The sequence below is a fragment of the Anomaloglossus baeobatrachus genome, chromosome 10 (assembly GCF_048569485.1).
Source record: "Anomaloglossus baeobatrachus isolate aAnoBae1 chromosome 10, aAnoBae1.hap1, whole genome shotgun sequence".
In the NCBI taxonomy this organism is placed as follows: domain Eukaryota; kingdom Metazoa; phylum Chordata; class Amphibia; order Anura; family Aromobatidae; genus Anomaloglossus; species Anomaloglossus baeobatrachus.
This window is the reverse complement of record NC_134362.1, coordinates 36,017,711-36,089,799: the sequence shown is the minus strand read 5'-3', so window position 1 is coordinate 36,089,799 and position 72,089 is coordinate 36,017,711. Positions and strand designations below refer to the sequence as shown.

The 72,089-nt window shown below is 44.8% G+C and overlaps 2 protein-coding genes across 2 annotated transcripts; both read right to left on the bottom strand.

Annotated features, from left to right (window-relative positions):
* Positions 1-13,863: 13,863 nt before the first annotated feature.
* On the bottom strand, positions 13,864-30,252 carry LOC142255432 (chymotrypsin B-like). The gene is made up of 7 exons (XM_075327052.1): positions 30,201-30,252; positions 29,774-29,877; positions 21,393-21,472; positions 21,045-21,123; positions 20,169-20,349; positions 18,210-18,343; positions 13,864-14,025 (listed from the first exon to the last, which is right to left on the bottom strand). Exons 1-7 carry the CDS (start codon positions 30,250-30,252, stop codon positions 13,864-13,866), a joined length of 792 nt encoding a protein of 263 aa, XP_075183167.1.
* Positions 30,253-41,324: 11,072 nt separating this feature from the next.
* On the bottom strand, positions 41,325-66,846 carry LOC142255430 (chymotrypsinogen 2-like). Its single transcript, XM_075327050.1, has 7 exons — positions 66,795-66,846; positions 66,594-66,697; positions 58,324-58,403; positions 58,062-58,140; positions 42,146-42,326; positions 41,623-41,756; positions 41,325-41,486 (listed from the first exon to the last, which is right to left on the bottom strand). Exons 1-7 carry the CDS (start codon positions 66,844-66,846, stop codon positions 41,325-41,327), a joined length of 792 nt encoding a protein of 263 aa, XP_075183165.1.
* Between the last annotated feature and the right edge of the window lie 5,243 nt (positions 66,847-72,089).

Below are 72,089 nucleotides of genomic sequence, written 5' to 3'. Positions count from 1 at the left end.
TATTGGTCAGACACCAGAATTGTAGCATAACTACGGTCAAAACAGAGAAAAAAAGGGAACCAGCACGATCTGAAATTGGCATGCATCATATAAAAAGTGACATTTTAGCAGTTTGATTCTGTCTTTTATTTCCAGCACACTGATTGGTATGTCCAGAGGCTTTTGAAAGTCCTCGATTGTCTCCTACATGTCCCTCAGTTTAGTCGTTAGATGCTCCTGTTCTGGGGTTAGGTCTTCTTCTGGGATATTCTTGCAGAGGCCCTTGAAGTAGCTGTGCCAGATGTTGCCATTTTGAATGTGGGGGGTGCTTTGCTTGGGATTTGTACCGATATGGCTCCATGTCTCCCAGAATAAGTTGTCCTGGAGGGAGTCTTCGAGCTGCTGCAGTTTGTGGGAGATGTGCTTTTGTTTTTTCTCCTTGAGGGTTCGCTTGTATTGCCTCTGTAGAATGTCATGGACCGCTCTTAGCTGCTTGTTGTCAGGGTCTCTGTGTTTTTGATTTGAGGCTACCCTTAGAGAGTTGCGTAGTGCCTTGTATTCTTTGTCAAACCATTTTTAGCCTTGTTTATTTGTAGGTCTCTTGGAGTTGGTCCTTCTGAGGCCTGCTAGCTCTGCTTTGGTATTTAGGATGTTATTAGGCCCTGTGCGCACTTACCGGTTTTTCCCGCGGATTTCCTGCGGTTGTGCTGCATGTTTCGCTGCATGTTATGTTCATAACATCTCTGCAGTGATTCACCAGCAAAACCTATGGGAAAAAAAATGCTGGGCGCACTATGCGGAATTTGACAGCTGCATGTTTTGCTGCGGGATTCCCGCAGCAAAAACAATTGAATGTCACTTCTTTTCCGCAGGTCCCTGCGGGATTTCACTCCATTGACTGCCATGTAATCGTGAAATCCCGCAGGGAAGTGATGTCATTACAGGAAGAGGAAGCGGAGCAGACAGTAAACACACACACATCACACTCACACACAGACATAGAACACACACATCACTCACACACAGACATATAGAATATACATACAAATCAAATGGAAATATAGAAAAAAAACACGTGTGCTCCGCCGTATTTTTACCTTCTAGCCAAGGTAAGCACACAGCGGCGGCCCGGTATTCTCAGGCTGGGAAGGGCAAGGGCCAGGGTTAATGTCCCTCCTCCTCCTGCAGCCGAGAATATCAGCCGCAGCTGCCCCGGGACTGTCGCATGCATTATGCAACAGTCTCGGAGTGTCCCCAGCTCTTCCAGATGCTGTGATGTGGTGGCTATCCCGGTAATAATGAGTTAATGGCAGCGCATCGCCACCATTAACTCCAGGCTTGATCATGGCAGCGTTTATGTGATAGCTGACATGATCAACCCGTAAGTAAAGTGAATAAACACACACCCCGAGAAATCCTTTATTTTAAATAAAACACAAAAAAGCCTCCTCTTTCACCCGTTTATTAACCCCTCCAACACACAGCTCCGGCGTAATCCACAGGTCCGGCGTAATCCACGTCTTGCGCTGCTTGTATCCAGAAGCGAGTGACACAGACACAGGCTGAATGCAGCCTCGCAGCGAGCCTGCAGAGGTAACCACAGGGCATTTCCCACGGCCGGTAATGTGAACTCACATTACCGCTCGGGAGAAATGAAGCGTTTGCTCACAGGGACTCTATCTATCCCTCTATCTATCCTTCTATCCCTCTATCTATTTCTCTATCTGTCTATTTATCTATCTACTCTCTATCTCAGAAGAAAATGACCTTTTTTTTTTTTTTCAATGTGCTTTATTGCATGGAATGCATTAAAGCACATGTACCAACCCGCACGCGGCAAACCCGCAGCAATAGCGCGAACAATACCGCGGTAAAACCGCAGCAAACCGCATGCAGTTTACGGGTGCGGTTTGCCGCGGTTTTTACTGCGGGTGCGGTAATCTTTCAGACCCTGCGGAATTTTCTTAAGAAAATTCCGTTTTCCAGTGCGCACAGGGCCTTAAAGTCGTTTACTGCCCGGTTGACCCCTTGCTGGTTTGATGTATAGGATTTTGTGTGAAAGTTTACAAGCAGCTCTTTTTTCTCCGTTCTGTTGGTCATGTTGGTATATTCAATGGATATCTGTTTGGGTCACTTGAAGGATGGTGGCAAGTTGTGGAGACAGCTCAAGTGGGGCTTTTGTGTGTGTGACTTGTCCATGGATCTCAAGTACAGCAGTACCTGGTTGTGGTCTGACATGTGGGTGTCGGGGGTGACTATGAAGGCATTTATGTTTGATGGGTCTATGTCTGTTATGGCATAATCCACTACACTGCTGCCTATGTGGGAGTTTAGTGTAAATCTCCCTAATGAGTCACCCCTGGTGCGCCCGTTCAGTATATACAGCCCCAAGCTCCGACACAGGTTCAGCAGTGTTCTGCCGCTTTTATTCACCACTCTGTCGTAGCTGTTTCTTGTTGTCTGTACTGAGTCTCTGTAGAAGGGCTCATCTCCCAGGACATATGCGTTTCCGTCAGGTGACAGGTAGTCCTTCTCTGTACCTGTCTTGGCGTTCAGGTCTCCACAGATGAGCACCTTACCTTTGGACTGGAATTGGGCAGCCTCCCTCTGAAGTTCCTCGTAGATGTCCAACTTAAAGTATGGGGATTCTGATGGAGGGATGTAGGCTGCGCAGAGGTAGATGTCCTGCTGAGAGGTGAGGATGGAGCTGCTTATCCTCATCCAGATATGGCTTTCTCCCCTTTTTATTGCCTTGATATGTTCTTGGATCTCCTCCTTTTACCATATTAGTATGCCCCCTGAGCAGCGGCCCTGTTTGGTGTTCTTGTTTTTCTGGGCAGAGACAGAAAATTCCTTGAACCCCATGGGTGCGAGAGATTCCTCCTCTGCCCGGGCTCATGTCTCCAGGAGGATCTCGATGTCAATGTTCTTTAGCCTTTGTTTGAAGTCTGGGTCATTTGTCTTGGACCCAAAAGCTGAGGCATTCAGTCCTTGAATGTTCCAGCTGCTGATAACTAAGGATGTCCTATTTAGTCTATATACCTCATAATGAGGAAGGATAGTTTTTCATAGGACATAACCGGATTTAGTGGTGGGTTTGGGTGGAATATTTTAGTAGTGTCCCAAGAGTTTGTTGCACAATGTGTTGAGCAATGTCCTTATTTCTGCCATGTTGCTGCCCTCTGTTGCTTTGTATTGCCATTGTGGGTCATGTGGTCTCGTGTATTTCTGCCATCTCTGTGCACTCTCTCCGGGGGTCTCTGTGGGCTGCCATCTGTTTGGTGGGTGTCTTGCTTCTGGTCTTGGAGGTCTGTTTAGAACCATGTCCTTTAGCTCTTTTGCTAGATGGCTGACTCCTTGTTTATTGAGGTGTTTGTCGTCATAGAGGTGATGAAGCGTTATTTCAGGGTGTCTTGCCAGCTGTATGTTTGGAGTTGAGGTAATACTGGTGGTCAGCTCTGAGTTGATTTGCTGGGTTAGTTGTTGGTGTATATCTTTCCTTGGAAGCAGGGCAGACAGGATTATTTTGGTTCTGGGGAATTTTTGCTGGGCTGCTTTTGCGAGTTTTGATAGGTCCTTTGTGACTGTCTCTTGGTGGATATCGTTTGTGCCGGTGTGTAGTATGAGGTGTGTGGGTCTGTGAAATATGGGTTACTGATCACTTCCTCTATTTGTGGGATCGTTGAGCAGCGAATATTTATAACCCGAGCCCTTGGAAACAGTCTCTGAGTGTCCAGATATTTCCCGTTTGAGTCTATTATTAGGACTATATCAGGATCGAGTGTTTTATTTGGGCCATTTGTTTTCTGTGTGTTGGGTCTTTGCGTGTTGGTTGCCCTTGTTTGTTGTGATGATGGGGCTGCATTTTCGTTGCTGGGGTTGATGGTAGCGGTTTCCTTTGTATTGTTGGGTCCAGGGGTGTTAGATACCCTGATTTGCTGTGCTGGTGGGGCTATATTGTTATTGCTGGGTTTGTGTGTAGAGTCCGTCTGGCTGAGGTTGTTACAGATCTGTGATATATCTGGCATCGGGGTAGTTGGTGCAGGCATTTGTTTTGAGGGAGTGCTTATACTTTGAGGTACCCTCTCTGGTTTTTGTTGTAGGATTGAGGATTTTAGCTGGGTTATTTCTTCTTTGAGGTATGCATTTTCTTCCTGTAGCCCTTGAAGTGACCTTTGCAATTCCCACAGGTCTGTTTTCACCCTTGATATTTCTCCCCTCAGTTGGTCATTTGCATTTTTCTCACCTTGGATTATTTGAAATTCTTCTTTGAATTGAATAAACTCGCTTTCTAATTGGGACAGGCAGTCTCTGAGTATATCCCTGGGGGGTTGTGATGGTTGGGATGTAGTTGGGGCTTGGGGGGTGGATGGAGATTCTGTCTGCTGTGGTCTGGTCACTTGTGATTATGCTTCCTTTCTGCCTTAGGATTTTCACTTGGTTTTTAATGTGCTGGAATTGTTGATGAAATTCTTCCATTTTTGGTTCCGTTCCTTGGACCATGATAGTTCTATTGCTATAAATATTTATGGAAAGATTAAAGGTCTCAGGGTCCTCCTCATCCTGTACTTTAATTTGTTTGCCCCTGCTAATGCCCCGCGTTTTGATGTTCTTGTAATGTTTGCTGAGAGTCTGGTCCCAGGCTTCATGGTGCCTTGAGTAGAATAACAGATTTGTTTTTTCCCCCTGTTCATTAAAGTCTATTAGTAGTGTCTCTGGGTTTTTCTTGACAGTGTCGATTTTTATGGCTTTTCTAGCTTCCCTGGATCTGGTATTCTCAGGGAAGATTATCACTAATATATCAGGCCTTCTGCTGGCTCCAGTTGCCTTCTCCAGGTCTCCTGCATTGATTACAGTGCAATCCCCGTGTTGTTTCATTTTAAAGGTCTTTCTTTTATATTTTCTAATGCGTAATATACGATCAATTCTTATTTTAGCAGTGTATTAGCATGGAACCCTTACCCTGGGGATGCGCTGTGCTGGTACGGTTTGATGGTGGTCTGTTTGCTGGGTTTCCACTAGGCAATCTTGTCCTGCTTTTGCATCTTTGTATTAATTTTTCTTGTTATTGCTTAAAATCCTTAAAATTTTTGTCCGGTGTGCTTAGTATTCCGTCATATCTGTAGATTTCCGTGTTATGTCCTCCAATCTGCTCATTATAAGGTATAAACTCTGGTTCAATCAGGAGCTCATCTTACAGTGTCCTGCTCCTTCAGTGTCCAGTGTCCTCTCTCTCTCGGTCTCTCTTTCTCTATCTCTCTCTTTCTCTCTCTCTTTTTCTCTTTTTCTTTCTCTCTTTTTCTCAGTCTCTCTTTTTCTCTTTTTCCCTCTCTCTCCTCTCTCTCTCCTCTCTTCTCTCTCTCTCTCCCTCTCCCTCTCTCTCTTCTCTTTTCTCTCTCTTTTCTCTCTCTTGTCTCTATATTCTTTCTCTCTCTCTCTCAGACCTGGCGATGATCAGCTGATGCGGTCACCTGACAAAATCAGCTGACACTATAAGCCCCATTTTTGTGTCCAGCCAGGTACAACTAGGCAGCTGGGGATTGGAATCCACAGCACAGGTTGGCCCGAGCTTTCTGGGCTCCTCTGCTGCGAATTGCAGTCCGCAGCCGCCCCAGAAAATGGCGCTTTCATAGAAGCACCATCATCTGGTGCTATATCCAACTCCTCCAGCAGCCCTGAAGCCGGGTGGCTTGCTGGGTAATAATGGGTTAATACTAGCTTTGTTTTACTACCTAGTATTAAGCCAGAGAATCTTAATGTCAGGCAAATTTGACCTGGCCATTAAGAATCTCCAATAAAGGGTTAAAAAAAAGACACCACACAGAGAAAAAATACTTTAATAGAAATAAATACACAGACACGCTTAGAGACTCCATGTTTATTACTCCCTGTCAGCCCTCCACAATCCTGGTCTTCTTTCTCCTTCAACCCATGCAGCTCTGCTACATCAGACAGCACTGCATGCTGCTGTTCCGTGCAGTAGAATTAATCAGTGAGTGAGCAGAGGCTGCGGGCTGTAAGCGGTGACGTCACTGCTGCCACCGTTACTATAGCAACGGCAATCTCCGATCACGTGATTCCCGGTGCCGCTATTCACCGGCTGTGGCGTCTAGTCCCTGCATGTGGGCTGACTCTCTAAAGAGCGTCCACATGCAGGAACGGGGAAGCCGACCATGTGCCAGAGCATTTCGCTGGTACATGGAGATGCTGGAATGATCACCGAATACCGGAAAGAAGCACTGACAGGACCTAGCATGACGTCTAGCCATGTGACCAGTCTGTAGCCAATGAGATAATAGACACATGACTGGTCACATGCTTTTTTTGACGTCACAGAAGGTCCTATCATCAGTGCTGGTTACCGGGAGGATGCAGCGATTATCGGAATGAAAAGCGGCGGGAGAAAGAGTGCAGGACACGTCGCGGGGACCTGTAAGTGTTATGGCAATGTTTATTAACTGTATGTATACATGTATAATGTGTTTTTTTGTGTTTGTGTTTGCCTCCCATTGTTTTCAATGGGGTTCGAATGGTTCATCGAACGGTTCATCGAACGGTTCGTCGAACATTCGTCGAACAGAGCTTCCGTTCGACGAACCGAACAAAACTCGAACGCTAGGGGGGTGGCTCATCTCTAGTGGTTACACTATAATATTCTGGCACTAAGCTTGGTGGTTACACTAAAATATTCTGGCACTAAGCTTTGTGGTTACATTAAAATATTGTTACTCAGTGCTTGGTAGTTACACTAAAACGTTGTGACACGAAGCTTTGTAGTTATGCTACAATATTCTGGCACTAAGCTTGATGGTTACACTAAAATATTATCACGCTAGGTATGGGGAAGTACCACACCTACCGTGACAGGGAAGGGATGAGAAACCCTGTGTCTAGGGAAGGGGGAGATGGTGACCCCTGACCAAACCTTCTGCTAGCCCCTGGCTCCCCTGGCCACCCTAGATATGTTTCGCACCTATGCGCCAAGCAGGATACCTGGCCCTGGCTGACCCTGAGATGAGCCAGGAAAGGGATAAACCCCAAGCAGAGAAGATACAGTACATAGGATACCATACACACCACAGCAGGAAGAACAGAATGTCAAGGAGCAGTTTGTGTAGCCAAACGCTTCGCCCTTCTACAGCCGGACACCACAGGACTGTCTGCCAACCAACATACACCCATGACAAATACTGTAGCACTAAGCTTGGTGGTTGCAGTACAATATTGTGGCACTAAGCTTGGCGGTTACACTGCAAAATTGCATCATTAAGCTTGCTGATAACACTACAATATTATTGCGCTAGGTATGGGGAAGTACCATGTGTACAACGACAGGGAAGGGAAGACAAACTCTGTGTCTATTGATAACATTAATTTATCACTCTGACAATGTGTTGGTTCTGACCCATCTATTTTATTTATCAAATCACTAAATACTCTTTATGTTTTACATATTTAAGTTTATACACTCACAGACATTCAGTTACCACTTCAACACCACTATGATTTTGACCCATTTGTTTTATTAACTAAATACTATGTATTCACTATTTATTTTTTATATGCTTTAGTCAAGGCATTGCTTCAATTTTATTGACCATATTGATCATTCCTATGGATTGCCATGACTCACATACATTCTCATATACTCAATCATCCTCACACCATACTAGTTCTAATCCATCATAATTAAACTTTATAACTCAAGGTAATATTCTTTATTGCAACTCTGTTAATTTATTTTTATACTTTTAGCACACAATTTATATCTATTTTATCTGCATTTTTTCTTCTTTTGTATATCCTCCCTTTTTTTCATTGTTTTCTTTTCATTTGTATTCTTGTTTTGTTCATGAAGAGATTTATTGATATTGAAGAGTCTCCATGTGGTTTCGCTCTTTTGCCGCATTTGTTTGAAATTACATCCTATTTGTATGTGCAGTTGTGGCGCCCTGGACAAGCCAGGGGCCACAGAGAATAACACCAACACACCCCACACTCCCCGTCAGGCACACCAAAGTCAGACACAAAACCCTTGTTGCCTTCCTCCAGGGGCTGATGATCACACCAGGTGGGTGGGCCAGGCGGTTGGTCCCGCCCACCGAGGAGTTCACAGTCCTGGAGGCGGGAAAAGAGTCAGATAAGCTAGGGAAGTGAAAGTGGAAGGAAGAAAAGTGTCAGTCGAGCAGTCTGAAGTTGGACCAGGTGTGTGGCCCGGACGGATCAGCAAGGTTGGCAGACGGTGGTGACCGTCTGCAGGAGTGGCCTATCCGAGTTTACCGTAAGGACCGTGGACAGGCGGTGGCCCGACGGTACCGGACCGGTACACGAAGAGAAGTCAGCACCATCTGGCAGGGGCTTGCGGACCCCGGCAAGGCTAGGAGTCGCCGTGAATTTGCCAAATCCGTTAGCGAAGGGAACCTCCTGGGTTTCCCAGCAGCCAAGTCCCGAAAGAAGGAAACCATCCAACCGTGAGAGGGAGACACCACCACCGCCAAGGCAACCGTTTCCCAGGGCCAGAGCCTGCGGGCAAAAGGGGCTCCTCCAGCCCAGCTGGGGAGCGGGTTACCGGTGGGAACCCATTGGAACCATCTACCGTACATAGGTGCAGGGAAAGGCAGTCACCATCAACCTGCCGGGAGAAACAACACCGCAGCCGTCTGTGGGACCCGTCCATCCAGCCGTGTTTTACCGAGAACTGTGTCCTCATCATTGGCTGAGTGAGTACCACCGTGCCGTGCGGCACAGCGCTGCCCCCGCGACCCTGCACCTCACCAGGCCCCGTACCCGCCTGCCGTCCATCCCTACCCCATCACCGGGCCCCGGGACAACCAACCCCCTACCCACGGAGGGGAGAACCAACATCAAAGCTGCTCCCTGTCACCACTCCCGGGATCCCCGTCCAGAGCAGTGGGTAGCGTCACGGACAATAACCAAACATCCCCACAATCAATCCCCATCCCCTTTCACTCACGGGCGAGGAGCGCCGCTCGAGTCCCCGGGATCCGGCCCACCGCTCGAGCCACCACCGAGCAGCAGCAGCAGCAGTAGCCGGACCCGAGCAGTGGGAGAGCGCAGCGTCCCCTCCTCCGCCCGCGACAACTTGGCGTCACAAACAGGATCCTACCGCTCTGCCGTTGGGTAGAGGTGCGCCTTGTTATTGCTGGAGGTGTCCGGCTGAAAATTTGCCGAAGCCGCCATCTTGGGCGCGAAAAATTCCCGCTCAAGCGTCTCCTCGAGTAGTGGAGGCGCGAAGGCCAAAACCCCACCCCTGTAGAAGAGGAGCCGAAAAGAGACTAAGGGGGACTGATGGCGTCTGGCCGCATGTAGCCCGCAGCTATACAAGTAGGGACGCCGGGACCCCACGATCCGCTGACCCCTGCAAAGAATGTCCGCTCCACCTAGCTATGCGGAGGCTACTGAGCCGGTGCCCGGGACAGCGGCATGGCTGAGGGCCCGAACGGCAGAGATCTGCCGACACTACCGGAGCCAGATCTGTAGGCTGATGGAGCAGTGGACCACGGAGGTGGAGGAGGTAGCTGCAGTCGCACGGGTGTATGGAATGGAGGCCATGATGGAGGAGCTGGTGAGTGACCCACGCCCCTGTGTCCCCGAGGGACCGGCCGTTGCGGCTGAGGGACCCGGTCTACTCCTGGCCCCCATACCGCCTCCGTCCTCCTTGCCCGTGCACCGCGCTGCGCCTGGCCCGTCGGGCGTACACCCCTTCATAACAGTGGCCGAGAGAGTGGCAAGCCTGGAAGCTGCGGCAGCTGGCGGCAACCCGCCTGGCGCAGGGACGGACGATAGTGATTCTGGACCTGACACCGAGCCCGTTTCAGAAGAAGATGAAGGAGTCGTCGCTCTGCATGATATGGAGGCCACTTACATCCCCCGGAGTGGAAATAACGGGTATCGGGCGGCCCTTCCTCGCCGCGCCTGCTATGCGCTGGAGGGGCTGGTGCCCGTGTTCTTCCACCCAGAGCCGGGTGGGGAGGACGAAAGTGCACCCTAAGGGCAGCGGAGTCCCGTTGCAGTTGTCCCCCGTTGGGACCACCAGTGTTAAAAATACCGTTTAAAAGAATGATAAGCCAATTAACAGAAGAAAGTTACCTGATTAAAACCTTGATTGAAACCGGTCGTTGCCGGCACCGTTGTCCCCGTGGGGACTGTTTACAAGTTGCATAAGGAACTCCTTATGAACAGGCCCGAGAACTTGCAGGGCAACCACAAACTTAGTGGCTTGTAAATAAAAATGTTTTCTGGCTTCCACCGTTACCGCCTCCGGAGAGGCAGATTGGAGGAAGGGCCCGCAGTGGAGCAGGCTGGGGCCCAGCCACCACCGGAACCGGTGGCGATCCTCTGGGGGTTTCAGGGGTTCCCCAAGGACATGGGTCCCCTGAAAAGGACAGAAACTGCTCGGGCAACTTGTGCAGGACTGGGGTCAAGGGGTGCTGCCTGTTTGCATAGGGGCAGCATCAGGGCCAGGTTGCTTGGGTGGGAGAGAGCGGAAGCCGTAACCGTTTGCAACGTTTTAAGTAAGAGTACCTCCCGATGTGGGAAGATGTTATTTTACTTGTAATGTGTTACCGTTTTTCTATTTTTCAGTTTGTGGAAATAAAACCGGTGATGGACGGGCAGCCCGCGGATGGTCTGCATTTAACTAAGGGGGAATGTGGCGCCCTGGACAAGCCAGGGGCCACAGAGAACAACACCAACACACCCCACACTCCCGGTCAGGCACACCAAAGTCAGACACAAAACCCTTGTTGCCTTCCTGCAAGGGCTGATGATCACACCAGGGGGGTGGGCCAGGCGGTTGGTCCCACCCACCGAGGAGTTCACAGTCTTGGAGGCGGGAAAAGAGTCAGATAAGCTAGGGAAGTGAAAGTGGAAGGAAGTAAAGTGGCAGTCGAGCAGTCTGAAGTTGGTCCGGGTGTGTGGCTCGGACGGATCAGCAAGGTTGGCAGACGGTGGTGACCGTCTGCAGGAGTGGCCTATCCGAGTTTACCGTAAGGACCGTGGATGGGCGGTGGCCCGGCGGTACCGGACCGGTACGCGAAGAGAAGTCAGCACCATCTGGCAGGGGCTTGCAGACCCCGGCAAGGCTAGGAGTCGCCGTGAATTTGCCAAATCCGTTAGCGAAGGGAACCTCCTGGGTTTCCCAGTAGCCAAGTCCCGAAAGAAGGCAACCGTCCAACCGTGAGAGGGAGACACCACCACCGCCAAGGCAACCGTTTCCCAGGGCCAGAGCCTGCGGGCAAAAGGGGCTCCTCCAGCCCAGCTGGGGAGCGGGTTACCGGTGGGAACCCATCGGAACCATCTACCGTACATAGGTGCAGGGAAAGGCAGTCACCATCAACCTGCCGGGAGAAACAACACCGCAGCCGTCTGTGGGACCCGTCCATCCAGCCGTGTGTTTTACCGAGAACTGTGTCCTCATCATTGGCTGAGTGAGTACCACCGTGCCGTGCGGCACAGCGCTGCCCCCGCGACCCTGCACCTCACCAGGCCCCGTAACCCGCCTGCCGTCCATCCCTACCCCATCACGGGGCCCCGGGACAACCAACCCCCTACCCACGGAGGGGAGAACCAACATCAAAGCTGCTCCCTGTCATCGCTCCCGGGATCCCCGTCCAGAGCAGCGGTGGTGTCACAACTTCACCACAACCGTGGGTGGCGTCACGGACAATAACCAAACATCCCCAGAATCAATCCCCATCCCCTTTCACTCACGGGTGAGGAGCGCCGCTCGAGTCCCCGGGATCCGGCCCACCGCTCGAGCCACCACCGAGCAGCAGCAGCAGCAGTAGCCGGACCCGAGCAGTGGGAGAGCGCAGCGTCCCCTCCTCCGCCCGCGACACAGTTATATCTCTAGTTTGTGCTCTTTTTCCTGATGAAGAAACTCGGATTGGTTGCTATTTCTTTTAGGCAGTTTTGATCCCTTAGGCCAGGGGTGGGCAACCTTTTATCAGACGGGGGCATTTGGAAATTTCTACCATCCTGAATGAATTTAAGAGAGGAATGGATGCTTTACTTGTTAGTAACAGTAGAGAAGGTTATGAATAACATAATATTACAGGTAGATAGTTGACCCAACTTAGTAGTCGGGAAGGATTTTTTTTCCCGCCGGGGGCATACACATCACATGAAGGTCTGGGGGCATATACATGACAGGAGACGCTGGGGGCATACACATCAATGGGGAGGACTGGGAGGAATATACATCACTGGGGAGGACTGGGAGGAATATACATCACTGGAGAAGGCTGGGAGGAATATATAATACTGGGGGTACAGACATCGCTGGGGGTAAATACATCGCTGCGGTACAGACATTGCTGAGGCTACAAACATCGCTGGGGTATATACCTTCAGTGGGCCACAAGCAGCCCTGAGGAGGCTGGAGGGGCACAGGCAGCCCTGAGGAGGGTAAAGGGTCACAGGCAGCCCTGAGGAGGCTGGGGGAGCAAAGACAGCCCTGGGGAGGTTGGAGGGGCACAGACAGCCATGGGGACACTGGAGGGGCACAGGCAGCCGTGGGGAGGCTGGAGAGGCACAGACAGCCATGAAGATGCTGGAGAGACACAGGCAGCCGTGGGGAGGATGGAGGGGCACAGGCAGCCGTGGGGAGGCTGGAGGTGCACAGGCAGCCCTGGAGAGGCTGGAGGGGCACAGGCAGCCCTGAGAAGGCTAAAGGGTCACAGGCAGCCCTGAGGAGGCTGGGGGAGCAAAGACAGCCCTGGGGAGGTTGGAAGGGCACAGGCAGCCATGCGGAACACTAGAGGGGCACAGGCAGCCGTGGGGAGGCTGGAGAGGCACAGGCAGCCATGAATATGCTGTAGAGACACAGGCAACCGTGGGGATGTTGGAGGGGCACAGGCAGCCGTGGGGAGGCTGGAGGGGCACAGGCAGCCATGGGGACACTGGAAGGGCACAGGCAGCCGTGGGGAGGCTGGAGAGGCACAGGCAGCCATGAAGATGCTGGAGAGACACAGGCAGCCGTGAGGAGGATGGAGGGGCACAGGCAGCGATGGGGAGGCTGGAGGGGCACAGGCAGCACTGGGGAGGCTGGAGGGGCAAAGACAGCCCTGGGGAGGCTGGAGGGGCACAGCCAGCCCTGGGAGGCTGGAGGGGCACAGGCATCACTGGGGAGGCTGGAGGGGCAAAGGCAGCCGTGGGGAGGCTGGAGGGGCACAAGCAGCACTCGAGAGGCTGGAGGGGCAAAGACAGGCCTGGGGAGGCTGGAGGGGCACAGGCAGATCTGGGGAGGCTGGAGGGGTACAGGCAGCCGTGGAGAGGCTGGAGGGTCACAGGCAGCCGTGGGGAAGCTGAGGGGGGCACAGGCAGCCCTGGTGAGGCTGGAGGGGCACAGGCAGCACTGGGGAGGCTGGAGGGGCACAGGCAGCACTGGGGAGGCTAGAGGGGCACAAGCAGCCGTGGGGAGGCTGGAGGGGCACAGGTAGCCATGGGAAGGATGGAGGGGCACAGGCAGCCGTGCCTTACTCCACCCACAAAGTACATCCTCACACTGGCATTGGCATTGTGAGGAACGTAATCCTCCTGTGTATGCATCGCAGCATCGCTGCATACAGGGATGAAAGGGCCAGCAGCCAGCAAGATGCGGCTGCTGCCCCAGCACTGCGGTTCCTGGAATCTTCCTGGGGGTTGCAGAAAAGGTCATCGTGGGCCACATACGGACCAGAGGTTTCCCACCCTTGCCTTAGGCCATTAGTGTTTTAATTTATATTAATATCTAATTTCTTTCAGAAATGTATCCACAATATATGAATCTTTGTCCCTGTGAGAAATGATTGCCACAATATCAAAATACAAAGTGGTTTTTATTTTTATTATGTCATCATCATTTAACGTTTTATATCATAATTAGTTGGAGGCAATAATCTGATCCGCCCAGCCACGAAGCTCCGTGACACGGGCATAGACACCGGGAGTTGAGGTTGAGCACGTGCTACTTCCCCAGGACACAATACCGATAAGTGTCCAATCACCATTTCTTTGACATACAAGAGGTCCACCAGAATCCCCCTGAAAGAAGATGTCAACATTTCATTCAGAAATTTAAAAATATCTTACAAAAAAAAAGAAAATTATTGATACAAGAATGTTAAAGGGGTTGTCCACTACTTTTACATTGATGGCCTATTCTTAGGATAGGTCATCAATGTCTGATCGGCTGGGGTCCGACACTCGGCACATTTGCCTATCAGTTGCTCCCAGTGCAGGTGGCAGCAGCAGGCAGACGGAAATGCTCAGTTCTGGAGCTACTGCGTCTTCTGATAGCGGTCGCGGCTGGGTACTACATATTCGCCTCTCATTCAAATCAATAGGAGGCAGATGTGCAGTACCAATCGCAGCCACAGCGGAAGACATGGCAACTCTGAGCATTTCTGGCTGACTGCGGATGCCTCCAGCACCGGGAACAGTTGATCAGCGGGGGCGTTGGTCCCCGGCCAATCAGACATTGATGACCCTTCCTAAGGTTAGGTCACCAAGTAGTGGACAACCTCTTAGGTTAGACCTCATTCAGACATCAGTTTTCCACATACAAGTTCTATCCGTGGTTTTCACAGCTAGAACTCGTACCCATTATAATCTATGGGGCTGTTCAGATGGCCGTGTATTTTTGCAGAGTGTGTGGTTCTCACCAAATCACGAAGACATGCCCAATTTTGATATCATGGATAGAACTCGCCAATGTAAGTCTATGCAGGGGAAGACATTTCATTGGTGCCCAAGAGTTCAGGAGGCCCATTTTTACCTCCAAAGTCAGTAGAATTGTGTATTTTGATGAGTTATTGGACTGCAAAGGGCCCATTTACTGTTTTTACACAGGGGCCCTTTTCCATCTGTGTCCGCTAGTGAGTCTATAGGTCAGTGAAAAAAAATCGGACAGCACTTGGATGCCATCTGTGCGCTGTCAAATTTTTACCAAATGTTTGATAGGAGATACTCAAGAAACCTTCATCAGTTTTCTTTTGCATACGAGAAAAACTGATGAAACTTTGATGGCAAAAACTATGGCAGTGACCAAACTCTGATGGAACAAAGGGGTTTTTTTGAGTATAAAAGCATTCTTACATATCGTAAAAGTAGGACGGCTATATATATATATATATATATATATATATATTTAAAATATAAATTTTTCAGAGCAGCACCGAGAGATTATAGCTGGGTGCAAAAATCCTTCACAAACAGCATCCTACCGTCCATTCAATATATTAAAAAAATCAGAAGGCAGCACTCCATTTTTCTTCAGGTTTGTCTCTCTTTAATAGCCCGTTACACAGGTTGTTTTGGTCAGAAAGTGACCTTTCTCCAATAGTTCCAACACTGTTGGAGAAAGGTCAGTTCCTGACCGAAATGTCCTGTGTTATGGGCTATTCAAGAAAGACAAACCTGAAGAAAAATGGAGTGCTGCCTTCTGATTTTTTGAAAAAAAAAAAATATATATATATATATATATAGTATATATATATATGTATGTGTATATATATATATATATATATATATATATATATATATACAGTTAGGTCCAGAAATATTTGGACAGTGACACAAGTTTTGTTATTTTAGCTGTTTACAAAAACATGTTCAGAAATACAATTATATATAATATGGGCTGAAAGTGCACACTCCCAGCTGCAATATGAGAGTTTTCACATCCAAATCGGAGAAAGGGTTTAGGAATCATAGCTCTGTAATGCATAGCCTCCTCTTTTTCAAGGGACCAAAAGTAATTGGACAAGGGACTCTAAGGGCTGCAATTAACTCTGAAGGCGTCTCCCTCGTTAACCTGTTAACCTATAATCAATGAAGTAGTTAAAAGGTCTGGGGTTGATTACAGGTGTGTGGTTTTGCATTTGGAAGCTGTTGCTGTGACCAGACAACATGCGGTCTAAGGAACTCTCAATTGAGGTGAAGCAGAACATCCTGAGGCTGAAAAAAAAGAAAAAATCCATCAGAGAGATAGCAGACATGCTTGGAGTAGCAAAATCAACAGTCGGGTACATTCTGAGAAAAAAGGAATTGACTGGTGAGCTTGGGAACTCAAAAAGGCCTGGGCGTCCACGGATGACAACAGTGGTGGATGATCGCCGCATACTTTCTTTGGTGAAGAAGAACCCGTTCACAACATCAACTGAAGTCCAGAACACTCTCAGTGAAGTAGGTGTATCTGTCTCTAAGTCAACAGTAAAGAGAAGACTCAATGAAAGTAAATACAAAGGGTTCACATCTAGATGCAAACCATTCATCAATTCCAAAAATAGACAGGCCAGAGTTAAATTTGCTGAAAAACACCTCATGAAGCCAGCTCAGTTCTGGAAAAGTATTCTATGGACAGATGAGACAAAGATCAACCTGTACCAGAATGATGGGAAGAAAAAAGTTTGGAGAAGAAAGGGAATGGCACATGATCCAAGGCACACCACATCCTGTGTAAAACATGGTGGAGGCAACGTGATGGCATGGGCATGCATGGCTTTCAATGGCACTGGGTCACTTGTGTTTATTGATGACATAACAGCAGACAAGAGTAGCCGGATGAATTCTGAAGTGTACCGGGATATACTTTCAGCCCAGATTCAGCCAAATGCCGCAAAGTTGATCGGACGGCGCTTCATAGTACAGATGGACAATGACCCCAAGCATACAGCCAAAGCTACCCAGGAGTTCATGAGTGCAAAAAAGTGGAACATTCTGCAATGGCCAAGTCAATCACCAGATCTTAACCCAATTGAGCATGCATTTCACTTGCTCAAATCCAGACTTAAGACGGAAAGACCCACAAACAAGCAAGACCTGAAGGCTGCGGCTGTAAAGGCCTGGCAAAGCATTAAGAAGGAGGAAACCCAGCGTTTGGTGATGTCCATGGGTTCCAGACTTAAGGCAGTGATTGCCTCCAAAGGATTCGCAACAAAATATTGAAAATAAAAATAATTTATTTGGGTTTGGTTTACTTGTCCAATTACTTTTGACCTCCTAAAATGTGGAGTGTTTGTAAAGAAATGTGTACAATTCCTACAATTTCTATCAGATATTTTTGTTCAAACCTTCAAATTAAACGTTACAATCTGCACTTGAATTCTGTTGTAGAGATTTCATTTCAAATTCAATGTGGTGGCATGCAGAGCCCAACTCGCCAAAATTGTGTCACTGTCCAAATATTTCTGGACCTAACTGTATGTGTGTTTTGTAGAGATATGATGTGCCAGTCAAGAGAAATATAGGCTAGTAGCCATATATATGTGTACTGGAGAAACGGCAATGTACTTGAAAGAAATGGTCCAAGTGCTTTGATACGCCCCCAATGCACTTCCAGCCTGATTTGCATATGATATCTACATTAGATTCCCATGACTGGCAAATTGGACCTCTCCAAAAAAGGTATGTGAGGGTAGCCATAAAACCAACTATATTGTATATGTAAAAATCTACTGAAAGGTTACCTTTAAAGAGGAATTGTCACTTGCTCAAAAATATTGAACTAAATACTTTGTAAAAATCCCTCTAAGTTCCCCGGATTCTGCCTTCCTTTTCCGTTTTGTGCTGCGTCACTCCATTGCAGAGTAATTCACATCTGTTGGTTTTGAAGCGCGGTACGGGAAACTGAAATCTCTGCTTGTAGACCAGCTGGACATTTCAGAGTCTTCTCGTGGGGTCTCCCCTTTCTCCCAGATGTTGTCAATCACAATTCTGAATCTTATCTAGCAGTCTTAAGTTCTGATTGGGATGGAGGGGAAAAATCTAAGCTCCTGGAGAAGACTGTGAAGAATCATCCAGTTGGTCTGCAAGCAGAGATTTCACATAATGCACTCTAAAAGGAACACATGTGAATATCTCTGCAATGGAGCAACGCAGAGCAAAAAGGAAAAGAACCACAGAATCAGGAACTGTAAGATTTTTACAAGCTTTTTCAATTTAATTTTTTTGACCAAGTGAGAGGTCCTCTTTAATCTGTCAAGATGAAGTTGAGAGCAGAGTATCAGAGGAATATCCTGATTTGTACTTATTTTAGTAATAATTATCTGATGCACTTACATTAATGGGGAGACTGTTTTTAAGGACTATCAAGCTTACATATTTTTTATATTTCAGTTATTTTCTAGTGATACATTACTGGTATTGTTAAATAATCCAGAATAAAGGGATCAAATTATATTGCGTGACCAGGAAGAGTAATTAATTTTTAATTTCTTAATACAAACCATGCAAGAAGAGGATCCGGCAGCTCCAGCGCAGACCATGACATCACTGATGTTGCTTCCCCAGTAGGTCTTACATTTCTCATTGGACAGCACGGGCAGGGCAGTCTGCTGTAGTTTGCTGGGAGTGCTTAGGGCTGTTCAGAACATAAAGTATTGTGTATATTACATTTTGCATTTATAAAACATGAATTAATGAAAAACTTATTTAACTGGAAATATATCAACCCTACTATATATTGGATTCATTGGGTATTTTTTTTATAGTCCCACCGGAGACTTTCATATAGTATTATCATGTTGACTATGGGATAGCGGGTAATCGGGGGTCTTAAGCTGTCCCCAAGATAAAGATCCCTGCGCTATCCCAAATCTAAGAGATACTTCTGATGGTGGAGATGCCCGAGTCTCCTTCTTGGCCCTTCTTGTGACCAGTCCTGTTCTGATTATTCATCCCTCAGGAAGAGACGGGACAGGAGTGTGATGAATCACGCAGATAAAAACAGACAAAGGAAAACCAAAAGTCTGTCTGACCACACTCAAACATAAAGGTAAAGACAATAAGAGATTCCGGAGGAAAAACAAGAGCAAGAAGGAAGCTACAAAACAACTGGGGTAAACTCCACATCCACATCAAACAATACGCACAACGACTTATGAGTAATTTTATGAGTACTTATGAGTAATTTTTTTACTGGCATAGACGATCAACTTATTCAGTGACTGAGGACTTTGCGGGTTTGTCAGGTGATCATCTCCAGTTTTACAAGCTCAGATAATTGGGAATGAGCGTTTCTATGAACATTCATGTAACTATCCTCAGTTGTTAATGCAACATAGTGAAGTATTTGGGTCCTAAGATCGCTCGTTCCCGATTATGAGCCAATATAAACATCTCAATGTATCTTTGTTACTTCTTTAAACCACTTTAGACTTTGAAAGTCATAAAGTGGATAAAAGAAGCAATCGGTCCATTCTTCTGGCAGTTTCTGGTTGGAAGCCGCCACTATTTTTTTATATGGAATAAAAAGAAAAGAGACTGCAGCAGGGCCACTATAAAGACGCCCAAGAAGACAGAAAACGCTGCCGGTAATTTCAAAATCAAAACGATGCCTGTAACTTGGCATCTAAAAGAAGTCAAGAGCACAATACTCTAAACAGGCCAGCAATCAAGAGTAAAATGGTTTGAAAGCAGCCCTTCAAAATTGTCCTTTAGTGGCTTTTTTTGAAAAGAGGAGTACGGGTGAAAAAAAGTGTAGCATGCACTTTTTTTTTGCACACCCATAGACTTCAATAGGCGAGTTTCATCGGAAATACCGCAGCATGACCGCGATGTGTGAATGCAGCTTAAGGAGTACTTTACACATTGCGACATCGCTACCGCTATATCGTCGGGGTCACGTCGTTAGTGACGCACATCCGGCGCCGGTAGCGACATTGCAACGTGTAAATCCTAGATGGAACAATGAACGAGCACAGAAGCGTACAATCTGTGTAACGTCATTCATTTCCATAATGTCGGATCGACCGCAGGTACGATGTTGTTTGTCGCTCCTGCACAGACAAACATCTCCTTACCTGCGTTTCGACAGCAATACGGAAAGGAGAAGGTGGACGGGATGTTATGTCCCGCTCATCTCCGCCCCTCTGTTTCTATTGGCCGGCCGATTAGTGATGTCACGGTGACATCGCTGTGACGCCGAACGCACCTCCCCCTATAAGGAGGGATAGTTCAGCAGTCACAGCGACATCGCCGAGCAGGTATGTGCGTGTGAAGCTGCCGTAGCGATAATGTTCGCTACGGCAGCAATCAACACATATCGCATGTGCGACGGGGACGGGTATTATCGCGCTGGACATCGCTAGCCAATGCTAGCAATGTCGCAGAGTGGAAATTACCCCTAAGTTAGCCTAATGTTAACAATCATCACTAATTCTAATCATACGAGTCCATTGTCTTACCGAACCATCTTGTCTTTCCCCATCCACTTGTAACACAGAGGCGGCCATCATCGTAGACTTCACCAGGGTTAGCTAAGCACACCGGGGAGACCGTGCGGCCAATAGCAGCTGGAGTGGCGAGTTTTAGCAAGGAAATGTCATTATTGATGGCGTTAGAATCCCAGTTTGGATGAGTAAAAACCTTAAAAAAAGAAAATGAATTTAGAATTCATGTTTGTTTACGAATTAGTTATAATATTTTAATGTGGTTCAATATATTTAAAACAATATTACAGTTCTCAGTTAAAGAATACATTTCCCTGGATTTGTTATTATTATTATTATTATTATTATTATTATTATTATTATTTAACATGACCATCTCCTCAAGTTGGTGCTGCTCCTCTGAATTCTGGAATAGTTTCTCTTTTTCTTCTGAGCCCCTCCACTCCAAAGTTATGCCCCTTGGTAATAATGGTGCAAATTTTCTTTTAAACCAATTCGACGTATCGAACAGCACCTCCTTGTGGGCGTTTATTTTTTCACCTCTGATGTTGGCCAATCAAAACAAAGCCACGCCTACAGAGAAGTCCAGTGGTATACGCTGAGTTGGTGGAAGGGAAAATATGCATAACTTTGGAACGGAGGGGCACAAAAGAAAAAGAAAAACTGTTCCAGAATCAGTGGAGCAGCACCAATCCTAAAATGTATTCAATTTAAATGTAAAAATTCGGTCATAAGTCTGCTTTAAGTCTATGTTCACACACAATAGGACTTGACTCCAGTAGGGTCCTGTTGGATGTATGTGGTATCTGGACTTAGCTTGGCCTAATTAATTGTCATGTCTGTAAAGCTTAGCTTAAATAAGACAAAATGAAAAATGAAGTGTAAACTCACTTTTGAAACCGCCAGAGATTGGATTGGTTCTGCAGATGAACTTCTGTCATGTTCTCCGAGAACAACACGGTCAGATAAACTACAGGAAACAGTAAAACACCATTATGTGAAATTCTTTGCATCATATCATAAAAGAAATCCTTAAAAGAAAAATTCCTAAGAGTTGTAGGTTTCTATAAAGCACTAAGATTTTTTCTTATTCTTGGAGTTTCATCTCTGGAGCTTCTAGGTTCAGAGCTTGCCCTATCAGAAAGACTCGGGGGTGAAAGCTAATCTTGTGACTTTCGTATAATGAATCATTATAAACAAAATGTACTTATTTTGACTGATGTGAATAATTCTACTTACGCAAAACTACAGTGAGCTGCTGTTACCACCCAGTGGCTGCTGATCAGGGATCCACCACAATAATGCCATCCGGTATTGTCCTGTAATATATGAAACAATCATATAGGAAATATTCCAGCTTCAGCTGAGTTTGCATGTGTTCTCCATGGGGAGAGAGAATAAAAGTGCTGACATAACCTTTGGCGAGTAGGTTATCTGGTGCAAGACAAAGGATGAACATTTTTAAAGTCTACATGCCTACACCTCAATGTAGATAAAAGAACTTCCGAAACGCGCGTCAGGGTGAGGGTGGTGTGCTCCTACATCAAGGTAATATTTTAACATCTATATATCTGTCTGCAGTTATGTACCAGCTTATATAGTCCAAAGGTGTGCAGCATGATCTTAGTATATGGTAAACAGCGGTGACTGTGATTAGTATATACTGTATTTACATTCATATTCTGATAGTCCAATCTAATAGTCAGTGGTATATGTCGACAGCACTTTATGGCTGTGCACTCTTTAGTTATACTATATCAGTGGGCGCAGCCAATACATATTCACTTTATATTTCTGGATACAACTAATTAATTAATTATTTATGATGATATTTGCATTTGCACTTTACTATTCATGACTTAATTATTTTTTAGTTGGGTTGCTACACACATAAACTTTAACTATTGATCACACTAATTAATAAATTATTAATATCTATACCATACATCAGTCTATTTATTGCATTCGTGCACTTCATATTTATGGCTACCAGCTGGACTTAATACGTACTGTCACAATACTATGTATACTATGTAATGAGATGACATTTATATATTTTTTTTTGTATTGAACATTAATATTTGTTGTATTCTTGAGTTTTGTATGTAGGATTTTGTATATTGAGCACATCGTCCCACATTTTTCTAATATGTTTTGTGAGACTATTTTTTTCCTTTTTCCTGTTTTTTTATTATTTACATTAATAAAATTAATAAAATTAATTATATTTTCTGACATTTGTTGTTGTTTTTTTCTGTTATTTGTTCTTATTAATCCAATGAACAACCTATTTAAAGGGAACCTGTCACCAGATTTGGGACCTATAAGCTGCGGCCACTACTAGTGAGCTCTTATATACAGCATTCTAACATGCTGTATATAAGAGCCCAGGCCGCTGTGAGAACATAAAAATCACTTTATAATACTCACCTAAACGGTCGCTGGAGTTGGACCATATGGGTGTTTCCGTTCTCCGGTGACGGCGCCTCCTCTTTCGGCCATCTTTGTCGTCCTTCTTCTGAAGCTGGAGTGTATGACGCGTCCTATGGCCCCGTCCATCCAGCCGTTTGGTTTACCAGAGACTCTGTTCTTGACTACCTGATTGAGTACACCAGTGCCATCCGGCACAGCGCTGCACTGTAACGCTGCCCCGCATCCACGCTGCCTCCCTGCATCGGCACCTGCACCTATCCCCTCCTCCCTACTCCCCAACCGGGGCCCCGGGACCAACAGCCCCTACCCACGGAGGGGCCAACACCTCAGCTGCTCCCTGCCATCGCTCCCAGGATCCCCCGTCACCAGCAGCGGTGGTGCCCACCATCACCACAACCCGTGGGTGGCGTCACAACCGACATCCCGTCACCAACCAACCTAACCTCCCCCTTTCATTCCTGGGCGAGGAGGCGCTGCTCGAGCCCCCGGATCCGGCCCCGTGCTCGAGCCACTGAGGAGCAGAAGCGCCGGACCCGAGCGCCAGAGATTCCCCAGGCGAGCGGCGTTCCCAAAACCCCTCCGCCCGCGACACCATGAGCACATGTTATCTTTTATACAATGAATAAGGACACCCTAGTCCGAAACGCGCATGTGTGAGCTTGGATGTAACAACCATTGATCATTGTACCTCTTCTTTTTATATCGAGAAAAAGATTTTACATTTTTTTTCAATAAATTTTGATATTTTTATGGATCCTTGGATGGCGGATTTTTTTTTACTATTTTCTTTTATTGCACTCCGGTCTGCACTGGCTGAATCCGTTGCACGGTTCCATGGATGGGTGAGCTGACTCCTTTTTTCTTTTGATTTGATACATTGGCTTATAAGACGCACCCCCCATTTTCCTCCCAAATTTTTGGCAGGAAAAGTGCACCTTCTAATCTGAACAATACAGTAATTTATCATGTAATCAAGAATGTACAATGCATTTGATTTTTAACGAATATCTCTCTTAAGCTGAATGTTTGACAATGAAGCATTCGGTCATCCATTAACCTGGTCAGCGGCTTCATGACTGAGTGCTCCTGCTAAATGCTCTACAGAACAATCATCACATCTACAGCCAGATTTAGTGATGACATATTAAAGCTACAGTGGGGTAAACTACGGAGAAGAAAATTGCTTCAATCATGTTGACTCAGGATGCCATAACAATATCTCCCTATGTAACGTTCTAATTTGATTTAATCTGCTTTTGTTTCTTTTTTTTGCATACATGCCCACAATGTCAAACACAGCGTATATCAGATATTAGATCTAGATTTTAATTGTTTTGTAAGCCCATAATGAAACTGCAATCTGTATGATTGTCCCGGAGAACATGCATTTATTGATAAAAAGAAATATAATTAATTTGAGCATATTAAATATTACTATTAGGGATGATCAAATACCTCAACTATTCGGCTTCCGAATAGGTCGCCGTTATTCGAATATTCGTTACACAATGTAAGTCTATGGGAAGCCCGAATAGTTCCGATTAATTGTTATTCAGGTTTCTCAGAGACTTACATTGCGCATCGAATATTCGCGAATAGCGGCGACCTATTCGGAAAATATTCGCAAAGCCGAATATTTGAGGTATTCGATCATCCCTAATTATTATGCTTTACTTGTAATGGCAGATATTTGGACATGTGCATGTGCGCATATACATGTGCATGCATGCATTTAGAAATAAAAAATAAAAATGTATAGAAATATAAAAAGATAAAGATTTGCTGATGTTTGTACATGTGCGTGTGCGCATATACATGTGAATGCATGCATAGAAGAGTAAAAGTAAAAAATAAGAATATATAGAAATATAAAAAGATAAAGATTTGCCGATTTTTGTACATGTGCGTGTGCGCATATACATGTGAATGCATGCATAGAAGAGTAAAAGTAAAAAATAAGAATATATAGAAATATAAAAAGATAAAGATTTGCAGATCTTTGTCCATGTGCGTGTGCGCATATACATGTGCATGCATACAAGAGTAAAAGTCAAAAATAAAAATAAGAATATATAAAAATCTAAAAAGATGAAGATTTGCAGATTTTTGTCCATGTGCGTGTGCGCATGTACATGTTCATGCATACAAGAGTAAAAGTAAAAAATAAAAATAAGAATATATTGAAATATAAAAAGATAAAGATTTGCAGACTTTTGTACATGTGTGCATATACATGTGCATGCATGCATGCATATAAAAATAAGAATATATAGACATATAAAAATATAAAGATTTGCAAATATTTGTACATGTCCGTGTGCGCATATACATGTGCATGCATGCATATAAAAATATAAAAATAAAAAAGAATATATAGAAATATAAAAACATAAAGATTTGTACATATGCGCATATACATGGCCATGCATGAAAAATAAGAATATATAGAAATTTTAAAAGAAAAAGATTTGCAGATATTCATACATGTAGGTGTGTGCATATACATGTGCATCCATGCATATAAAAATAAAAAGTGAAAATAAGAATATATAGAAGTATAAAAAGATTTGCAGATATTTGTACATGCGCATGTGCGCATATACACGTGCATGCATGCATATAAGAATAAAAATATATAAAAATATAAAAAGAAAAAAATTGAAGATATTTGTAAATGTGCATGTGCACATATACATGTGCATGCATGCATATGAAAATAAGAATATATAGAAATATAAAAAGATTTGCAGATATTTGTACATGCGCATGTGCGCATATACATGTGCATGCATGCATATAAGAATAAAAATATATAAAAATATAAAAAGAAAAAAATTGAAGATATTTGTAAATGTGCATGTGCGCATATACATGTGCATGCATATGAAAATAAGAATATATAGAAATATAAAAAGATTTGCACATATTTGTACATGTGCATGTGCGCATATACATGTGCATGCATGCATATAAAAATAAAAAAAATAAAAATATAAAAAGAAAAAAATTGAAGATATTTGTAAATGTGCATGTGCGCATATACATGTGCATGCATGCATATAGAAATAAAAACTAAAAATATATATAACTATAAAAATATAAAGATTTTCAGATATTTGTACATGTAAGTGTATGCCTATACATGTGCGTGCATGCATATATAAAAAAAAGAATATATAGAAATATAAAAAGATAAAGATTTGCAGATATTTGTACGTGTGTGTGTATACATGTGCATACAAGCATACAAGAATATAAGTAAAAAATAAAAATATGAATATATAGAAATATAAAAAGATAAAGATTTGCAGATATTTGTACATCGAATATATAACAGAAACCAAGTTTCAAACTCTGAGTATGAAAGCTCATATATTTATTGGTCAGATTAAAAGGTACCTTTTGAGGAAGTGACGCACGAAACACGCGTAGAGGCAGCGTGGTCCGGCCAATACCTTTAGCAGTATTGTAAGTTATTGTCTCTTCTTTTTGTTATTTATCCTTTTGATTTTTCATTATAGAGTGAGGAGATATAATGTAATTCTACCACTAGGTGGTGGTATCGCCTATTAACTAAGATTGTACTTCTATACTTTGGTAATTGATTATTGTAATTGATTGGTGACTTACATAATTGTTTATATGTGCTGGTATATTTTTCTTTGGACCAGATGGATTAGCAATCCTTGCTTTTGATATAATTATTATTATTGTTGTTGTTATTTATTTTTAATCTGACCAATAAATAGATGAGCTTTTATACTCAGAGTTTGAAGCTTGGTTTCTGTTATCTGTTCGTTGATCACGGAGTTTAGCTCTTATAATTAATTTGATGTTTATGAATACTTCCTACTATATTTGTTCATGTACGTGTGCACATATACATGTGCATGCATGCATATAAAAATAAAAAAAGAATATATAGAAACATAAAAAGATAAAGATTTGCAGATATTTGTACATGTATACATATGCATGCATGCATATAAAAATAAAAAAAATAAGAATATATAGAAACATAAAAAGATAAAGATTTGCAGATATTTGTACATGAATACATGTGCATGCATGCATATAAAAATAAATATAAAAATAAGAATATATAGAAATATAAAAAGATAAAGATTTTCAGATATTTGTACATGTATACATATGCATGCATGCATATAAAAATAAAAAAAATAAGAATATATATAAATATAAAAAGATAAAGATTTGCAGATATTTGTACATGAATACATGTGCATGCATGCATATAAAAATAAATATAAAAATAAGAATATATAGAAATATAAAAAGATAAAGATTTTCAGATATTTGTACATGTATACCTATGCATGCATGCATATAAAAATAAAAAAAATAAGAATATATAGAAATATAAAAAGATAAAGATTTGCAGATATTTGTACATGAATACATGTGCATGCATGCATATAAAAAGAAATATAAAAATAAGAATATATAGAAATATAAAAAGATAAAGATTTTCAGATATTTGTACATGTATACATATGCATGCATGCATATAAAAATAAAAAAAATAAGAATATATAGAAATATAAAAAGATAAAGATTTGCAGATATTTGTACATGAATACATGTGCATGCATGCATATAAAAAGAAATATAAAAATAAGAATATATAGAAATATAAAAAGATAAAGATTTTCAGATATTTGTACATGTATACATATGCATGCATGCATATAAAAATAAAAAAATAAGAATATATAGAAATATAAAAAGATAAAGATTTTCAGATATTTGTACATGAATACATGTGCATGCATGCATATAAAAATAAATATAAAAATAAGAATATATAGAAATATAAAAAGATAAAGATTTTCAGATATTTGTACATCTATACATATGCATGCATGCATATAAAAATAAATATAAAAATAAGAATATATAGAAATATAAAAAGATAAAGATTTTCAGATATTTGTACATGAATACATGTGCATGCATGCATATAAAATAAATATAAAAATAAGAATATATAGAAATATAAAAAGATAAAGATTTTCAGATATTTGTACATGTATACATATGCATGCATGCATATAAAAATAAATATAAGAATATATAGAAATATAAAAAGATAAAGATTTGCAGATATTTGTACATGTATGTGTGCGCATACACATGTGCATGCATGCATATAAAAATAAGAATATATAGAAATATAAAAAGGCTACGATTTGCAGATATTTGTACTTGACTGTGTGCACATATACATGTGCATGCACGTTTATAAATATAAAAATAAAAATAAGAATATGTAGAAATATAAAAAGATAAAGATTTGCAGATATTTGCACATGTGCGTGTGTGCATATACATGTACATGCATGCATATAAAAATTTAAATTAAAATAAAAAAATTAGAATATATAGAAATATAAAAAGCTAAAGATTTTCAGATATTTGCACATGTGCGTGTGTGCATATAAACACAAAAAATAAAAAATAATATATAAAGATTTGCAGATATTTGTACATGTATACATATGCATATAAAAATAAAAATAAATAATAAGAATATATAGAAATATAAAAAGATAAAGATTTGCAGATATTTGTCCTTGACTGTGTGCGCATATACATGTGCATGCACGTAAATAAATATAAAAATAAAAAATAAAAATAAGAATATGTAGAAATACAAAAAGATAAAGATTTGCAGATATTTGTACATGTCCGTGTGCATGCATGCATATAAAAATAAAAAATAAGACTATATAGAAATATAACAAGATAAAGATTTTGAGCAATCAGTCTATGTTCACTGTTCAGATTTAGCTTTGTGTTTAAATTAATATCATTGTATAGTGGCATACATTTATTTTAATCTACTTTTGCACTTGTTTTATTACATTTAATTTCATCATTTGGTTTTTACAGCGCAACAATAATTTAGTCATCTAGTTGAATGTCACCTTGGCAAGATTCTCTATACAACTTAAGAGATATTGATTAATTGATTTAATTAATTAATTAAGTAATTAATTATTAACACACTGGTGCACTTTGAGAGTGAGACTCTATTTATCCTGCCATTGTTGTTCAATCTGTATCATAAGAGTGCTAAACGCACTTGAACGTCATTGATAGTGCTGTGTAGGCGCCTTTTCACAGCTTGATGCACTGAATTTCACTTGGAATAAAGAGACTTTGTATGTATAGAGCCGGATCCTAACTTCTATTTTATCTCTGGATTGTTTGAGCAATGGCGAGACTGGATCCGGGACTCCATGCAGAAGGGGAATGGACACTGTGGTGAACTGAAAATATCTTTATAACTTTTCCAATACGTGATTTGTTATCATGGTGCGGACTAGGGAAAGGTCTGGTGTGAGGCCGACCACACAAATAACGGGGATAACACCAAGACAAACAAGGGGTACACTAGGGACATTTTAACAACGGTGATAGGGAAGATAGACACCTCCTTCACGTACCTGCCACTGTACCCTGCACTCTTAGCCAGTCCCTATACAGGTTCCTCCCCTGTCACCGAGCAGGAACCTGAAGCCCTGAAAAGACCCTACAATAGTTCTCAATAGTTCCGGCTAGGGAGTGGGTAGGTAAGAATCACTAGTCTCACCGCTGCACTGAAACAACACAGCAAAGAAGGAAGACAGGCAGGGAGGGAAACAACAACAAACTGATGCAGTCAAATCCAGGACTGCAGCCACCACAACAACTTCGAAAGAAGGCTCTACCATCTCCTTATACCTCCAGACCCAGCATCCAAATGAATGAGAGAAGAGAATAACCAGCACCCTCTTCTGGTAGCAGAGGGTATATAAAGGGACTGGGAGTGGTCCAAACCGGAAACACCTGAGATTGTAATGAGACTGCTTGTTGTCAGGAAATACTGACATTAACCCTCTCTTCCCCAAAGGAAAGGGAATACATATAAATAGTAGAGTCTTCCCAAGGAAAAGTGAGACCCAGGACCGGTCACTAACTCTAATATCAGAGAGATGACCATGACATTTGTACATCAAAGTGACAGTAAAAACTACAACTCATACTCAAAAAAATAAAGCCCCCATACAGCTATATTGATGGTGAAATAAACACCTAAGATTGCTGGAAAGCGAGGATGAAAAAACAAGAGACAAAATAATCCACAAATATGAGACAAAATAGCCCAAAATATGCATTGTTACCTGAAGAGAGACTTGCCAGGGCCAAGATCCTGGAATTGCCTCCTCACCATTGACTATCCTGGCATAGCCGGAGACAACAGGGGAGATAGCAGGGACTCCGCAGCCTGGTAAACGACAAGGACTTCAATATTATAAAATATTTATCAATATTATAAAATGTATAAAATGTCAACTATATTTATTCAATAAATATAAAAATGTTTCTAATCTAGAAATGTCATATTTAACACCTGGATTGGCTTCTATATTTTATAATTATATTATTATTATTATTATATTATATTATAATTATACGTGTAATTATTAGACTTGTGTAATACATTGTTGTTTGTGTTTACGGATCAATAAATGCAATAATACAACTACAATATGTTTGTAATTAGCTTTAAATCTAATAATAAAACTGCATGCAATCACTGAAAATTACCATAAGCTGCGCTGGCCAAAGCCAAACAGAAGACAATTTGAAGGCAAGCCATAGTGAACACATTTCTTATTCCCATGAAGAACTTTTATAGTAAAAGGCGCCTGAGTTGGGAGATATGGATCGGCTTAATGATTGGTTAAAAAGTACAAAGCAAGGTGAACAAATACTGTAGTGCTCATTTACAACCTTAAATGTTCCAGCCAATGACGTTTATCTTATGAGGCTTTTTTTTGTTACATTTTGTATTCCAAAAATAGTTAATATTTCCTAAGACTGGAATATCTGGAAGTTCGATGTTACATTGACGATTAGCCTCTACTTTCATGTAGCAATTCTGAAGATGAATGTCAACATATAGATTCTAATTGTTATTTAGGGACCGATTTACCAATGTAATTGCATTAACGTTAAGAAAATCTTTTTAGCCAAATTGATCTTTGGGAAACTGATTATTTATTTATTTTTTTTATTTATTTTTTTTTTAAAAAAAAAGAGACTATTTTCTTTTTCTGTCTTAATGAAATTTGGTCTCAATGATTCACAATGCAAACTGCGTACTCTCACCGGTGTAATTGCTTAGAAAAATCTATGACGGAATGGCTGGCCATAAAATCTTGATAATAAAGGAAATCTCTTAGGTCCATAATGGCTCCCAACTACCAACACATCTTTAAATAGGTATATGCCTTTATTACAGCAAAAGTCACTTATACATTAGATAAACATTTACAGGATATCACAAAAGTGAGTACACCCCTCCCATTTTGTAAATATTTTATTATATCTTTTCATGGGAAAACACTTGTCACGTGTATAAGGACTGGCTCAGGATCAGAGCTTTCTATTATCATCTGAGACCAAGCACATTTAAACATTGTTTTTCTCCTTTGGGCATTTTAGGGTTAATCCCTTCCCTGGCGCAGCAGCAGACTTGCTCAGCTGTCTTCAGTTGAGCACTTCCTGGCTGTATTTAATCATTCTGCTTCCTGGAGAGGTTGCTGGTTATTCAACTCAGTTTGGAGTTAGCCCAGGAGCAGAGAGGACATGCTTGTTGCTGTCTCCTGTGGTTTGTCAATTGTTGTTGTTTTTTGTAATTACCTCCACTCCCTTGTTATATTTTTTCAAAGGAAGACTCTCATTTTCTTTTAGAAGACTAGATCATGGGTGAATTTCCATAAAATTCTTCTTTTTATAAATATAAATTACTAAATTAAAAGGATATACCAAAGTAGGTTTCTCATTGGAAAACTGTTTCACACAGAAAGTAATAATAATAACTTTGACTGAAGACTGAAACATTACATTTTTTTCTTTTCCAAATAATTTTTATTTAAGTTTTCTTAACAAAGGAAATAGGAATGGAAGTGGGAAGGGGGAACATAAAATGTGAGGTATTGAGATTGTAGTTTTGGAAAGATTGGAGAAAAGGGAAGGCATAAACTGGTTGGTTACAAGATACACAATTATTGTTGCAAACTTGTGGAATATGTATTTAAACAATCAAACAATATAAAGAATAATACAACATATTGGGAATTAGGGTTAATATTCCCAGGATAGGTGGTTTCTTTCTTTTCTTTTAACAACCTTCTGCTCAATGTCAAGCCATGGCAACTTAATTAATGAACGTTCTGTAGTAAGATCGATCTTGTGCAGCTTAGATAGGTCCACAAGGGTCTTGGTCTTCTCCTCCTAGATGGCACCACCAGGGTCTTCTCCGCCATATTCTTGACAGTATGAACCCATCGTCTTGCTGGTCTTCCTCTTCACCTTGTTCCTTATATTCTTCTGACCATGATGTCCTTCTCCAGTGATTGCTCACTTCGTATGATGTGTCCAAAGTATACAAGTTGCAGCTTGGTGATCCTTGCTTTGAGTGACATGTCTGGCTTGATTTGTTCCAATATTGATTTATTTGTTCTTCTTGCCATCCATGGTATTGATGACACCCTTTTCCAGAACCACATTTCAAAGACGTTGATTCTTCTTCTTTCTTGTTTCTTTATTGCCAAGGTTTTGCATCCATATGTTACCACTGAAAAGACCAGAATATGTACAAGCTGAAACCAAACTATGTACAAGCTGTGTCTCAGTCACCAGTGAAATGTTCCTCGATTTGAGGATCTTGTCCAGTGACATTGATAGGTAGTTACATAATAAAATTAGATAAGGCGAAAAGTTTTTTTCTTGGGGGGAAATAGTTTAAAGTAAGGGGACCATACTCTTGAATATTGCTCAAAGAAGTTATTCTTTACTTTACTAAAAACATTACATTTTTTTCTAAGCCTTTGAAGTACTAAAAAAAAAGATCTCTTTTTTTACAATTTTGGATTGTTATGTGGAATTTAGTCTGGATGTTGATCAGTGTGTGAGTAGGTAAAAAAAATAATTGGACTTCTTCTGCTATTCGAATTTACTGTGAACTTTTTCCTGTATTTGCATCAATCTGCCAGTCTTAATTTTGGGCATGTACATGCTCAGAAAGCAAAATGTGAAAACAGTTTACAGTTTTTTGGTGGCATATACAGTTGTGACATTGGACTAGTAAAACAAGTATGTAAAAAGTTAAATGTATATTTAAAAAAAATCTACTTTTATAAGTCTTCTCCCAAAGCCTCTTTGGTCTCCTTCACTCAACACCGGTGCTTCCGACTAGACCGCAGATGTCATGGCTAGTAAATAACTTCTGTCTAAGTGGCGGTTCTAAGCTTTGAAATAGTTTTCTATCAGACAACACCCTGTCCACTGATTTTTTAAGCAAGACTGAAAAAATCTAAAAAGTGTTTACCTAATGTGGTTAAATGGGAATATATGACAGCCCTGCTGTACAAGGAGTAAATGGTTGTATTGTACCGCAGGAGTCCAGGGAGAAAATGGTTCTACTAGTTCTACTGTTCATGCAGGTGCAATAGGGGGAAGAGAGGTATACACTTCAGGTTGTCAGTATGGGTGTTGACCACACATTTAACGATAACATCTGACCACTAGATGTCAGTAACACTAGCTATCGGTCTGAATTTAGAAAGCTTGAATAATTATATCCGCTCCTCGCCCCTGCACCCCTCTGTCCCCCCTCACTACTCCTGTATATGTCTGCAACCGCAGAATAAAAAGTTTCGTATAACTGACAGAGTGAGCTGCCGCCTCGTTCTTCTATATGCTGGATCTCTGAATTCTCTTCATGCTGCTCGCTGAGCACCACTCTGCAAGGCACTATCCACACAGGCGCACGTGCATTCCTGGAACAGCTGAACCATAAAACCTGTGAGTACGGCTCCACTGCCCGGCAGATCTGCTCTGCAGTGCCCGATCTTGCTTTGTTTGAATAATTATATATAAACTGTGATTTATTTAACAGAAGAACTGTGCAGTGAAAATGTGACTTTGTTGCGGGATAGGTAAAATACTTTTAATGCATCATGTCAGGACACCAGCAGGGGGAGCTAGAGTCCTCATGGATAGAAACAGTACTGTGCAAAAATCAGCCGGGGAGCTGAATCACAGTGTGGGTTGATGCAATACCTTACAGCACCAGCAGGGGGAACAGATGCCACGAGGTGTGTGGAGGATGGTCAGACATGCCGGGTCGAACACAGGAGAAGCAGTAACAGAACGGAGGGACGCGCAGGACAAAGGTCGGGGTCAGGCCGAGATCATTACCAGAGAAAGCAACCAAGGAGGGGAGGTAGGAGAGGGAGTGGACAAGAAGCGGGCAGGAAGAAACGAAGGTATGTCAGGGGAGACAGACAGAGATCAAGGGGACAAGACACAGACAGAGGACGGGAGCACAGGGGGGACAGATCACTATCAAACACTTACAGGGACCAGCAATCACAGCAGAGCAGAGCTTAATTTATAGCCAACCAGAGATAATCCCATTTAAAGGGGCAGGGCGCCGGAAATGAGACCCAGGGAAAGGCTCCACCCCCTAGCCATGTGGCAGGGGAGACGAAACCATGACACATCATCGCACTGTCACTTAAGCTGATGTAAGGGAACAGTTGGTTTGGAGATGGACTGGACGTGCGTGTGTCAGCTCCTGAAAAGAAGAAATGAAAGAGAAGGGAAGGATCTGAGCTAGTGATCCTGGTTCCTTGCATACTGTAGCAAGTTCATGCTCCTGTGAACGGTGACACCCGGAACAGTCAACCTTCTACCCCTGTTCGTTGGAGAGAGCAGAGAGGTCCATCAGCAGGTTAGCAACAGAGAAGGCGGCCATTTTGTGAGCAGCGCCTATAGAGGGTATAGTAGCCTGTATTACAACCCCGGATAAGGTACCTTGTTTTCATTCACCTTATTCTGAAGGCTACTTGACCAGTCCAATGAGCAAGTTAGGGGTAGACAGGTAATTGGACTAGTCTTAATGCCTTTTCTTTAACAGATCTGTGTCAGCAAAGCCTGAACTGTGTGTACACTGTTGACAACTGTGGATTGCACGGTGCGAAGATCCAAAAGGCCACAGCCCGTGGTGAAGCTCTCAAGGCACCCAACTATCTAGATTGAATCGTCTGCAGAGAATGCTGAGTAACTAAAAGTGCGACCAAACAGATTGCTGTGATTGGGAATGAAACAGTTGTTTTAAATGTTCTAGTTGTTATGAGAATTTGATGTGTATTCGCCCTCGAATTTGATGTGTCACCGGGAGGGTTAATTGGTTGTTGTAGAATTAAGATTGTGAACAAGGAGAAAATACATATATGATGGCTTCCCTGTAGGAACAAGCCCTGTGTAGGTCTGGTCACATTTAGAGGAGGAAGCGACATGGTGGGCCCAAGGGAGGACCCCCTCTCACTGGGACCAGAGATATGTGTGCGTTCTCCTGGAAGAGAAAGAGAAAATAAAGACATAGATTTCTTGATGTATAAGTGTTGCTGGGGTTACATTTATTGTTTAGTCAATTTACTGTTAGACTTAAGGTTAATTCATTTTTTTCCTCCTCATAAAATCAAGGGCGAGTTTGTCCTCGCAGTTACTGGGGGCCTTTACAGAGCCATCAGTCAAGCAGAAGGAGGTGCTGTCATGGTGTACAAAGGGCTAGTAAGATGTAGTACAGCGTATTCCCCACTAGGTGGCAGCAGAGTAGTGAAGGAGAGACAAAGTAACAATGTAACAGAAAGGCAGCTGAAGTACAGCAGAGTAACTTCAGCAGGCAGTTAACAGGCGAATCACCAGGGGGCAATAGAGTAGTCAAAAAGTCAGGGTCTAGCCAGGAAAGTCAAGTTACTGCAAAGGGAGGTTCAAAATCAAATCAGAAAACAGAACCAAGTCGGAAGGCGGGAGATCAGGTATGCAGAGGGGAACACAAACAACAAACAGGAGCGGGAAGTCAGGGACTGGGACAGATGGATGAACGGGGGAGGGTACAGGTCAGGGCATGGTAACAAGGAGTCATATCAAACAGGAAATCTCACCAGAACCTGTCATAGGCTGCAGAGCAAAACTATAACCAGCACAGGAATGCAAGTGCAGAGACCAGATATAGTGTGTTCTGAAACCAGAATGAGGCTGATGGGAGTTAACCCTTGACATGACCAGGCCGGATCTGAGAAACTCTGAAGTGGAGAATCCCAGTCCTGGATCATGATAGGTGCAGAGGAAGAGCTGACAGATTCAATCATGGATCTGCTCCTTAGTCCTGTGACTCCACATGAAAAAAAAATTAAAATATGGACAGCAATATTGCAACTTATTGGCTATATGTCTATCTTAGGGTATGTTTGCATTGGTTGGATTTGTTACTAGACTTTGTAGTGGGAAAATCGACATCAACCAAAACTGCTGCAGATTCCAAAGTTGTAATGGCAATGGATAAGATCAACAGAGCCAGTAATTTTATGCTTTGAATTATTGTACACAGTACATGGATTTGATTTCATAAATTCTCAAATGTTCACCCATAATCCTTATGCTGTCCTGCTTACTGGATTTTTGCTACATTTTTGGAATATCTGGGAGGAAATCCACTAAATATACTGTGAGGGTACGGCTCTCTCGGCCACTTATGGAGGTAGAGACAGGAACCATTCCTATTTAAATGTTGGCTGGTTTATTCACTCTTCATAAACTGCTCCATGGGATAAACACAAAACACCTTTTCTCATGTACAAAGTAACACACAGGAAAACAAAATAATAAAATCATAAAGTACTGCAGGGTCCACGCACTCAGAATAAGGTGCAACGCCTTAATAAAAGGAACACCACTGGAGGTCTCCCCACCTCCACACACAGACCCTGACTGAGATTAAAGGTCTCCATTTGTATCGGATATGTGAGCACTTATTCCCAACCATCTCTCTCTGCTTGTAAACTAGGCCCTGTCATGCCCTAGTAACCTTCTCAGCATGTAACATTCTGGAGCCTGCTTCCGGGCTTACATCACCATGGCGCTATCAACCTTGTTAGGTTGACTAATAGGTCACAACTGCTGCCAGCGATGACCAAATGCGGAGGGAGTACCGGCAAACCCCCCAGCTTCCCCCAGTCTCAATGAGATACAACTGGACGCTGGTATCTACACATAAAAGCTGGAGTGTGCGCTCCGAAAAGAATACTGATTTATTGTTTACATACAGAGTTATACCAAACTAATTTTCGGCGTAACTATGTGACATGCATATTCATTAGTTTAGATTCGTCATAAGCGTGGATTACATTTTCCCAGCAAAACCACATAACATAACTTTTATTCTCAAAACAAAAAGCAGTTTCATTCCCAGCAAAGTCTTATCTCTCCTTTAAGACATAACATTCCGAGTCCTTGAATCTTCTCTCAGAGTCTGTTACGTAAACAAGTCTGTTTGTGCACATTGCAAAGAAGAATGAATTTCTATGATTTTCTATCCATTAGAGTTAACTCTTTCCTCACAACCTCGATGATACATATCTCCCTGCCGTCTTAAAATACACATATACATCCTTATCCAAAGAATTCTGCAACATTTAAAATTAGCAGCTTAGAAATAATGTAGAACAGTTTAAATTTGGAAACATAAAAATATAGTAACTCTGATTCATGGCCTCCAGCAAACACAGCGGCAAAATTGTGAGAATCTGAGATAAGCAAGCAGGTGAAAATCAGCTAAGAGTCGCGGATATAAAGGTAAACACTGGCAAGGTTACACCAGAAACTGATGGAAAAACACATATCAAGTCTGATCCAAAATGAAATTATAGTATGTTATAAAGCATAAATAATATTCCATTTACTATTTATATATGTCTTATATGTCCAGCTGTTATGCTTTCATACTTTGTTGCAATATACTGAAGACATTCCAAATCGGTAGTATTATGGCATGAGTTTATAAGAGTGATGTCTTCCGTTACAAATACAGTATGTCTTAAAGAAAGCCAAGCAAATCTGTTAACAGATAGACCCTGGTAATCAATTAGGATTTGGTGGGGTCTCATATTTTATATAGCAAACATGACACTGTAAACTGTGCTCTTCTTGATTAATTTTAAATAGGCTGCCCACTAATGGACAACCTGAAATTCATTAATTTAGGATTCTGTATACAATAAAAACAGCGTATAACCTCCTGCAGAGACGCTGTTGCAGCGTATTATTTGCTAATTAGAGTGCAAATTGCTGGAAATGGTATGTATGATAGAAAAGCATTAGAACACTCAGTACATCGCTTATGGCATATGGGGTACAATAGCCACACACAAGAGTGGGATCAGATTACATTCTGTGAGATCAGATTATATTCTGTGAGATCAGATTACATTCAGTGATATCAGATTGCATTCTGTGAGATCAGATTATATTCTGTGAGATCAGATTACCTTCAGTGAGATCAGATTACATTCTGTGAGATCAGATTACATTCTGTGAGATCAGATTACATTTTGTGGCATCAGATTATATTCTGTGAGATCAGATTACTTTCTGTGAGATCAGATTACATTCTGTGAGATCAGATTATATTCTGTGAGATCAGATTACATTCTGTGAGATCAGATTATATTCTGTGAGATCAGATTACCTTCAGTGAGATCAGATTATATTCTGTGAGATCAGATTACATTCTGTGAGATCAGATTATAATCTGTGAGATCAGATTACCTTCAGTGAAATCAGATTACATTCTGTGAGATCAGATTACATTCTGTGAGATCAGATTATATTCTGTGAGATCAGATTACCTTCAGTGAGATCAGATTACATTCTCTGAGATCAGATTACATTCTGTGAGATCAGATTACAATCTGTGAGATCAGATTACATTCTGTGAGATCAGATTACATTCTGTGAGATCAGATTATATTCTGTGAGATCAGATTACATTCTGTGAGATCAGATTATATTCTGAGAGATCATATTACATTCTTTGAGATCAGATTATATTCTGTGAGATCAGATTACCTTCAGTGAGATCAGATTACCTTCAGTGAGATCAGATTACATTCTGTGAGATCAGATTATATTCTGTGAGATCAGATTACCTTCAGTGAGATCAGATTACATTCTGTGAGATCAGATTACATTCTGTGAGATCATTGGCCTGTGCAGCCATTGGCCCGTGCCTCCGTATGGAGCATACGTGTGTCCGTGTGTTCCACGCGGATGCATGTCCGTTTTTTTCCGGCAGCACGGGTGTCACACGGCTCGCACATGTACCACACGGATGTAGTGTGGATGCGGTTCCGTGGACATGCGCCGGAGAAAACTCACGTGTCAGGTAAAAAAATAACAAATCTTTACTCACCTTCTCCAGCCCTGCAGTCTCTGCCGCTGCTGTCACTTGCTGCCGACCGCCGCTCATTATGCTCATTGAATATTCACTTCACTGCGGCGGCAGCAGCGGGGAGACGGCAGGACCGGAGACCGAAGATCAGCACCACGGACAGCGACGCCAGGGACAGATGAGCAGAAAGTTCTCGTTCTCCATGTGTTATCATGGATAACACACGAAGAACACACGTAGTGCCATAAACACGGCAAACGGAGGGGAAAACGCACCTTTGACACGTCCGTGAAACCCGTGCGTGATTTTCACGGACGTGTGAAGGGGCCTAAATTGGAGTACTTTCATACATTCTTGATTAACATTGATCCAGATGAAATTCAATCTAGTTCAGTTCAGAAATGCACTGACAAACAAAAGGGTAACAATATTTTGAACATTTGTTTCTTAGGCTCCATATCTCACCATCCACTATAGCTTCAAACGTGACACTACCTTATATTTATAAGCAATCATCTTGGCTATCTCATAAATTTGACTTGCAACTATTTAGCATTTGATTAGTTATGCAGATTCTCGTCATATCACTGCATTGTTACCGTTTTGCTTTTCGTGGTGGAAAAATCTTTTTCATCCTTTATACTACAAATTACAACCTGTTCTCATATTTCCAAATAGCTCACAATGTTATTAGGTTGATTCCCAAGTGAAAGGTCCATGGTTCAAATAGAGGAGCAGCTATGCAAATGATTTCCCAAGAAAAGAGAAACTGCAACATCTAGCTCTTTGATAGTGGTCTCTCTGATAAGAAAATTGCCAAACTCCACCATGTGAGTGCCATGATGGTTGGAAGAATATAAAATTAGGTCCATCCATTCAATAGCCAAGAGGTGACGTCCAGGCAAAATATCAGTGCCAACAAGTCGTCTCATCACAAGGTCTATCAGTTCTGGAGCGACAAACACAGTAGTGGAGGCGGCATATATACTTCATATAGTGATGAAGTTATACTAGTTACGAGTACTGAGCACCTGAGCATGGTAGTGCCCGCTCATCACTAGTTACCAGTACTGAGCACCCGAGCATGGTAGTGCCCGCTCATCACTAGTTACCAGTACTGAGCACCCGAGCATGGTAGTGCCCGCTCATCACTAGTTACGAGTACTGAGCACCCGAGCATGGTAGTGCCCGCTCATCACTAGTTACCAGTACTGAGCACCCGAGCATGGTAGTGCCCGCTCATCACTAGTTACGAGTACTGAGCACTTGAGCATGGTAGTGCCCGCTCATCACTAGTTACGAGTACTGAGCACTTGAGCATGGTAGTGTCCGCTCATCACTAGTTACGAGTACTGAGCACCTGAGCATGGTAGTGCCCGCTCATCACTAGTTACGAGTACTGAGCACCTGAGCATGGTAGTGCCCGCTCATCACTAGTTACGAGTACTGAGCACCCGAGCATGGTAGTGCCCGCTCATCACTAGTTACGAGTACAGAGCACCCGAGCATGGTAGTGCCCGCTCATCACTAGTTACGAGTACAGAGCACCCGAGCATGGTAGTGCCCGCTCATCACTAGTTACGAGTACTGAGCATCCGAGCATGGTAGTGCCCGCTCATCACTAGTTACGAGTACTGAGTACCTGAGCATGGTAGTGCCCGCTCATCACTAGTTACGAGTACTAAGCAACCGAGCATGGTAGTGCCCGCTCATCACTAGTTACGAGTACTGAGTACCTGAGCATGGTAGTGCCCGCTCATCACTAGTTACGAGTACTGAGTACCTGAGCATGGTAGTGCCCGCTCATCACTAGTTACGAGTACTGAGTACCTGAGCATGGTAGTGCCCGCTCATCACTAGTTACAAGTACTCAGCACCCGAGCATGGAGGTGCCCGCTCATCATTAGTTACAAGTACTAAGCACCCGAGCATGGTAGTGCTCACTCATCACTAGTTATGAGCATCGAGCACCCGAGCATGGTAGCGCCCGCTCATCACTAGTTACGAGTACCAAGCACCCGAGCATGGTAGTGCCCGCTCATCACTAGTTACGAGTACTGAGCACCTGAGCATGGTAGTGCCCGCTCATCACTAGTTACGAGTACTGAGCACCCGAGCATGGTAGTGCCCGCTCATCACTAGCTACGAGTGCCGAGCACCTGAGCATGGTAGTGCCCACTCATCACTAGCTACGAGTGCCGAGCACCTGAGCATGGTAGTGCCCGCTCATTACTAGAGGTGATGTCTATTATGTGGAACACATAAATAAGCTTTGATTTTAATGAAAACATTGTTACAAAAATTGCTGCTGTAATAACTTGTAGAACTGGTGGAGGAAGGTTGAACTAGATGGACCTAGGTCTTTTTTCAACCTAAGTAACTATGTAACTATGTAACTTTATTAATGATCAATTTTCATAAAGAAACATTTAGTTAGCAGCAACAGTCTGCTCTATCCAGGCTCTAAGAACTGTCACACGGGCGTACACAGCGGGAATAGATGTGGAGCTGGAAGAGCTTCCCCAGGACACGATACCAGCCAAGGTCCAAGCTCCACTTCTCTGGCACACAAGAGGTCCACCAGAGTCACCCTACAAAAAAGGAAAAATAGTGACCAAATTATGTTATTTTTGAGTTTTTCATTCTTTTTATTCCAAACCAGAAACTTTTTCCAGAAATGTTATATGAGATTGGAAAGAATATCCTTAAATCTGTAAAGTCTCGTACCATGCAGGAGGAGGCTCCAGATGCTCCAGCGCAGATCATGGTGCTCTGGATGTTGGATCCCCAGTATCTCTGGCAGTCACTTGTGGTCAGAAGAGGCAGAGCTACCTGCTGCAGTTTGCTTGGTGTAATTTGTGCTGTACAAAATAAAGAAATGTAGTATTTAGAAAAGTTCAAACTGATGGACTTAAGGAGTCTTAATTAGTAATGAGTGAGCACTAGCATGCTCGGTACTCGAAACGAGCAGTTGGACGCTCAAACAGACTCAACTTGAGTGCCAAATGTAATGGAAGTCAAAGGGTGGCCTTCAGCATTTTTCCAGAAGATCTTCCAGATTAATGCTTGAGTTTCCCGTTGACTTCCATTATATTTCGTAGTTGAGTTGAGCCAGTTCAAGCTTCCGACCTGCTCGTTCCGAGTACCGAGCACAAGAATACGGTAGTGCTCGCTCATCACTTGTTCTACTATTGCGTGGTTGGCCATTGATCTGAAGTTATAAAACTCTTGAGGACCTAAAAATCCTTACATGCAGCACTGACGTAGCCCCATCCAGTGGTGACGCATCTCTCTCCTCCATTGAATACATCGGCGGTGGCAGCAACGCACACTGGGGACACACGGCTGTCGAAAGAGGCCGGGCTGGCCAGCTTGATAAGGGTGATATCGTTAACAATGGTATTGGAGTTGTAGTTGGGGTGTCTGAAGACCTGGTAAAAAAAAAGCCCATTCTCCGGTCAATATTTCTATTGATTATATAGAACTTACAATTACTTTCATGGTGTATTATATGGGATTTATTAAGCTTTTTTAGAATTTCTTACTCTGTTGACGGTCATGGTCTGAATAGGTTCAGTATTGGAAGAACGATCAAATTCACCCAGAATTACCCGGTGGGCGGTTCTGTGCATAAGAGAGGTAAAAGCATTCACGCTGAGCTGTATGAAATCACTTATAGGGACCGTGCTATCCGGTTCCCTTTATATTTTCAGATAATAAAACGTACACTTCTCCACAGGCTAATAATAAGCTTAAATAGAAAATTAACCGTTATTATGCCAGCTAAAATATCTAACGTGATATTGCAAATTAAAAATCAATAGTAAAATACTTACGTGACACCACAGTGAGCGGCGGTGACGACCCAGAGGCTGTTGATCAGGGAACCTCCGCAGAAGTGGAATCCGGTCCTGTCCTGTGAGGTGGAACCATACGCGTCAATACATTGCCTTATGCATTTCACAGCTTTCTCTTGGATTACTAGGACCCCATGAGGTCAAGCATGAGGAAGTGACACAGATGTGTGGTGCAGTTTAGAGCAAGGGTCTCCAACCTTCTAGCTCGGGAGCCACATGTGGCTCGCGGGCCCTTGATGTGTGGCTCGCGCCTGTCTTCCAGCTTGGTGCATTAGCACCAGGTCTAGCAAATTGCTGTCAAGAACAGGTCTCCAGATGGAGACTTTCGTGAGTAGACTCGCACAAAAGAGCAAATCTGACTGGGGGTTAGGTAGAAACCCCTGGATCTTGGTATACTGCCTTGGTGAGATTTCTGTGGAAAAGCTTTGGCTGTCATTATACTAGTAATGGAGTCTCTGGGTGTCACTAATGTGATGGAGTGGCAACTGGATGTGGCTCGTGACCTTGTCTCAGAGCTGAATGTGGTCAGAAAGGTTGGGAACCTCTGATTTAGTGTTTGTTACTCATCTTTATGCAACTGTCTCCAAGATTATTTCTCCCATTCTTGCTCTATACTGTGGATCTTCTCCACCTATTCCCCCACCTTCAAAAACTCAAAGCAGCTTGAAAACCAATCTCCTAGGGAAGCCTACAACCTGCAATAGCCCTGCTGTCACTGCACTGCCATATGAAAAGCTTCTTGATAGCTGGCACGCCACAGCCTAAAGATTAAAGAAGTATTATTTGCACTGTTGTGAATTACTTAAAAAAATAAATTTGAGTATTTTAAAGAAATTTTCCAACTTACCAAGAGATCCTCCAAAGAGGGCAAGGCACGAGAGAAGCCAAAGGAATGCCATTGTGGTTTACTTTGCGGCAAGTGACATTAGATCACATTTGTGTAGTTTATATACTCTCTAATGACCAATCAGGTTGCAGCTCTGCTTATCAGAAGTTTATGTTAAACACTTTTTTTAAACCTTCTATCAGAGGTCTTGGGTTAATATAGAAAACTCCACCACCTGCACCGAGAAGTAGAGATAAGCGCCAACTATACAGTACATTACGATCGATTACTTATGTTGCACAAGTCTTACATTACTTTGCAAAAGTTAGGCAATTTTTGTAAAGCAACAATGGATCAAAACTAGTAATAACCTAAAGTTTCTAATAGGCAGAAAGTTACTATGTAGACCAGTAAAATAATATTAACAAAACAATATTCTATCGGGCAACCCTTGATGTTGCATACTGTAGTAATCATGTTGTTTCGTGAACCGAATGTTATGCTCACGGAGCAGGCACAGTATTAATGGGTCCACTGGACCGAAAATACCTGGAGGAGCAAAGTGGACCAACCGCCGAGTCTTCACTACTACCACTGAAGGTGGCAGCAGGTATACACGCTAGTAAGTGGCCAGCAGAGGGCAGCCCCGGGGGATCTGCAGTACCTTGGCAGCCCGCGGCACGGATACAGTACAGTCTCTGATTGAAGCAACAGTGGCAACAGGCACTGCCCAATTCCTGCCCAATATCTAGAGTAATGTAATCTTCTCTGATGAGTCTAATTTTCAGCTTTGCCCAACACCTGGTCGTCTAAGGCTATGTGCGCACGTTGCGTACAAGCCCTGCAGAAATTTCTGCAGCGATCTGAAGAGCACATGTGCGCTTTAGATCGCTGCAGAAATGTCCGTAGTGAGCGCCGATTCCATGCGCTCTGCCTGCAGCTCCTGCCATAGACAGAGCAGGAGCTGCCGGCAAAGCGCAGGAAAGAAGTGACATGTCACTTCTTTTTGCGCAGCGCTTCGGCTACTCTTAAACGCCACGTGCGCACGGCCCCTGCACAATCTCCATAGACTGTGCAGGGGACGCAGGACGCATGCAGTTACGCTGCGCTACAAAGCGCAGCGTAACTGCATGTTTTTACGCGACGTGCGCACATAGCCTAATGGTTAGACGGAGACCTGGAGAGGCGCATAAGCCACAGTGTCTTGCACCCACAGTGAAATTTGGTGGAGGATCGGTGATGATCTGGAGATGCTTCAGCAAGGCTGGAATTGGGCAGATTAAACTTTGCAAAGGACTTATGAATCAAGCCGCATACAAGGTTATCCTGGAAAAACAGTTGCTTCCTTCTGCTCAGGCAATGTTCCCCAACTCCGAGGACTGGTTTTTCCAGCAGGACAATGCGCCATGCCACACAGCTAGGCCAATCAATGTGTGGATGAAGTGGATGAAGGACCACCACATCAAAACCCTGTCATGGCCAGCCCAATCTCCAGACCTGAACCCCATTGAAAACTTCTGGAATGTAATCAAGAGGAAGATGGATAGTCACAAGCCATCAAACAGAAGAACTGCTTACATTTTTGTACCAAGAGTGGCATAAGGTCATCCAAAAGCAGTGTGAAAGACTGGAGGAAAGCAGCCAAGACGCATGAAAGCTGTGATTAAACATCATGGTTATTCCACAAAATATTGATTTCTGAATCTTCCTGAGATAAAATATTATTAGTATTGTTGTTTCTAAATGATTATGAACTTGTTTTCTTTGCATTATTTGAGGTGTGAAAGCACTGTGCATTTTTTTGTTATTTTGACCATTTCTCGTTTTCAGAAAATAAATACAACATTTATTGCTTGGAAATTCGGAAATTCTGAGACACTGTCAGTAGTTTGGATTTAGTAACACCAAAACATAAACTTTATTTTAATCCACTACATTTACTAATTTCTTCAATATTCATATATACAGTAAGTGGATCCTGAAATGAGAATTTAAATACTGTGTCTATCAGATGCCTAAAATTGCAGCTCATTTAATTGAGCTCAGAGGCGCAAATCACAACTTCAACAATTTTAAAATAAACAAAGGTCACAATAGAATGTCTCCAAAGTAATGTACCAAGGGCCACTGCCTATCATTATGGTAGGGTGCATCCTTACATATTGCAGGGCAGTTGGGAATTTTTTCCTCATCAACATTCTGCCAACACTTGTCACAGGTGACAGACAGTCATGTGGTTTCTGGCAATAGCAGGTCACAGTGTTTGGCGTCGCAGAATGCTCCCTGACTTTCCATTGTTCCTGCTGTCAGTATTCATTGGTATAGGTAGCTTTCCTGCTGGATTCATCTCTCCCTTTTGGACCCAGCATGAGCTCGCCTTCCACCCAGCTGCTGATCATTACTATTCCCCTGGTGTTTAAATACCTCTTCTTTCCTTTGGACTGGTGCTGGAGATATTTTCAGTTCCTTCAAGGCTTGGTTGCAAGTAGGTGGTTGTACTGTGGTATTGTTGCTGAAAACTCAGCCAAAAACGTCTACCTGAGTCATCTAATAAGTAGTTCATGCTTTTTCTCCTGTGTGTCCTCCTTGTATAATCTACAGTGGTTAGTGAGGTTGACAAAAGCTCATCCCATCCATTCCCTATTTAGAGCTCAGCACTAGGGATACCTAGGGTCAGATATCCGGTTTGGCGTATAGGTACGGAACCGTACCTAGCATGGCAACAGTATAGGTGCTGGTACTTCCTCAATCCCCAATACCCAGTATGCATTATTGCTACCAATGCTCAATGGCCTACTTGCCCCAAATTGAAACCCCACCTCTGTCTGCAATTTGACAAATTTGATAACAGGATCAGAGAGATAAAAAAAAACACCACTTCTAGTAATCCATTTTGGGGTCTTTGCTGCAAAAGACGGATTGCACCTGACAGCAGGCGGTGGTTAGCAAATTATACAGAAAGCAGACACTCAGTGGTCAGCACTTTGAAGTGATTTTCTGGGGGCACTTTGTTAGTTGGTTATTTTATATTCTTTTACTTTTTTGCCATACTTCTTATTTTCACATTGATGCAAGGAAAAAAAAAAATGCACGGTTTCGCTGCGCTGCTCAGAAAGGTAGTGATAAGGTTATTTGGGATGTAGATTTATTAATTATTTACATGCCACTACGCGTTTCAGGAGGCTACCTGAGGAAGGGGGAGGTTGTACCCCCGAAACGCGTAGTGGCATGTAAATAATTAATAAATCTACATCCCAAATAACCTTATCACTACCTTTCTGAGCAGCGCAGCGAAACCGTGCATTTTTTTTTTTTTTCCTTGCATCTTTATCTCCCTATGGGAGCTCACGGGGCTGCTGCAGCCAGAACCAGGATCGTACTATCCGTTTGAATCTAACACCAGGGGCTGGGGAATCACCGCATCTGTGATCACGGGACCATCCGACCCGGAGGAGGAGCTGCTATCAGACGCCGGTCCGGCGGCTGCACACTGCACGTGGAAACCCCGATCGTGTGAGCAGAGACCTGCGGAGTCAGGAGGACTGGATCCCTGCTGACAAGGAGCGGTGAACTTGCGAACCCCCTTCAATACCACTATCAGTGTTGTACCTGACGTACAACACTATCAGGTGAGTGTGCACCTCACATTGTACATACCTCGGTACATTAAGATCCCACACAGGAGCGCCCTCTCTCTCTTTTTTTATTTTCACATTGATGTAATATTAAACTAACTCATGATCAGCTAATCTCACCATGATTCATAGAGAGCTATATACACAGTCTGTTATGAAACTCAGATATTGTGTTTACTGAAGCTGGAAAATTACCTATACGGGCAGATGTTCTTAGTACAAATCCTCCACTTCTCCCTAAAACAGTTAATTTTTAATTACCTATGGATATTTCTGGATAGTAGGATGACCTTGAACCACTGTGATAGACTGCTAAATGCTTTTTGCATAAAATAAACTGTGCAACCGCTTTAATCAACCAAAATATGAAAATAAGTGAATCTTTTTGGACTTAAAGGGAATCTGTCACCAGATTTGGGGCCTATAAGCTGCGGCCACCACCAGTGGGCTCTTATATACAGCATTCTAACATTCTGTATATAAGAGCCCAGGCCGCTGTGTAGAACGTAAAAATCACTTTTATAATAATCACCTAACACATTACTCCCAGTGTACCCCCCGGTTGCTCACCAGGATCTGTGCTGAAGATAAGGCCCCGTCACGTGGTACGATATATCGGGCGTTATGTCGTTGGGGTCACGTCGGTAGTGACGCACATCCGGCATCGTTTGATATATCGTAGCGTGTGACAACTACGAGCGACTGTTAACGAGCAAAAATACTCACCTTATCGTTGCTCGTTGACACGTCGTTCATTTTCAAAATGTCGGTCCTCCTTCTGTGCTCCGGTTGTTCATCGTTCCCGAGGCAGCACACATCGCTCTGTGTGACACCCCGGGAACGACGAACACAGCTTACCTGCGTCCCGCCGGCAATGCGGAAGGAAGAAGGCGGGCGGTATGTTACATCCTGCTCATCTCCGCCCCGCCGCTTCTATTGGGCGGCGGCTGTGTGACGTCGCTATGACGCCGAACGTCCCTCCCCTTTCAGGAAGTGGATGTTCGCCGCCCACAGCGAGGTCGTTCGGGAGGTAAGTACGTGTGACGGGGGGTTACCGACTTTGTGCGCCACGGGCAACAAATTGCCCATCACGCACAAACGATGGGGGCAGGTGTGATCGCACGACATATCGGCGCGTGTGACGCAGGCTATAGTCTTCTGGACTTCTGGATGGGGTGAGCTGATCCTTATTTGTTTGTTTTTACTCACCTAAATGGTCGGTGCAGTGCAGACTGGTCAGATGGGTGTCTCCATTCCCCGGGTGCGGCGCCTCCTCTTTTGGCCATCTTTGTCCTCCTTCTTCTGAAGCCTGGTTACGTAACGCGTCCTACGTCATCCCCACTAGCCGGCATTGAGGTCCTGCAAAGGCGCACTACAATATATTGATCTGCCCTACTCATGGCAGATCAAACTGCGCCTGCGCATAAACTCAATGCCGGCGAATGTGGATGACGTAGGACACGTCACGTAACCAGGCTTCAGAAGAAGGAGGACAAAGATGACCAAAAGAGAGCCCAGCTCCTGACCTCCTCTCTCCTTCACTTCCAACACTACACTGGCCTATGACCGTGCAACAACACACACCCAGCCAGGGCCTCCATTTTCATGTAGCATGTTGGGGGTGCAGCAGACGACTACCTCTCCCACAACTACCCCTCCACACCACGTTACACTCACTTGACTGTTATCTTGTATTGGAGTGGATTTAATTTAATTTAATGCTGAAGAAGTGAAGGATAACCCACTCCTGGTTTCACTCCATGCCGGTTATAGATCCTCTATACTGACCACTTTGAAGGAGCCTGTCTCTGGAGAAGCTGACTTGTTCCCGTCTGCGGCAGTTGAAAAGTTTCCTGCTGGAGAATCCATGGTGTGCTATTTGTTGTGTCTTTTCCCACATTTGTCTTACCTTCCTCTTATTGTTTTACGGCAGTAGCAAGACTTGTGTCTCACTGGCCTACACACTAGTTAGAGTTGAATCAGGGCGAGCAAGGGCTTAGGCTTGTGACCTTAGTTTTATAGACAATCATCTTGGCTACCTTGACCTTAGTTTTATAGACAATAATCTTGGCTAACTCATATATAAGCAGCTATTCTAGTATATGAATAGCTATCCAGATTCTTGTCATGTCACTGCATTGTTACTGTTTTGCTCCTTAAAATCAAAATCCGTTGTTATTAAAAATGTTTTATTACCGTTTGCAACGTTTTAAGTAATATGCCTCCCGTCAGGGAAGATCTGAAAAAATATGCATACCGTTTGTTTGTTTTTCCTGTTATTTATATTTTTCAGAAAATAAAACCGGTGAAGGACGGGCAGCCCGCGGACGGTCTGCATTTAACCAAGGGGGAGTGTGACGCCCTAGACCCCCAGGGGTCACAGTACACTAACATCATACACACACACACACCCCTGGGTAGGTGACACCAGTCAATCAAATCCTTGTTGCCACCCTCCAGGCTTGATGTCCACACCAGGTGGGGCGGAGCCAGGTGGTTGACCCCACCCACCAAGGAGTTCACAGGCCTGGAGGCGGGAAAAGACAGTGAAATGGTGTTAGGCAGTGAAAGTGAGAGGAGTGAAAATTGTTGGTGTCTGGGTTGGAGCCCAGGCACGTTCAGCAAGGTCGGCAGATGGTGGTGGCCGTTTGCAGGAGTTGGTGTAGGTCAGCGGGACCGTAGGACCGGGGTCAGGCGGTGGCTCGCCGGTACCAAACCGAGGAGCAGATTGAAGCCAAGCACCAAGGCAGGGTACTCAGACCCCGACCAGTCTCGGAGCCGCCGTAAAGGTCAAATTATCTGATTGCGGTCTGGACCTCAGGGATTCATTCCCACCTAAGTCCCATCAGAAGGCAACAGCCCAACCCGTCCGGATAAGTGCCACCGCCAAGGGCCAGAGATCCAAGGGCCAGCGCCTGCGGGCAAACGGGCTCTCCCGACACGTACACGCCGGGGAGAGGACTACCCGTGGGAAGCCATAGGAGTCAAATACACTTACACAGGTGCAGGAAAACGACAGCCACCATCAACCCGTCCGGGGAGAGTGAAAACAACGCAGCCGGCTGTGGGCCCCGTCCATCCAGCCGTTTGGTTTACCGGAGACTCTGTCCTTCTGTGTCTGATGAGTACAACAGTGCCATCCGGCACTGCAACGTGCACCCGCGCCCACGCTGCCTCCCTGCCTTGGGACCTGCACCTATACCTCCTCCATACTCCCCAAACGGGGCCCCCGGGATCAACAGCCCCTACCCACGGAGGGGTCAACACCTTAGCTGCTCTCCGCCATCGCTCCCGGGATCCCCCGTCACCAGCAGCGGTGGTGCCCACCATCACCACAACCCGTGGGTGGCGTCACGACCGACATCCCAAATACCCACCACAAACCTCCCCTTTTCACTCGTGGGCGAGGAGGCGCTGCTCGAGCCCCGGGTCTGGCCCTGTGCTCGAGCCACCGAGGAGCAGAAGCACAGGACCTGAGCGCCAGCGATTCCAGACGAGCGGCGTGCCCACCCCTCCGCCCGCGACATACACAGTGACTGCACAAGCAGAGTAGTGAGTGCAGCTCTGGAGTATAATACAGGAGGTAACTCAGGATCAGTAATGTATGCACACCGTGACTGCACCAGCAGAGTAGTGAGTGCAGCTCTGGAGTATAATACAGGATGTAACTCAGGATCAGTAATGTAAGGTATGTACACAGTGACTACACCAGCAGAATAGTTAGTGCAGCTCTGGAGTATAATACAGGATGTAACTCAGGATCAGTACAGGATAAGTAATGTAATGTATGTACACAGTGACTGCACCAGCAGAATAGTGAGTGCAGCTCTGGAGTATAATACAGGAGGTAACTCAGGATCAGTACAGTATATAACATTGTACTCCTCTTTATTATATGATATTTCATATTTTATATTGCATTTTTCTTTTGTAAAATTGAATATTATTTTACTTTGTGCTTTTGTTGATTCTTGGGCAGTAGGACACGGCTGGGACACTTAACCTCTGGAGGCTTCATACAGGCTGGGCAGGCTGAGACAACATGAAATGCTAATTCCTTGTATTGTACTTGATATTTTGTCTATATCTTTGCCTGCAGATGGTTTACTTTTATTATTTTGTTTGTATTTTGTAAATTCACCTTTGGCTTTCAACACTGCCTGAATCTTTCTGGGTATGTTCTTGATCAGAACCAATCATGTCTTGACCGATATCTGATGCCAGGTCTCTTCTACATGTTCCCAATGTTGGTGCATACTGGTCGAATCTCTTGGGTTTGTATACAGCTTTTTCTTTAGCGCTAACCACAAATTTTCAATTGGGTTGAGGTCTGGAGACTGTGGGGCCAATCCAGCAATTCTACTTCATTTTCATTGAACCATTTCTTCACCAATCTTGACATATGCTTCAAGTCGTTGTCTTTTGGAATACAATGTTGTCCTTTTCGTATCTATAGTAATTGGGTATACAAAGTAACTCGTCAGTATTGAGACCACCATCCATCCTGGTCAAGTATCCAACGCCTTTGGCTGTGGAACACCCCCATATCATCAGGTTTCCTCCACTGACCTTGAAAGTTCCTTCAATTTCTCGATCCGTTATCCTCTTTGGCCCTTGTTTTTTCCAGACCTGTTAACACCCATTAGAGCCTAGACTATTGACTTTTATCTCATTGCATCAAATCACCCGTTTCCAATCCAACTCTTCATTTTTCATACTTTTTTACAAACTGCAGCCAACGCTTCCTATGATGATATTGAAGTTAAGGCTTCTTGTGCTTTTTGGAGGCCAACAGTCCAGACTTCAGATTGAAAAAATAAACATATTTGGTATCATTCTGTCTGAACAACTTTGATCTGTCACAACAAGAAATGTTTGAACCATATGTTAAACATAAAAAAACACCAGAATTACTGTTTTTTTAATATTCTACTTCCCTAAAAAATACAATCAAAATTTCAACCTTGACATTGTCAAGTCAAAAGGCGACAAAACATTGTGAGGAAAAAGTGCTTAAAAAAATGTATTCAAAACCACTTGAAAAATGCTTCCACAAAATAAAACCAAAAAAAGCAGTATTTCCTGAAGTAGATTCCTTTTGAAAGGAATGATCAGTAATCTGTGATCGGTAGATCTAAAATTCAAAACAATACATCTATGGGAATATAAATCCCCAAATGGTTTATATCAAAAGTGATTACATTTATATAATGCAAACTCTTTAATTTGTAATCATTTCTACATGGTTTTGTTTTTTATATGTGCATTCATATTTGTCCTTTTAAGGCCTATTAGGGCTTCGGAGGACGAGTAGACGTTGAGCGGGAATACCATTTACGCAATTTAGGGTGCCGACCTCCATGGCTAGGTGGGGTCATCTTGGGGCTAAATAGGGTCAGGATCATTCATCAGTACTTTGTAATTCACATTTTTATTTGCTTCACTGGAGATTCATATTCACATAATGTGTTGTTTTGAATATTAATGCTTTTAATTAGCATAATTAATACAAGTGGTTTTAGCATTTATTTTTTCTGTGAACAAATAATTACTGTAATACTCTAATTCATCAAATACTTGAAAATAGGGGTCCCTTCTGTTGGAGTCAAATCGATCTAACATTTATGACCTATTTACTAGATACAGTAGTTGATACTTCGCGATGAGCGGGCACTACCATGCTCGGGTGCTCTGTACTCGTAACTAGTGATGAGCGAGCACTACCATGCTCGGGTGCTATGTACTCGTAACTAGTGATGAGCGAGCACTACCATGCTCGGGTGCTCAGTATTCGTAACTAGTGATGAGTGGGCACTACCATGCTCGGGGGCTCAATACTAGTAACTAGTGATGAGTGAGCACTACCATGCTCAGGTGCTCTGTACTCGTAACTAGTGATGAGCGGCACTACCATGCTCGGGTGCTCAGTACTCATAACTAGTGATGAGCGGCACTACCATGCTCAGGTGCTCTGTACTCGTAACTAGTGATGAGCGGCACTACCATGCTCAGATGCTCTGTACTCGTAACTAGTGATGAGCGGCACTACCATGCTCAGGTGCTCTGTACTCGTAACTAGTGATGAGCGGCACTACCATGCTCAGATGCTCGATACTCGTAGCTAGTGATGAGCGAGCACTACCATGCTCGGGTGTTCGATACTCATAACTAGTGATGAGCGAGCACTACCATGCTCGGGTGCTCTGTACTCGTAACTAGTGATGAGCAGGCACTACCATGCTCGGGTGCTCTGTACTCGTAACTAGTGATGAGCGAGCACTACCATGCTCGGGTGCTATGTACTCGTAAATAGTGATGAGCGAGCACTACCATGCTCGGGTGCTCAGTATTCGTAACTAGTGATGAGTGGGCACTACCATGCTAGGGGGCTCAATACTAGTAACTAGTGATGAGTGAGCACTACCATGCTCGGGAGCTTGGTGTCGCAGGCGGAGGAGGGGACGCTGCGCTCACCCACTGCTCGGGCCCGGCTGCTGCTGCCGCTGCTGTTGCTCGGTGGTGGCTCGAGCGGTAGGCCGGATCCCGGGGACTCGAGTGGCGCTCCTCGCCCGTGAGTGAAAAGGGGGAGGATTGGATTGTGGGGATTTGATATTGTCCACCCACGGTTGTGGTGAAGTTGCTGTGCCGCACAGCACGGTGGTACTCACTCAGCCAATGATGAGGACACAGTTCTCGGTAAAACACACAGCTGGATGGACGGGTCCCACAGACGGCTGCGGTGTTGTTTCTCCCGGCAGGTTGATGGTGACTGCCTTTTCCTGCACCTATGTAGTGTAACAGTTCCAATGGGTTCCCACCGGTAACCCGCTCCCCAGCTTGAAGGTTGCTGAAGGAGCCCCTTTTGCCCGCAGGCTCTGGCCCTGGGAACTTTAGCCTTGGCGGTGACTGTGTTTCCCTCTCTCGGTTGGACGGTTGCCTTTTGTCGGGACTTGGCTGCTGGGAAACCCAGGAGGTTCCCTTCGCTAACGGATTTGGCAAATTCACGGCGACTCCTAGCCTTACCGGGGTCTGTAAGCCCCTGCCAGATGGTGCTGACTTCTCTTTGTGTACCGGTCTGGTACCGCCGGGCCACCGCCCGTCCACGGTCCTTACGGTAAACTCCGATAGGCCACTCCTGCAGACGGTCACCACCGTCTGTCAACCTTGCTGATCCGTCCGGGGCACACACCCGGACCAACTTCAGGCTGCTTAACTGCCACTTCACTCCTCTCTCAACTCTACTCCAAACTCATCTGCCTGTTTTTCCCGCCTCCAGGACTGTGAACTCCTCGGTGGGCGGAGACCAACTGCCTGGCTCCACCCCCTGGTGTGGACATCAGCCCCTGGAGGAAGGCAACAAGGGTTTTTGTCTGACTTCGGTGTGCCTGACCGAGAGTGTGGGGTGTGTAGGTGTTGTTCTCTGTGGCCCCTGGCTTGTCCAGGGCGCCACACTTGGTACTCGTAACTAGTGATGAGCGGGCACTACCATGCTCGGGTGCTCGGTACTCGTAACTAGTGATGAGTGGGCACTACCATGCTTGGGTGCTCGGTACTCGTAACTAGTGATGAGCGAGCACTACCATGCTTGGGTACTCAGTACTCGTAACTAGTGATGAGTGAGCACTATCATGCTCAGGTGCTCGGTACTCGTAACTAGTGATGAGCGAGCACTGCCATGCTCAGGTGCTCAGTAAACATAACTAGTGATAAGTCAGTACTACCAAGTTTGGGAGCTCGGTACTCGTAACTAGTGATGAGTGGGCACTACCATGCTCGGGTGCTCAGTACTCATAACTAGTGATGAGCGAGCACTACCATGCTTGGGTACTCAGTACTCGTAACTAGTGATGAGTGAGCACTATCATGCTCAGGTGCTCGGTACTCGTAACTAGTGATGAGCGAGCACTGCCATGCTCAGGTGCTCAGTAATCATAACTAGTGATAAGTCAGTACTACCAAGTTTGGGAGCTCGGTACTCGTAACTAGTGATGAGTGGGCACTACCATGCTCGGGTGCTCAGTACTCATAACTAGTGATGAGCGGGCACTACCATGCTCGGGTGCTCAGTACTCGTAACTAGTGATGAGCGAGCACTACCATGCTCAGTACTCGTAACTAGTGATGAGCGAGCACTACCATGCTCAGTACTCGTAACTAGTGATGAGCGAGCACTACCATGCTCGGGTGCTCAGTACTCGTAACTAGTGATGAGCGAGCACTGCCATATTCGGGTGCTCAGTAATCTTAACTAGTGATAAGTCAGTACTACCATGCTTGGATGCTCGGTACTCGTAATGAGCAGTGGGATGCTTAGATTGGTTCGACTTGAGTATCCGTGTATAATGGAAGTAAATGGAGAACCAGAGAATTTTTAACGAAGATTTCCCAGCAAAATGTTTGAGTTTCACATTGACATCCATTATACTTGGGTACTCAAGTCTCGCCCATCCGACCATCCATCTGCTGTTAACAAGTACCAAACACGCAAGCATGGTAGTGCTCGCTCATCATTACTTATAACCTATCCATTAGATAGGTGGTAACCTGTTGACTGGTGGGGATCTGACTGTTTTGGACCTCCACTGATCTGCAAAATGGACCACTTTTATTCCCATTAGAATGATTTCTCCTGCTCCAGGACTTTAGATTCCATGTAGAGCATAGGCCCGGTAATTAAATGGTAATGCAGGTGTCCTGTCCAGGCTTTCCTATTTAGTGACAGGAGGTGTCAAAACCCCAGGTTTTGGGAAGTGGGGTATGTATGATGATCACTAGTGAAATTCTGGACTGGAGATATGTCTCACTGAGGTTGTAAGACTTAGTTATTTGAACCTGGAAGATACTCCAAGATATTAGATGCTGAGAGGGATAATTGGCCTTGATAAGGGCGGTGTTATTGTGAACAGTCAAAGAGATGGGTGGGATCGTTGGTCATATATCTCCACCCTAAGGTGTGGTCCAGCTGTAAAAATGAAGGGCTCTGAACCCATTAGGTGTTCTGTGTAGGGAGGTGAGCAGACCTCCTAGAGCTGTGGTCACACTGATTAACTGAACCTTTTCCTGAATGGGTAGACCCCGCTGTTAACAGCTGTCTGTTTTCTTTATGCCAAAACCATGTAAAACCATTCCTGTGGTGACTACCTTAACCAGGAAGCAAGTGAATTGTAATATACCAACTAATATATATAATAAAAGTTATAATGTCATATTATAGAATACAATGCATGACTGAAAATTGGTTCTGTTACAAACAGATTAAAAATTGTTACAAAATGAAATCCCATTGTAGTAAGTTTATTAATGTTGATTAGTCCTAGAAACACATTTAGTTAGCAGCAACAGTCTGGTCCATCCAGGATCTAAGAACTGTCACACGGGCGTATACACCGGGAGAAGATACAGAGCAGGAAGAGCTTCCCCAGGACACGATACCGGCCAAGGTCCAAGCTCCACTTCTCTGGCACACAAGAGGTCCACCAGAGTCACCCTATCAATAAAAAAAGAAAAGGAGTGAGCAAACTATAGGTTATCAATTGCAGTTTTGAAATACCGGTACTTTGAAAAATATTATGCAATGGGGGAAAAAATGATATCCTTAAATCTGTAAAGTCTCGTACCATGCAGGAGGAGGCTCCAGATGCTCCAGCGCAGATCATGGTGCTCTGGATGTTGGATCCCCAGTATCTCTGGCAGTCACTTGTGGTCAGAAGAGGCAGAGCTACCTGCTGCAGTTTGCTTGGTGTAATTTGTGCTGTACAAAATAAAGAAATGTAATATTTAGAAAAGTTCAAACTGATGGAATTGAGTCCTAATTAGTGATGAGCAAGAACTACCATGCTAGGTAGTCGAAATGAGCAGGTAGGACACTTGGATGGACTCGACTAGTAAATGAGGGACTTGAGCATTTTTCTAGAAGACCTTCCCCAAAAATGGTTTCCTGCTGACTTCCATTATACTTGGTATAAAAGTCCAAACTGATGGATTGGAGTCCTAATTTATGGTGAGCACTCTCATCTCGGGTGCTCGGTACTCGAAACGAGCAGGTCAGATGTTTGGATAGGCTCGACTCAAGTACCAAGCATAATGGAAATCAATGGGAAATTTGAGCATCTTTCCAGATCTTCTGGAAAAAGGCTTGTTTACTATTGACTTCCATTATACTTAGTAGTCGAGTGGAGTCCGTGTGAACGTCTGACCTACTCATTTTGAGTACCAAGCACCGAAGTATGGTAGTGCTCGCTCATCACTAGTTACTAGTACCGAGCACCTGAGCATGATAGTGCACGGTCATCACTAGTTACGAGTTAAGAACACCTGAGCATGGTAGTGCCCGCTCATAACTAGTTACGAGTACTGAGCACTCGAACATGATAGTGCTTACTCATCACTGGTAACGAGGACTGAGCACCTGAGCATGGTAGTGCTCGCTCATCACTAGTTACAAGTACCAAGCACCCAAGCATGGTAGTGCTTGCTCATCACTAGTCCTAATATTATGTGGTTGGCCCTTCATCTGAAGTTATGTTATAAATATCTTAAGGACCTATAAATCCTTACATGCTGCGCTAACGTAGCCCCATCCAGTGGTGACGCATCTCTCTCCTCCATTGAAAACATCGCGGTAGCAGCAACGCACACTGGGGACACGCGGTTGTTAAAAGAGGCAGCGCTGGCGAGCTTGATAAGGGTGATATCGTTAACAATGGTATTGGAGTTGTAGTTGGGGTGTCTGAAGACCTGGTAAAAAAAAAGCCCAGTCAATATATCTATTGATTATATAGAGAAATCTATTAGCATTTATATATACGTATATGTCCATCAATATTAGACTTTCTTAGCATTTCTTACTCTGGAGACGGTCATGGTCTGAATAGGTTCAGCAGAGGAAGAACGATCAAATTCACCCAGAATTACCCGGTGGGCGGTTCTGTGTAGAAGAGAGGTAAAGAGTAAAGACCCTCTGGCTTTTACGATTAGATGAACTACATCAATTCAGTAAAATAGGAAAATAATAAAACTCACACTTTTGTTATAATTCTGTCCAATCTTGTGACAATTTCATACATATGAGATTAATATAAATATAAACTGCGAGTTATAAATCACTTACGTGACTCCACAGTGAGCGGCGGTGACAACCCACAGACTGTTGATCAGGGAACCACCGCAGAAGTGGAATCCGGTCCTGTCCTGTAGGGTGCAGTCATGTGTTACTACGTTGGTTTGTTATTGCTACAGAAGCATGTTCTCTCACATTGTAGAAACAAATGATGTATTAACAATTAAAAAGAAGGGAATTTTGTTTACTTACCGTAAATTCCTTTTCTTCTAGCTCCTATTGGGAGACCCAGACAATTGGGTGTATAGCTTCTGCCTCCGGAGGCCACACAAAGTATTACACTTTAAAAAGTGTAACCCCTCCCCTCTGCCTATGCACCCTCCCGTGGATCACGGGCTCCTCAGTTTTGGTGCAAAAGCAGGAAGGAGAAAACTTATAAATTGGTCTAGGGTAAATTCAATCCGAAGGATGTTCGGAGAACTGAACCATAAACCAAAAGAACAATTCAACATGAACAACATGTGTACACAAAAGAACAACAGCCCGAAGGGAACAGGGGCGGGTGCTGGGTCTCCCAATAGGAGCTAGAAGAAAAGGAATTTACGGTAAGTAAACAAAATTCCCTTCTTCTTTGTCGCTCCATTGGGAGACCCAGACAATTGGGACGTCCAAAAGCAGTCCCTGGGTGGGTAAAAGAATACCTCAATAAAAAGAGCCGAACGGCCCTCCTCTTAGAGGTGGGCAACCGCCACCTGAAGGACTCGCCTACCTAGACTGGCGTCTGCCGAAGCATAGGTATGCACTTGATAGTGCTTCGTGAAAGTGTGCAGACTAGACCACGTCGCTGCCTGACACACCTGCTGAGCCGTAGCCCTGTGCCGCAATGCCCAGGACGCACCCACGGCTCTGGTAGAATGGGCTTTCAGCCCTGAAGGAAGCGGAAGCCCAGAAGAACGGTAGGCTTCAAGAATCGGTTCCTTGATCCACCGAGCCAAGGTTGACTTGGAAGCCTGCGAACCCTTACGCTGGCCAGCGACAAGGACAAAGAGCGCATCTGAACGACGCAGGGGCGCCGTGCGAGACACGTAGAACCGGAGTGCTCTCAACAGATCCAAAGAGTGCAAATCCTTTTCACATTGGTGAATTGGATTAGGGCAAAATGAAGGTAAGGAGATATCCTGATTGAGATGAAAAGGGGATACCACCTTAGGGAGAAATTCCGGAACCGGACGCAGAACCACCTTATCCTGGTGAAACACCAGGAAGGGGGCTTTGCATGACAGCGCTGCAAGCTCAGACACTCTCCGGAGTGATGTAATTGCCACTAGAAAGGCCACCTTTTGCGAAAGACGTGATAAAGAGACATCCCGCAGCGGCTCGAAAGGTGGTTTCTGAAGAGCCGTTAGCACCCTGTTAAGATCCCAGGGCTCCAGCGGACGCTTGTAAGGTGGGACTATGTGGCAAACTCCCTGCAGGAACGTGCAGACCTGCGGAAGCCTGGCTAGACGCTTTTGAAAAAATACGGAGAGCGCCTATACTTGGCCCTTGAGAGAGCCGAGTGACAAACTCTTGTCCATTCCGGATTGGAGGAATGAAAGAAAAGTGGGTAAGGCAAACGGCCATGGAGAGAAACCGTTATCAGAGCACCAGGATAAGAAGATTTGCCAAGACCTGTAATAGATCTTGGCGGACGTTGGCTTCCTGGCTTGTCTCATGGTGGCAATGACATCCTGAGATAACCCTGAAGACGCTAGGAGACAGGACTCAATGGCCACACAGTCAGGTTGAGGGCCACAGAATTCAGATGGAAAAATGGCCCTTGTGACAGCAAGTCTGGTCGGTCTGGAAGCGCCCACGGCTGACCCACCGTGAGATGCCACAAATCCGGGTACCACGACCGCCTCGGTCAGTCTGGAGCGACGAGAATGGCGCGACGGCAGTCGGACCTGATCTTGCGTAACACTCTGGGCAGCATCGCCAGAGGAGGAAACACATAAGGCAGTCGGAACTGCGACCAGTCCTGAACTAACGCGTCCGCCGCCAGAGCTCTGTGATCCTGAGACCGTGCCATGAATGCCGGGACTTTGTTGTTGTGCCATGACGCCATGAGATCGACGTCCGGCGTTCCCCAGCGGCGACAGATCTCTCGAAACACTTCTGGGTGCAGAGACCATTACCCCGCATCCATGCCCTGACGACTGAGAAAATCTGCTTCCCAGTTTTCTACGCCCGGGATGTGAACTGCGGAGATGGTGGAGGCTGTGGCTTCCACCCACTGCAGAATCCGCCGGACTTCCTGGAAGGCTTGACGACTGCGAGTGCCACCTTGGTGGTTGATGTATGCGACGGCAGTGGCGTTGTCCGACTGGATACGGATCTGCCTGCCCTCCAGCAACCGCTGAAAAGCCAATAGGGCTAGATACACTGCCCTTATTTCCAGAACATTGATCTGAAGGGAAGACTCTATCGGAGTCCAGGTTCCCTGAGCCCTGTGGTGGAGAAAAACCACTCCCCACCCTGACAGGCTCGCGTCCGTGGTGACCACAGCCCAGGTTGGGGGTAGGAAGGATTTTCCCTGCGATAGAGAGTTGGGAAGGAGCTACCACTGAAGTGACGTCTTGGTTGCAAGGGAAAGAGAGACGTTCCTGTCGAGGGAAGCCGACCTCCTGTCCCATTTGCGGAGAATGTCCCATTGGAGCTGCCGTAGATGGAATTGCGCGAAAGGCGCTGCCACCATCTTCCCCAGGAAGTGCATGAGGCGCCTTAAGGGGTGTGACTGACTCCGAAGAAGTGATTGCACCCCTGCCTGCAGAGAAAGCTGTTTGTCTCGCGGTAGCTTGACTACCGCTGACTGTGTATGAAACCCCATCCCGAGGTAAGTCAGTGATTGGGTCGGTGTCAACTTGGATTTTGGGAAGTTGATGATCCACCCGAACTGCTGGAGAGTCGTCAGAGCGACTGTAAGGCTGTGTTGACACGCCACCCGAGAAGGGGCCCTGACTAGGAGATCGTCTAGGTAGGGAATCACCGAGTGGCCCTGAGAGTGTAGGACCACCACGACGGATGCCATGACTTTGGTGAAAACCCGTGGGGCTGTCGCCAGGCCGAAAGGCAATGCCACGAACTGAAGGTGTTCGTCCCTGATGGCGAAACGCAAGAAGCGTTGATGTTCGGGTGCGATCGGCACGTGGAGATAAGCATCTTTGATGTCGATCGATGCTAGGAAGTCTCCTTGTGACATCGAGGCGATGACCGAGCGGAGAGATTCCATCCGAAACCTTCTGGTTCTCACGTGTCTGTTGAGCAGTTTGAGGTCCAGAACGGGACGGAATGATCCGTCCTTTTTTGGCACCACGAACAAGTTGGAGTAAAAGCCGCGACCACGTTCCTGAAGGGGAACGGGGGTCACAACTCCTTCTGTCTTCAGAGCGTCCACCGCCTGAAAAAGTGCGTCGACCTGAGCGGGGGGCGGAGAGGTTCTGAAGAAACGAGCCGCAGGACGGGAGTTGAACTCTATCCTGTAACCGTGAGACAGAATGTCTCTCATCCATCGGTCTTGAACATGTGGCCACCAGGCGTCGCCAAAGCGGGAGAGCCTGCCACCGACCGAGGATGCGGTTAGGGGATGCTGAGAGTCATGAGGAGGCCGCCTTGGAGGCAGTGCCTCCTGCGGCCTTTTGGGGGCGTGACTTGGACCGCCACGCATAGGAGTTCCTCTGGCCTTTCTCCTGCCTGCTGGACGAAGAGGATTGGGGCTTGGCGGAGGGACGAAAGGACCGAAACCTCGATTGTATTTTCCGTTGTTGAGGTCTCTTAGGTCTGGACTGGGGTAAGGAGGAGTCCTTTCCCTTGGATTACTTAATAATCTCATCCAATCGTTCGCCAAACAAGCGTTCGCCAGAAAACTGCAAACCGGTTAAGAACCTCTTGGAGGCAGAGTCTGCCTTCCATTCGCGCAGCCACATGGCCCTGCGGACTGCCACAGAGTTAGCGGATGCCACAGCTGTACGGCTAGCAGAGTCTAGGACTGCGTTCATGGCGTAGGAAGAAAAAGCTGACGCTTGAGAAGTCAAAGACGCAACTTGCGGAGCAGAATTACGTGTGACAGCATTAATCTCAGTCAGACAAGCCGAGATAGCTTGGAGTGCCCACACGGCTGCAAAGGCCGGGGCAAAAGATGCGCCCGTGGCCTCAAAGATGGACTTCACCAGGAGCTCTATCTGCCTGTCAGTGGCATCCTTTAGCGATGAGCCATCTGCCACCGATACCACAGATCTAGCCGCCAATCTAGAGACCGGAGGATCCACCTTGGGACATTGAGCCCACCCCAATAACGACTTCAGCGGGGAAGGGGTAACGCGTGTCAGTGAGGCGCTTAGTAAAGCGCTTGTCCGGAACCACTCTGGGCTTCTGGACAGCGTCTCTGAAGTTAGAGTGATCGAAGAACGCACTACGTGTACGTTTGGGGAACCGAAACTGGTGTTTCTCCTGCCGAGACGCCGACTCCTCCACAGTAGGAGGCAGGGGAGAGAGATCCAACACCTGGTTGATGGACGAGATAAGATCATTTACTAATGCGTCCCCCTCAGGTGTATCAAGGTTAAGGGCGACGTCAGGGTCAGAACCCTGAGCTGCGACGTCCGCCTCGTCCTCCAGAGAGTCCTCAAGCTGGGAACCCGAGCAGCATGAAGAAGTCGGGGAAGATTCCCAGCGAGCCCGCTTAGCCTGTCTAGGACTGTGGTCCTGGCAGGAGTCCTCCGCGTGGGACCTAGGGCCCAACCTGGGAGCGCGCTGTGGCTCAGACCGAGAGGGGCCTGGAGGTGACGATCCAACAGGGGCCGGCCCTGAGTAAGGACCGGTCTGGACTGCAAAGCTTCTAGCAGCTTGGCAGACCATTTGTCCATAGACTGAGCCATGGATTGTGAAAGTGACTCAGAGAGTTTCTCAGCAAAAGAGGAGAACTCTGTCCCTGCCGCCTGGACAGGGGGAGCAGGGGGGTCTACATGAGCCGAGGGGTCCACTAGTGACCGAGGCTCCAGCTGAGCAAGTGAAACAGGGGTCGAGCATTGCTCACAGTGAGGGTAGGTGGAACCCGCAGGTAACATAGCCCCACAAGAGGTACAGGCCGCAAAAAACCTCTGTGCCTTAACAGCTTTGCTCCTTGTGGACGACATGCTGTTGTCTCCTAGGAGAATGATCGGGCAAAAACAGGGTATACAGCCCGACCGAACAGAAATATATATATAAATACGTATCTATTCCGGCACCCTGGGGGGGACCAGCACCGGGTGACCGGTGTGGCTTACCGACCGCTAACAAGCGGAGTGTGTGTGTCCTCCAGATTCCCAGCTTTAGGTCCCCTGGAGCTGCAGAGCTGTTCCTGAGAATCCTCCACCGGCAGAATGCCCAAAAAATGGCTGCCGGAGATCTCAGGGGAGGAGTGGAGCCGTGGGCGGCGCCAGGAAAGTGCGGGAATCTGGGGTCCCCACAGTGATCAGTGAGGGGGGAGGAAACATGCAGGATGCTCCAGCCCTCACATCCGACGTCAGGTCGGCAGTCCCGCCCTTACCCCTGACAGGCAGGCCCGGGGGCGGGATTTTTGCGACTAGGCCGCAATGAAGCCGGGGACTAAATTTGAGACCGCGCCCGACAAGCAGGCACTGTCGGCGCGGAAGTCCGCCGGTCTTCTCAATTCAGCAGCTGCCGCAGCGTCCGGGAAGAAGGTGCGCTCCTGCATATTCCCCAATGGGGACACAGAGTACCTTAGAGTTGCAGGGCCCGGTCCCTGAGGTTGAATAGACTCCGGTCCGGCAGATTCCCACAGGGGCTGCGGAGGGAGCACGGTCCCAGCAAATGGCTGACCGTTCAGGATCCCACTTCTCCCAGAGCCGCTAAGGGATGGTGAAGGAGACGGCATGAGGCTCCGGCCTTTGTACCCGCAATGGGTACCTCAACCTTAACAACACCGCCGACATAGTGGGGTGAGAAGGGAACATGCCGGGGGCCCCGTGGGGGCCCTCTTTTCTTCCAACCGACATAACTAATATGAGAATGCATGAGTGGATGTGTGCCTCCTTCCACACAAAGCATAAAACTGACGAGCCCGTGATCCACGGGAGGGTGTATAGGCAGAGGGGAGGGGTTACACGTTTTAAAGTGTAATACTTTGTGTGGCCTCCGGAGGCAGAAGCTATACACCCAATTGTCTGGGTCTCCCAATGGAGCGACAAAGAAAATATATTTTAAGGTGTTAAATTTTGATCATTTCAGGTAATTTAAAAAAGCTTCTGTGTGTATATCAGGAATTACCTTATTTCTTGTATTCTACATTTTTCACCAGTTTTCTCCTCTGCAATCTTTATTTATAATTTTCTATTGTCTCTGAGCTAGTGGGTGGAAGCTAACTTGTTTATGTCTCCCATACACAGCACACACAGACATGAGGAATTCCTGCTCTCCTGTTTCTATATAAGAGCGTAACAATTGTGATCGCAGAGAGTGTGACAACGATCGTGCCCGTACGGAAGGGTACGAAGGTAATGTAGAAAGACTCATTTATATTTTGATGTTTTGGAAAGCAGAATGGACATTATACCAGGAAGGGGAGCATTATACAAAGAAGAGGGACAGGATGGGGCTCATTAAGCAAGAAAGAGGTACAGGATGGAGATGTTATGAGGTGTTCTGCCCCTCACTCATTAGGTGTCATGGTGACTTCAGACTCTATTCACATTGCAGAGTCTGCAGGCAACCTGATGCTTCTTAATTGCTTAGCCAGAGTCAAGCATCGACTGTTTAGTGCTCTCTGGTCATCAGTTTAGCAGGAGTTAATTCCTGCTGGCTGGTGAATTACTGCTGGGGTCACAGGTTGCTGACATCCTATCACCGCCGCTCAACCATATAAAATATGGTGGAACTTAGCCTCATTTGCAGAATATAGCTCTAGCTTTGCTCCAGCGATACTGGTCTTGTGCGTGGTGAACCAGTTGTTGGTGAACTTTTGTATGCTATTTAGTGTGCGGTGGAAATATCCTTGTGGTTTGTTTAATTCCTCTCTGCACCTTATTTCTTCCTGAGCACGTATTGTCTTTTCCCCTGTGTGTGCTTGCAGTAATCTTGAGTCTGTCAGTATTTGTAGCATTCATTACTCCTGCCCCAGCCTTCCCTAGGGTTAGGGGAGAGCAGGTGTTAGACCATTGCTACTCAGGAGTTAGGGCTACAATGACGGTCTATACCTTGCCGCCATCTGGCGTATCTATGGGACAGTTTATGGTCCCTAGTCTGAGGGCCAGTCTAGATGCCCTTATTCCTAGTTACCTTGTCATACCCTTGACAGGAGTATAACACACCAAGATGGGGGTCATTATACCTGGATGGGAATCACTATACAAGAAAGGGGCCACTGTACCAGGAAAGAGCCCAGGAAAGGGAACAGCATACCAGGATGGGGAACACTACTATTGGATGCAGGAAATTATACCAGGAAGAGGCCCGTGATGAGGGATATTTTATCAGGATGTGAGACATTGTTACAGGAAAGGGCAGGATGGTGGACATTATTACAGTAGGGGGCCCAGGACAGGGTAAAGCCGTTCACAAAGCAGGACCCCAAGAACCCTGAAACCCTTTAACCCCTATAAAGGGATTTGGAATTACACAGGGCCCTGGAGATCACTTTCTGTGGTAAGCTGCAGTCCAATGAGAGTAGTAGTAAAGTAGGGTCAAACCAGGAAATGCAGAACAGAGAGGACAAAATCAGGCTGGCAAGGAAGTAATCGGAAAACCAATCAGGGGTCAAATCCGGATCGGGTAGCGAGGTACAAAAACGGTAGGCAGGAGGGTAGTCAGAGAAGAGGCTGAAGTCAAAACACTGGAATCACAGAACAGAATGGGAACCAGGATGCAGGAATTCAGAACTATCTCTGGCAGCAGACAGGAGGGGGAATTAGAAGGGTGTGGTGTGTTCCCATTGGCTGTAGCTGAATGGTGGTAACTTCAGCTGGAAGACACACGCCACAGTCGGCCAGTGGTACTGTAGGTCCTAGAGAAACCTAGCTTAGTGGATGAGCGAAGCCTGCGCCCACCAAAGCCGCTGGCACGACTCATCTCCTATCACCAGCATTATCCACAGCGGGAACACGGTGCCATCTGGTGATGGAGGCAGAAGTCGCAGGAGCGGACTCTGGTGGAGACGTGACTATAACATTAAAATTAGAATCTCCTAGCATTCCTTAACAGTTAGGTTTACTCTTCTTCAGAAACATTTGGTTAAAAGTAAGATTTAAAATAAGAACGTAAAGTCTTAAAATGTCGCAAGTTACCTGAAGGGACACCTGCCATGGCCAGGAACCCGACACTGCATTTTCACCATTCACAATTCTGGCATAGCCGGAAATAATAGGCTTAATGGCTGGTACACCGCAGCCTGAACATTGAAAAAGAAAAGTAAAAAAACACATTCTTCAGTAAAGGAAATTAATTTTTGAAATTTAAAGTAGTAAAATACAACTTTTTCATCTTACCAAAGGTTCCGCCCAGAAGGGCAAGGCATGAAAGGAGCCACAGGACTGCCATGATTATCCACTACTTGGGTAATTGGCTTGAGAGTCAACTTGCCCAGTTTATATACTCTCAAGTCACCAATCACAAGTCCTTAGAGATTCACGTATATGTTATTTTTGGAATTTTGTCCCCTCTTATCATATAGCCTTGAGTTAATATAGAACATTTCACCACCTACATTCGTAGAAAGATCAATGGAAAAAAACAGGTGTTACAATTAATCCCATATTCGAAGAAAGGTCCAGAACGTCTTAAAAACCAATGTTTCTCAACTCTGGTCCATACACTCACATGGGAATAAAGTAACAAATGCAATTGTGTCATCAGAAAATTACCTATTATTTAAATCGGTATTTTAACCCCTTCATGGCACGGAAAAATTCCATTTTTTTAGTTTTTGATTTTTCTTCCCCTTCTTCCAAGAACCATAACGTTTTTATTTTTCTGTCCACATAGCAGATTAAGGGCTTCTTTTCTGCTAAGGACAAGTTGTACTTTTGAACAACAACATTCATTTTTACACTCTAAAGCAGGAAACAAATTCAAAATGCATTGAAATTGCAAAAATAGTGCCATTCCACAATGTTTTTTTTATTTACCATGTTCCCTATATGGTAAAACTGACCTGGCAGTATGTGTTTCCTGGCCAGTACGATTATGTACGTATCAAATAAATATAGTTTTTTCTTTATTAATTGGTAAAAAAAATTGGAAATTTGTAAAAAAAAAAAAAAACAAATTTGCTTGTGCCTCCATTTTCCAAGACCTGCAACTGTTTTAATTCTCTGTGTAGGGGCTTATTTTTTGCACCCTGAGCTGACGTTTTTTTAGGATATACTATTTGCATAGATGCAATGTTTTGATGGCCTCTTATTGCAATGTTTCGGTGGTCAAAAAACATAATTAAAGTGTTTCATTTTTTTTCCTGATTATGTTATTTACCAATCCAATTACTTTATATTTATATCTAAATTTATATTTTGAGAGATCGGACTTTAACAAACACAGGAATACGAAATATGCACGGTATTTTATTTTTTTTATTGATTAATTTTTAATGGGGCAAAAGGGGGGGATTTGAACTTATAATTTTTTTTTATTTTTTTTATATACTGCTCAAAAAATAAGGGAAACACTAAAATACCATTCTGTTGTTTGTGTTCCCTTTATTTTTTTGAGCAGTTTATTTTGGAAAACTTTATTTCAATTTTTTTTTACTGTATTTATATATTTTACTGTATTTATATATTTACTGTATTAGTCTCCTTGGGGGACATGAACCTGTGATCATCCAATTGCTTGTACTATACATAGCAGTGCATAAGCACTGCTATGTGTAGTAAAAATCATGGTCTAAAAAATAACTTTCACAGGAGAAACAACATTACAGGCACAGGGGTCTTCAGTAGACCCTTGGCTGTAATGGGAACCCATCAGTGCCCTGTGATCATATCACGAGTGGGCCAATGGATGTGTGGAATGACGCCTCTACTTGCCGGCGTCAGACATTGACAGCGGCATTTAACAGGTTAACAACTAAAGGGTACTTTACACGCTGCGATATCGGTACCGATATCGCTAGCGAGCGTACCCTCCCCCGGCGGTTGTGCGTCACGGGCAAATCGCTGTCCGTGGCGCACAACATCGCTTACACCCATTACACAGACTTACCTTCCCTGTGACGTCGCTCTGGCCGGCGAACCGCCTCCTTTCTAAGGGAGGAGGGGCGGAAATGAGCGGCCGGAACGTGCCGCCCACCTCCTTCCTTCCTCATTGTCGGGGGACGCAGGTAAGGAGATGTTCGTCGCTCCTGCGGTGTCACACATAGCGATGTGTGCTGCTGCAGAAATGACAAACAACATCGTACCTGCAGCAGCAACGATATTTGGGAAAGGAGCGACGTGTCAACGAGCAACGATTTTTCACGTTTTTGCGCTCGTTGATCGTCGCTCCTTGGTGTCACACGCTGCGATGTCTCTAACGGTGCCGGATGTGCGTCACTAATGTCGTGACCCCGACCACGATGTCGCAGCGTGTAAAGAGCTTTAAGAGCAGAGCTCAGCTCAACCCATGGCTGTTAGAGGCAGATAATGGCTGAATAATCAGCCACCATGTTCTGGGAAAAATATGGGCACGGCATGAGAGACTGCATCAAAGTCAGGGACACAACATAATGACAAAAATAAATTTCTAATATTTATATAATGTGATTTTTTTTATTTTATGTTGGATATTCTATCTCTCACTGTTAAAATTAACCTACCCTGAAAATGATAGACTGTTCATGTCTTTGTCAGTGGGCAAACTTACCAAATCAGCAAGGGATCAAATACTTATTTCCTTCACTATATATACTTTTTTCTTCACTTATGCAAAGAAATATTCAATCTCCAGAGGAGACAAGCCTTCTTTACAATAAGAACTAGAGTACACTAGAGTCCGTCACACAACGGGGAATAATTGGACCTGGGCTTCCCCTGCATGTTGGTCCGATATGTGTGTAACGTGGCGAGGGGTGGTAGTCGGGGGCGAGGTAATCATGTGCTGCACTCCAACATGATACAGTAGCGATATGCCCTCGTTTGCTGCATATGGCCGATTGTTTTGGCCGGCCAGGATCAGATGGTACTTCACTCCAGAGAGGAAAGCACAACTTCTTTATAAACATAAAGTCTTTACTAAACCGATGATGACTGATAACTGCAGACACACGGGAGAGGGCACATTGCTTTTTGGACATTTCAAACACATTAAGGAATCACTTCACTCATAATCTTGCAGCATATTCCCTTCTTAAAGGGGTGGTTCACCCATATTTTGTATTGTCTAGTTGAATATTATATTGAGAAACAATGTTTCTCTCTAATACCTTGTGTTGGCAATAGTGCCTGTGAGAGGCGCTATTGCAGACCGCTGTTCCCCGCTCCTGTGACGTCACGTCAACTTCCGAACACGTCACATCCCTGCGGCCGGCTGCAGTCTTCCTGACTTACTGAGCTGTGGGCGATGTTTCACCTCTTGTCACAGCACCTTGCGTCTCCTGCTTGCAGCATTCTGCTGTGAGGGCGGAGGGAGCAGATGGGCTGTGACGAGCGGTGAAACAGCGCTCACAGCTCAGTGAGTCAGGAAGACTGCAGCCGGCCGCAGGGATGTGACGTGTGCAGAACTTGACGTGACGTCACCGGAGTGAGGAACAGTGGTCTGCAATAGCGCCTCTCACAGGCACTATTGCCAACACAAGGTATTTGAGAGAAATATTGTTTCTCAATATAATATCGAACTAAACAATGAAAAATATGGGTGAACAACCCCTTTAAATTTTCTTCCCCATAATCCTGAGCCGCTCCCCACCACCCAGCCGAACCTGATATCCCAGCGCTCTAAAGTCACTCTGTCTTTACTGTGCTCCGCGCCATATTCTTCTCCCTTAGGGAGTATGCCAATATGGCCGGACTAGGTTATTAGCCTCCTGACGGGTCTGGACCTGCTTCCCAGTGCTCTCTATTCGCTGGCTCCCTCTTTCTTTCAGGCCTGTCTCTTCTTAAGATGTAAGCTATTAAGGGCTGTACTGCTGGGCATCTCCCTTAGGGGTACTTTGCACGCTGCGACATCGCTAACCGATGCTAGCGATGCCGAGCGCGATAGTACCCGCCCCCGTCGCACATGCGATATCTTGTAATAGCTGCCGTAGCGAACATTATCGCTACGGCAGCTTCACACGCACTTACCTGCCCTGCGACGTCTTGCGACATCACAGCGACATCACATGGCAGGCAGCCAATAGAAGTGGAGGGGCGGAGATGAGCGGGACGTAAACATCCCGCCCACCTCCTTCCTTCCGCATAGCCGGTGGAGGCAGGTAAGGCGATGTTCCTCGCTCCTGCGGCTCCACACACAGCGATGTGTGCTGCCTGCTGGAACGAGGAACAACATAGTAACAGAGGTCGTCCTGACATTATGGAAATGACCGACGCTACACAGATTGCCGATTTACGACGCTTTTGCGTTCGTTTATCAGCGCATCTAGGCTTTACACGTTGCGACATCGTTACTGGCGCCGGATGTGCGTCACTTTCGACTTGACCCCGACGATGTCGCGGTAGCGATGTCGCAACGTGGAAAGTACCCCTTAGGGATGAGTCTTTCTTGTTCGCTCACTTGCTCAGTGGATAAGGACCGGATTTTCCAGTCACTCTCTGCTTTGAAGGTGGCTCTTTCTCTTATTTTATTCTCACTTCTGCAATTCTTGGCTTCCTTCCCTGTCACAAATCCCCCATACTATGCGGCTCTGCTGCTCCTCAGACCTGAGGTCTGTTCCTGTCACAGGCCAGGCCCCAACTGACATTACCACAGAAACCGTGTCTCTCCCTCAGCACTAGCTCCTTCCCTATAGGCTAATCCCAACTTTCTGTTGCCGAGCAGATTTAACCTTTCAGCTGCTTACCTATAATACCTTATTAAGCATCCTACATTATATACTACATTACATTACAACTTATACCAATTCACATATGTAGCATTCAGGGGGCAGGGGATAGTCAGGCACAGGTCTCGTACCTGCTTTACTTGTCACCGGGGCGGTGTGATGGTCTGGGACGTCGCAGTGGCCTGCCCGGCTTTGTGCCCCGAGGTGTACACCAATAAGGAGGGAGGATGATGGGGGTTGTAATAGGATGATTGTCGTGACGCCACCTGTGGTACGCGGCCAGAGATTAGCTGCCGCTGCTGTTGCTGTCCTCCGGGGAGGATGGTAATAGCAGCCGAAGATGGTATCGCTCCCCACAGGTGGAGCAGGCCCCGGGAAGGATGATGAGGGGAGTAGTGATGGCAAAGGCCTTTGGCACCGAGGCGCAGGGCAGCGGCGATAATAAAAGTCCGAGTCAGATGCTGCGGTTCTAGGTACCTTTGCCACAAGTACTAGTCACCCGCTGTGATGTGCCCCATCGACCTTGGATAAGTTAGAAAAAGTCATCGGTGTTTGAAAGAAGAAAGTCCTTTTTCAGAGTTGCTCTTAGGGCTCATGCGCACGTACCTGCTGAATATTCTGCAGCAATTTGACAGCACATGTGCGCGTCAAATCGCTGTAGAAACACTGCATAATGGATGCATGTTTTTTGTAGAAAAAACCCAATTTCATGCGCTATGGCTGCTGCCCCCACCATAGACAGAGTGGGAGCTGCATCCAGAACACACAAATAATTGACATGCATGGATTTGGGTCAAAATTTTAGCACCCAAATCGCTACGTTCATAAA

Bases quoted from the DNA above. Each gene is read 5' to 3' on its own strand.
- LOC142255432 (XM_075327052.1), bottom strand. From the start codon at position 30,252: ATGGCTTGCCTTCAAATTGTCTTCTGTTTGGCTTTGGCCAGCGCAGCT. The intron at 21,124-21,392 runs GTAAGTAGAATT...TGTTTCCTGTAG, and splicing joins GCAGCTCACTGTAGTTTTGC to TTTATCTGACCGTGTTGTTC. The intron at 18,344-20,168 runs GTAAGACAATGG...TGTTCTGAACAG, and splicing joins GGGAAAGACAAGATGGTTCG to CCCTAAGCACTCCCAGCAAA.
- LOC142255430 (XM_075327050.1), bottom strand. From the start codon at position 66,846: ATGGCAGTCCTGTGGCTCCTTTCATGCCTTGCCCTTCTGGGCGGAACC. The intron at 58,404-66,593 runs GTAACTTGCGAC...TGCACCCTACAG, and splicing joins CATGGCAGGTGTCCCTTCAG to GACAGGACCGGATTCCACTT. The intron at 58,141-58,323 runs GTAAGTGATTTA...TCTTCTACACAG, and splicing joins GCCGCTCACTGTGGAGTCAC to AACCGCCCACCGGGTAATTC.